Source organism: Impatiens glandulifera, chromosome 7, assembly GCF_907164915.1.
Source record: "Impatiens glandulifera chromosome 7, dImpGla2.1, whole genome shotgun sequence".
Classification (NCBI taxonomy): Eukaryota; Viridiplantae; Streptophyta; class Magnoliopsida; order Ericales; family Balsaminaceae; genus Impatiens; species Impatiens glandulifera.
Window position 1 is genome coordinate 18994074 of NC_061868.1, and position 60707 is coordinate 19054780.

The window sequence follows — 60707 nt, forward strand, 5'->3', positions numbered from 1 at the left end:
GTGATGACTTTGCCAACTTGAAGGCACGCATGCACCTACACTTAATCACCATGGATGACAAAATGCAGTTAATTCTAGCCGAAGGACCGATAATTATTGACAAGGACAGGAAGGATTGGACAACTGAAGATAGGAGAAGAAACAACCTGGATAACCATGCTAGAAACCGGATCTCCAACAGTGTGGACAGAAACACATACTGCAAAATCACAGACTGCAAAACCGCAAAGGAAACATGGGACACGGTTATTCAGATTTATGAGGGAAATGAAAGAACCAAGGAAAACAAGTGGGAATGCATAAAACCGAGGAGGGATGACCAGAAACCGGATAACCAACATAACCGAAATAATTATCAACAAACCGGTGAAGGAAGTGAGGTTCAGAAAGCACTGATAGCCGATGATGGAGGAAGCCTATGGGCTCACAGTGATAGTGATGATGAACTCACATGCCTCATGACAAATGAGAAACAGATATTTGACTCTCCCTGTGAAGAATTTACTAAAGATGAGTTATATAATGCATTAAATGATATGGTAGCAGAGTATAAGAACCTATTAGCCATATTACCTAAGCAACTCAACCTTAGAACCGACCCTATAGTACCCATTCTGAAAGAACCGGAAATACCCACTCTAACCGAACTAGAGATCATAGAACCTGATGAAATTCCCACCTTAGAAACCGAGTTAGCACCTGAACCACCACTCAAGACCGAACAGTCTAGTGAACCAATTCGAGAATTAACCGAAGAGGAAAATGCCCGATTTCAGTACAAAATGGTCGCAAATAAAATATCTAGTGACATGGTAAAGAAAATGTGTAGTTATAACAGACATCCTTTCTGCATGTTCGGTCTAGGATACAAAAAGGATAGATCCAAAGACCAAAAACCCGCAGAGAAAGTTAGGCTCTCAAAGAATGACCTTCCCTTCATAAGTTTTGTTAGAAGCTCTTTAACCGCTGAAGAGGAATTAACCGCGTACTATACGGCAGAAAAACTAACCTATGTAGGTCCAACCGACTCTGAGAAGTGGCTTGACCCTGAGAAAAGAAAAGCGGACCTGCTCAAAAATAGGAGAATCAATCTTCAACCGCATAGGTCAAACCACAAATCACCCTCATTTAAAGCCTTCATAGAAAAACCGAAGTATCCAAGACCGAGTGCCAAAAGGACGGTTAAGACCTTAGCAAAGAAAGATGTCCGGTTTGTCAAAGTTTGGATGCCCAAGGGACTAACCGCATGTGGACCCAAGTGAATGTGGGTACCAAATAGTTGTAAATATGTACATTTTGCAGGATATAAAGTGACGGCTAGGAAATTCTGAATGGTATTTGGACAGTGGTTTCTCCAGGCATATGACCGGGAACAACAACCTGCTAACCGACATCAGAATAGAAACCGATGCACTAATTACTTTCGGTGACAACTCCAAAGGTAGAACTGTGGGCAAGGGTAAGACTGTCCATGGTAACTTAACAATTGATAATGTACTCTTAGTTGAAAACCTACGTTTTAACTTGCTAAGCATTAGTCAAATGTGTGATGCTGGATACACGGTAGAATTTCTCAAACATGCATGCTTAGTTAAGAACTCTCAAGGCACCATACTACTAACCGGAAATAGGCTAGGAAATATTTACAAGGTAGACTGGAAAACTAAGGTAGAATATCCTGTATGCATGATAGCTAAGACTGATCAAACCTGGTTGTGGCATAAGAGACTAAACCATCTGAACATGAAAACCTTAAACTATATTCGCGGTAAAAAGCTAGTTGAAAGAATTCCTGACATAGTATTTAATAAGGATAAAGTTTGTTCAGCATGTCAAATGGGTAAACAAACTAAGTCAACCTTTAAGAGTAAAGGACACATTCAATCTAATCGATGTCTAGATCTTCTTCACATGGATTTATTTGGACCGATTCAGGTCATCAGCCTAGGAGGTATGCTTTACACCATGGTAGTTATTGATGATTACTCTAGATTTACATGGGTAATATTCTTACCATCTAAATGTGAAACCGCATCAAACTTGATCACACTACTTAAGCGTTTGCAAAATGAAAAATCAACTCACATTAATAGCATTAGAAGTGATAGAGGTACCGAATTTACCAACAGCACTTTAACCGCATTTCTTGATGAATCTGGTATTAGACACGAGTTGTCTAGTGCTAGGACTCCTCAACAAAATGGCCTGGCCGAGAGAAGAAACCGAACTCTCAAGGAAGCCGCACGGTCCATGATAGCCGATTCGGGCATTGCTTAGAAATTCTGGGCTGAGGCTATCAACACTGCATGCTACACACAAAACCGGTCTTTGATTAACAAATTTCACAACAAAACACCTTATGAGGTTTATTTTAACAGGGTTCCCAACCTTAAATACCTTAAGATTTTCGGTTATAAATGCTACATTCATATAAATGGCAAAACCTATCTTTCTGCCTTTAATGCAAAAACTGATACTGGGATCATGCTAGGTTACTCAGCAGTGAGTAAGGCATATAGAGTGTATAACAATAGAACCTTAACCATGGAGGAATCACTCCATGTTGTCTTCGATGAATCGATTGAAAGCAATACTGCATCATCCTTTGATCTACACAACAGATTGAAAAATAACAATATCCATTCTGATGGTGAAGATGAGATACCGTTTTTCAGGCGGTTTGTCCATGACCAAATGGGTAGTGTTGAAGCCCAGCCGGATCAAGCTATCCCACGATAGGAAGCTGACACTTCGGTCCAAACCGAGGAAATCGGTCGGTCTGACAATCCTGTTCAGCCTACCGATACGTCTAGCCTTGATCAAATAAACGGTAATTTGGTAGACATCCCTGAACCGAATTTCAAAAGGAACACCAAGCATCCTCCTGAGCAAATTATAGGTGACCCTTCAGAACCTGTTCGAACTAGGCGTCAAATTCTGGAGGAATACTTCAATTCCGCCTTTATATCCCAGATTGAGCCGAAAAGAATAGATGAAGCATTGTCAGATCCGGATTGGATCTTGGGAATGCAAGAAGAATTAAACCAGTTTGAGAGTAATAAAGTCTGGTACCTAGTCCCTAGACCGAAAGATCAACCGGTCATAGGAACAAGATGGGTATTTAGAAATAAACTCAATGAAGACGGTTTGGTCACAAGGAACAAAGCTAGATTAGTGGCACAAGGTTACAAATAGGAAGAAGGCATTGATTTTGAAGAATCATTTGCCCCTGTAGCTAGGATTGAAGCTATTAGGATTTTTCTAGCCTTTGCTGCATTCAAAAACTTTAAGGTTTTCCAAATGGATGTTAAAAGTGCATTTTTGAATGGTGACCTACGTGAAGAGGTATATGTTAAACAACCACCCGGTTTCAAAAATGCCGAACTACCAAACCATGTATAACGGTTAAACAAAGCTTTATACGGTCTAAAGCAAGCACCTAGAGCCTGATATGACACACTAACCGCATTTTTGTTAAAACATGACTTCACCATCGGTTTGGTGGATAAGACGTTATTTAAATTTGAGAAGAAGGAACATATCCTACTTGTTCAAATCTATGTAGATGATATCATCTTCGGATCAACCGATCCTAAGTTATGTGATAAATTTTCAACCCTGATGACTAACAAATTTGAAATGAGTATGATGGGAGAATTAAGTTTCTTCCTAGGTCTTTAGGTTAAACAACTCAAAGAAGGAACTTTCATAAGCCAACCCAAGTACACTAAAGAACTGTTAAAGAAATTCGGGATGGATACATGCTCTTCAGCAGCTACTCCAATGAGCTCATCGGTCAAATTGGACAAGGATGATGAGGGTCAATCTGTAGACCTGACCTCTTACCGGGGCATCATCGGTTCTCTCCTACCTGACAGCAAGTAGACCGGATATTCTATTTGCAGTCGGTGTGTGTGGAAGATTCCAAGGCAATCCAAAACAATCCCACTACACAGCCGCAAAGCGAATGTTGAAATACTTAAAGGGAACACCTGACGTCGGCCTGTGGTATCCAAAGGATTCATCCTTTAACCTAACGAGCTATTCCGATGCAGACTATGCAGGTTGCAAGGTTGATAGAAAAAGCACCAGCGGAACATGCCAATTCCTATGTGACCGGCTTGTCTCATGGCATAGCAAGAAGCAAACATCAGTTGCCACATCAACCGCAGAAGATGAATACCTAGCGGCCGGAAGCTGCTGTTCACAACTTCTTTGGATCCAACAACAACTGAATGATTTCGGTGTCACAGCCGAAGAGTCTCCGATCTTCTGTGATAACACAAGTGCCATAGCAATCACCTACAATTCAATTCTATACTCTAGAACCAAGCACATTGACATAAGACACCACTTCATTCGGGAACATGTCATGCTGAAGCACATCCGGTTGGAATACGTATCAACAGATCAACAAGTAGCCGATATCTTCACCAAGCCTCTACAGGAAGCTAAGTTCTCTCAATTCAGACTTACACTCGGTTTAACCGACATTAGTCAGATCATCCCTAAGGATGCCTAAAAGGAAAATTGGTTCGGACAGACAAAACCGGTAGTTCCTCCTAAACTGTTGGATTTCAAATTCCCCAAGGGTATCTATGGAAGAACCGCCTGGTTTATCAGTTAGAGTAAACTGACCGGTTATTTAGTGCATGCACCAAATAACCGCATCGGGACGAACAACTGATAACTGACCGGTTCGGAAATAGTTTATCTTAGATTATTTGAACTTCAAATAAAAGTGGAATAATTATCTGTGTTTAAACCTATCTGTTCTGAAAATTGCCTTTTCAAAGTAAAATGGTCGCACCTAAAAAGACGTGAAGATTTGATATCTTTCATGGTCCAGGTCTATGACCAACACCCCTAGGCTGTAGACATGCTTATTTAATGCAAAACTTTTTATCCCATGGATATTAGACATTATCACCTGTAATACTTGGATAATAGGATCCTCCTTCCACTAGTATATAAGTTGAACAAACCTTAAACAAAACAATCACAAGCTACATAACTATTCCTCTCACTAAGACAAAATGTCTCAGTTTCCAAACATCCTTCAAGTGGATTTCAACTCTGCTCAAAGCACTGAGCACTATGAGGTCTTCAAGATGATCAAGTCTCTTGAAGATACTGGTCTCCAAATCTTTCTAGATGACAAACATGTCATCTATTCTGAGTCTGTCCTGGAGTTCTTCTATAACGCCAGGGTTTTTCGTGGAACTCCTCATTTTGACACTCACATCCAGTCAAAGGTAGGAGGAATCGTATTTGACTTTACTGAAAATGACTTTGCCAGATGCTTTAACCTACCAAAGAAGGGGCTAACTGACCTCAACATATCTGCTGAACTAAAAGCCGAGATATCCTTAGCCTTTGCCCGGTCAAGCCATCCAGTGGATGACCACGGCGCTAAGTCACTATTGAAAGCTGAATATCAGCTTCTCAATGATATAATTGGTCGAGGCATCCTGGGAAGGGATGTGACCAACACATACTGCACCGCTGCCTTCAACATGATGGTTGCTATAACTACTGGCACACCGGTCAATTGGTCGAGGGTACTGTTCGACGTCCTAGTCTAGATGATTGGCGTTCAAACAGTCGACCTCATTCCTCAAATAAGCTGTCTGCTTCTGGAACTTGGAGTTCCAACATGCCCCGGGGAAGGGCTGAACCAAGCTCAAGTGCTAACTAAGGAAATAACCGACTCGTTCTATGAGCGGTTTGAGAAGGCTTGGAGGAGGAGGAACCGTCACTCCAATGGTCACACCAACTCAAGCGGATATTAGGTCACTCCTTCTTACACCCGGTCATTTTGCTGCACGCACCGGTTGTATCTTTGTTCAACCTCCTTATGATCATTTCGGTTTCATCTATGTTTTCTTCGGTTTAGTCTAAGCTATCTTCGGTTTCAATCGGTTACTTTTCAGTGTGTTGTTGCATTAGTCATTAATGAAAAGTAACATTTAATTAATGAGGTAACCCCCAACTACATGAGTAATCAATACCCAACTAACTTGGTTACTTTTCAACTAAATCCTACCTCGAGCTCCGCAATTAGTCAAAAGCAACCTCTTCCCAACACACTTTGGAAACATAAATATTTTCTTCTCCAATAAGACAAAACTGACATTCAATGTTAATATTTTCCCTCCAAAACCGAATCTATATAAAGGGCTATCTCTTAATCAACTCAACATATCCTAAACACATAAATCTCTTGTACTCCTTCTCTCTCTACTAGCAAAGCTTGAATCATGCCTAGTAGAACTTTACCAAACTTCCTAAGCATTGATTTTGACTCTTGCTTGGAAATCAGTGATCAAGAAACAAAAGAGATACTATTTGAATCCCTCATCAACACCGGTCTTCGACCCTTTCTCGAAGAATCAGGCCCTATACTTCTGGAGGATGTCAAGACCTTATTTAGAAGTGCGTGCATCAGAGGAAACTATATTGTTTCCACGGTGAGAGACCACACCTTCTGGCTTGATGAAGCCGAATTTGCTCAGATGTTCAGTCTGCCCACCGAAGGGTTTTCGGACTTCCCTCCTAAGGAAGGAAGAGCCGCGGTGTCTTACTCTTGGCTGTTCTCAGGAACCGGGAGGCCGGTGGAGAACAACGGGCCAAAGACATGTCTTCGGTTTCACGTCCAGCTCCTACTTGAAATCATCAACCGCTCGTTAATCTGCCAATCCCCTAACCAGCGGTACTCCAAAAAGGTATATAACATGATGACCTACATCATGAGTTATGCCCCCATAAACTGGTCATAAGTCATTTTCAACAACCTGAAAACTATGGTGCTGACCAAAAGAGGTCTCGGCTATGCTCCTCATATAAGCCGCCTCATTCTCAAGTACCGTCCAGAATTCGGACCGGGTACACCAGCATCTCTTGCAAACATCCTTGATGTGTATGAGGTAGAGGATAAGTTCTCTAGGATGGTTATTGCATAGGCCATATTTCTTTTGTATTCCTTCCTTTCTGTATTTCCAAACCGATCGATATATCGGTTTCTATTCTGTACTTTCATTCAATAAAACTATATTTCAGTCTAAATAACCGGGTCCAAATAACAATTCAGATCATTCATCTAAGTAACCGGTTAATATTATCAAGTAACTTCGTTTTCATTAAAATATCCGGTCAATATTAGAGAAACCGCGTCTTCGCAGTTAAGCACGGTATCAAAAAGAACCGTTTAATCAAAAGTTGTAAACATTTCAGGACATTCTTCTAAATAACCGGTCAAACCGGTGTTCGTAGAATTCTCCGGTCAAGGTCAAAACACCGCATCACTGCGGTTCACAAACAACTTCATAAAACGGTTTCAAAAAAAAGGGGATTGCGTCATCAAAAAATCAAAATCGAAAATTTTGGAGGGAAATTTCCCGCCCAAAGAGCTCCCGCTCAAAATTACCGCCTCTGATTTGGCGCCCATAGTTTGCTGCCTTTTGGCTTCCCGCCCATTGCTTCCCGCCTCTTGGATTACCGCCTTTTGGCTTCCCGCTCACTGATTGCCGCCTTTTGGCTTGGAGGAAAAAATCCCGCCAAAAGTTAATGGGACGGTTGGGCTTCCAGACCGCACCTATAAAAAGGGTCCTTGGCCATTTCGTTTTTCTCTTACGCGAAACAGCTTTCTCTCTCTAGGCTCTCAAACTCTCTCACAACGGTTACTCTCTTGCTCTCTCAAACCCTCTAAACCATCTAGGATGGGTCGTGCTTCAGCTTTATTCAAACATATCATTCAGGTGGATTTTGAGGAGATCCGACAAAACGGTTCGGTTGCGGCAAAGGAAGTTATTGACCGGATTTCCGAAGCCGGACTCGAGTATTTTCTAGGCGGTCCTTTTGTGCTCTACAGAGAAGCGGTTGAAGAATTCTTCAAAACCGCATCTCTCTGTGGGGACAAAATAACCGCAACTGTTGGCGGCAAGCAATTCCATATAACCGAAGAGTCAGTTACGGAAATCCTACGTCTCCCAACAGATGGCCGAAACGCTTCAATGGAACTAGACCCAACAACATTTGAGGCGGCTTGCCAGATTCTCTTAGCAACCGGGAATTCGGTAAAGGTATCCGGTAAAAAGTCTTCATTGCGACCGGAATACATACCGCTTTGTGACATCTTCACAAAGTCGGTTCAAGCGAGAGGTGGAAATTACGACAACCTCACCAAGGCCAAAATCGAGATGTTTATCGGTTTGATGGACGGTATGAACGTCAACTGGGCAAAAGAGATTTTTCGAAATCTACAAGACATGGTGAAACCGGATTCCGCCCGATCATGGGGATACGCCATCCCTCTTGGAAAAATCATGCTCCACCATAACATCAACACCGGTCCTGGTGTTCTCATCCCATCGAGCAAGATAATAAGATCCAAAAAATTCCGGGAAAAGAAGCAGCCGGCCCCCGGTTCTACAGGTGGCCGAAAGAAGAAACCTACAACCGAGAAACCGGCTCCGGTAAAAGGCAAGTCCAGAAGCAAGGACAAACAACAGATAGAATCTGCGGAACCGTACTCTGAAACACAAGATGAGGAAGAATCGGCTTCCACGTCTAACCGAACCGGCACACAGAATACCGATGCCAATCCGTCCGATAAAGAAGGACCGGTTGAAGAGGAACAATCGGCTACAAGCCTTGAAAACACCGAGGCCGGTGCAGACGGCCATGGGGAGGAAGAGGTTACCACTGATAACGACCAGAAGATGGCCAAAATTATAGTACGCAGAATCTTGGAGGAAATTGATCTGCGAGCCCAAGCGGCTGCTGAAGTATACAGTGAGTGGTTGGGTTACCGGTGCAACAAATTCTTCAAGCATATGCTACCGGGCCTAACCGATGAACAAAGTTTCAGAAGGCTGAAGGAGATAGAAGAAGACGTCATCAGCCTAATAAACACCGAGAATCTTAACGAAGCCATGGACCGACAGGCATTAGTGGTACCGCATGCTCGGTTTCAAAAGCTAACCGTACGAATACGAAAGCTTTCAGAAAGGTGTGTTGCGGGAACACCGAAGGCTTAATTACAGCTCTTGGTGTTGAATAAGCTTGAGATGAAGAAAGAAGAATTCGCTGAAGAAATAGAGAGGCTTGAAACGGTGCACAGACAGCAAAATCCACCGCACTCTCCAACTCTTGAGACCGGTGACGGTCAGAATCCAGGAAATACATCTCCTCTAGCTAATCCGGTCATAAACGAGACCGACGAAAGGACAAAGACTCCTTTCACCGGGCCACTTGAAACAGATCAACTTGGGGATTCCGAACCGGGCGTCACAAAAGAAAGGGTCAAGTCCCTTATTCAAGAGTTTGCCGACTCAACGGTTCGACCATGGAAGAGGAAAATCAAGAAAGCCGCGCGCCAAACAATCTTGTTAGCCGAAACAACGAGGGATAATCTTGTGAAGGCAGAAGACCGGATCATAAAAATCGAAGCCGACTACCGGGACGACACAATTCTGCACAACGAACATCTTCAGCGAACCGAGGACTTGGAACATAAGACCTCCAGGATGGTGGATGACATGGATCGGTTTGAAAGGGAAACCGAGCAACAGCTCACAAAGGTCGATGAAGACTTGGGGCGGTCAAGCAATGAAGTCGCTTCCACACTCAACAGAGTCATCAGCCTCGAGGAAAAGAATGCAAGCCTTGAGGATCGGAATACCCAACTTGAAGCCAACCTCAAGGCGCTCACCGAACAGGTAAATGAATTAATCAAGACCAAGATGAATGCTGATGCAGCGGTTGAGGAGGCAAACGCCCGAGCAGCTAAGGAAGTTCAAGATAAGCTGGACGAAGAAGCGCGAAAAGCAAAGGAGGCACCGCGATTGTCTGAAGAGGAAATAGTTGTGCGCGAACGAAACACAACGGCTAAATATCCGGCACTTGCGAAGTCCATGACAGCTCAAGCAGCCAAAGATGCAGAGCGGTTCAACGCACAAAAACAAGGGCTCGAAGAATATGCCAAGGCTCACAAGAAGACCAAGTCGGCTTCTTCCTCTTCGGTTCCGGCAAAACGGAAAAGGAAACCATCATCAAGGAAGGTTCAGGTAGCCGGGATGCTGGAAAGGATTACCGAGACAATCATTGAAACTCAACCGAACCCAGCTATGCACACCGAGGATGAACTCGAAGAAAACCTCGAGCCGCGATCTACAAGACAACGAGTCTCCAATGCGGTTCCAATCAGCACGGTCGGTCAACCGCAAGCCGGAGGGTCATCTTTAAGAATGGCTCCACCGGATGAGGAACAACCAACCGCTGACATGATGGAAGGGTTCCTACCATCTGAATCAGAATATGGACTCTCTTTTCCTAATCTATGTTTATTTCGGTGTCTATATATATAATATTTTTCCTTTCTTCAGTTAATTATATATATATAAAGTTATTTTTGAAACCGGCCTATACTTGCATTCTTACATGATTTTGATAATTTTAAATAAAATAATCAAAAAGGGAGAAATTGATAAGATAAAAGATGATAATTTAACAAAATTTTTCTCAAAATTTTTCCAAATTTTTTTCGAAAAATTCTCCCAAGTCAGTTTCAAAAATCCGGTCAAATAAAGAACCGGCCTACGTTTGCAATCTTACATGATTTTGATAATTTTAAATAAAATAATCAAAAAGGGAGAAATTGTTAGATAAAATTAGACCGGTTCACAGAACTTAACATAAATAAACCTTCCATGCGGGAACAAAGAACCAGACCAGTCAAAGTACCCAACCGGATTGAGAAAACCGGCCGGTCAGATCACTCAACCGGTTAAGAAGCTCCACCGGTCAAGTTATCAAACTGACCTAAAACATGACCGCTCAAAAAAAGGCTGGAAACACCAGACAACCGGTCAATAACCGGAAGTCATCAGGCTAAGTCAAATGACCGACCAGCATAAGAAGATACTTCGGGTATCTGTCGAGAATGATACCAAAGGAACAGACTAAACATTGCCATATTCATACAAGTCCGATGACAGTCTACAGGCTGTAGAAGACCGTTCTACAAGATCTTTCTACTTCAGGATAAATCAGAAAGGAAATCTTCCAAGTACAGACAACTGTCTAACCAACAGTCACCATATTGAGTAAAAGACAAACCTAGCAGGTTTGTCTTACACACTGGAAGAACAGACTGCCAAGTCTGTAAAGTTGACCGCCAGGTCTGAATCACTGAACCTCTGCTCAGCCAATCAAATTCAAGGAAGTGAAATATGACTGTTGGCATATTTCACCTATAAAAGGAGCAGCTGAAGAAGAGTAAATGTGAGACACAAGAGAGATTTCAAGGGAACACAGTGAACAAGTAATCTACAAGTGATAAGAGTGTGTTCTCTCTCTAGAAAGCTTAAGTGCTAAGTTAAAGTGTATATTTACAATTTCGGTGTAAATTGTATGGGTGTTATCGAGCAGGAAATAAGTCTCGATCGGATTGTATTTGTATTCCTTAGTGAATATCCTTCTCGCGGTTTTGAGAGGAAGGGGTGACGTAGGAGTTTTATCTCCGAACATCCATAAAAACATGTCTTGTTATTTACTTTCTGCTGGTTCTACATTCTAACCGACCTATACTAACCTACCTACACCGTTTTGACCGAGAGCTAGAATTCTAACCTTGTACAAGGACCTACGGGCCAAGGGATTCCTACACTATCTAAACCGACTCACCAAGTTACAAAAACCGACCCATCAATTTCCAAACCTGCCTTATACAAAAACCGGTTCTGCCTATCTCGCGAGTGTGCTGCTTCAACCTGAAACAAACCTCTTTCGCGCTTGAACCTGGTTCAAGGGTTTGTGACAGTTTGTGTAGTATTGAAACCCCGGTGTTAATCTCTAACAGGATTAATCACCACCCTTTGAGTGAGACGCGATTACCGGCCCAACCCCGGTCCTCCAGCGGCGACCTAGATCCTAACAAACATTAATTAATATTTCTAATTATTAAAACTTAGAAAGTTAAAATCTTATAATTTATCTTGGATTCATAGAATATGTCAAACAATGTAAATGCGTATTGATTTATTCCATCACTCCACGAGACCATTATTTATAGCCTCATAAAAGTTTGAATATTCGTTTTAAGACCCTTTCAAAATAACAATCTTCATCTTCTTTATCATTCCATCCCACCATTCATAAACTAAATGAAGGCAATGTTGTCTATTGTCTACTTTCCTTAACAACTCATAAATTGGAGTTGTGAAAAAATATATAATATAATTTTTTCTCAAAATTGTTTATCTAATATTTTGTACTTCACTACTCTAGCCTTCATTGCATCATCCTCTTTTTAGAGATCCCATTTTCATTAATCACCATGTTTCAAGATATTTCTTGATTTTCCCAAACATTTTAAGCATAATGATCGTGGAAGCAAACCGAGTATCCGTAAGTTGGAGGACAATTTATAGTTGCCCATTTTTGTTATTGTTTTCACGAGTCTTAAGCTTTTCTGCAATCAAGTGCTCAAACTCTCAAGTTCTAAAGGTCTACAAGTTTGCTAGATCATAAAGTTGTATTACATATTGTTCTTTCTGTGTGAGTTTTCAGTATTATAAGTTGACATAATATGTTTTTGTTCAATAGAGTGTTGTGTGCTAGGAGTTTGGAAACAAAATAATGTCTAAGTCCTGGTTGTCTGACTAGATTTGTGTAAGCGTTGTACTCAAATCAAATCTTCTAGTGAATATCCTTCTCAAAGTTAAGAAGAAGGGGTGACGTAAGAGATTTTGCTCTAAACATCCATAAACAAACTTTGTGTCTTGTGTTCTTTTTATTTCCATGTTTTTCCACTCTTTATCCGACGCTTCAAGTCTAAACAAACAGTTTCGCACTTGACTCCGTTCAAGAGTTTGTGAGGGCTTGTGAAGAATAGAAACATATATTAACTTATAAAAGAGTTAATATCAAACGAAGGTTTTCGCGGTTAATAATATTCGATCAACCCCCTACTATTGTTGACTCCTTTCCTAGCATTGATTATCCAATCTCTCAAGCTCAAGCACAAAATTACTCGCGGTGTGATTACTCTATAATTAGTCTATTGTTCTTTCTATGTGAAATTTCAGTATTGTAAGTTGAACTGAGGTTGTTCTGTTCAACACCAAATAACTAGAAGTTTAGAAGCAGACAGTTGTTATGTCCTGTGGTTTTCATAATTTAATAAAATATAAACATCTAATATCTTATAATACTAATTATAATTTTTTTTAATATTTGCAAAAGAAATAGTTGAATGATTCTATTTTTTAATTATAAATAAAAAAAATTATTTATCAAACATAAATAATATAAAGTTTTTAAAATATTAATAATGGATCAAATTAAATATAGTGTTTTACTTGATAACATATATTATAACATGATATAAATTTTTTAATAATATTTTTTATTAAAATATTTCAACTATAACTTTTCTAATATTTTTTAAATACTTTTTTATATATAAAATTGTTATTTTATTTTTAAGTTCTTATATTTAATTAATTTATAATAATTTTATTTTTAATATATAAAATTTAAAATTAATTATATAAAAATGATTGTATTATTATTAGTTAATGCAAATATTATTTTATTAATTTTATTTTAAATAATTTCTTAATATTATTTAAATAATTGAAATATTTTTTTAATAAATAAATTAAAAGCTTTATTATTATTTTAATTATAAACAATGATCTAATATAATTATAAAGAAAAAAAATAATATTATAATTATAATTATGAGAAAACATATGAGAGTGAACATCATGGGAAAGAAAGTGCATCACACGGGAATGAGTTTCATTCCCCCCAATTTAGAGAGGAATGGATGATTCTTGAGTATCCGGTGATCAAATCAATGTGTTAGAATAAAACTCATCAACTAAACACCTCAATTTATTCTATTTCTCATTCTTGAGCACACAAAACTACATATCAAGCATCCCCTAATGCATCCTTAATAGTTTGGCCATAATCCACATAACATGACTCATAATAAATAAATCATCCGCAAAACATATATGTGTAATATCATCTTCCATGCATTGTGAATGGTAGATATATGGAGGATTTTTCAATAGTATTTTGTAAACACAATTGAAAATCTTCATACGAGGACAAAAATGTATGAAAATCTTGCATTTTTCGTGTATAGAAATCTTCGAAATCAAATTTAGGAAAATAACATTCCATTGCTTCAGCATCTTTCTATTCCTGAAAAATTTCTTGAGTTCTTCACTAACATCATATCTAACGACACCCCCAATTTTCCTTAAAAAAGTGGCATTATACCATCAATTTTGATAAAAATATATTTTAAAATTGACCTAAAATGTATATAGAAATGTATTCAAGCTGTATCCAAACCATATCAGATTGGTCAACCTACAAAAAGTCAACGTTACATATTTTACCGTATCTGATACACATATTGTTGATACACATATTGTTGTATCGTATCTGATACTCAATTTTTTTTAAGTATCTATGCAACATAGGCTCCCACCTTTCCTTTTTACCACCCCGTCCTTGACTGTGCTAAATAAAATCACGCATAATCCAATCTAACTACTTCATAACTTTCTTTGGTAGCACAAGTTGTTGAGTCCAATATCCAATAGTACAAAATGATACTTTTGTAACTAGTTCTATTCTATTTGCATAAGAATGATTCCTTGCATCCCATCCTATGATTAGATTCTTAACTTTTTCCACAAGTGGCATGCAATGTGATACTTGTAATTGTGTAGAAGAAATTTGGGCTTCAAGATACTTAACCATCGAACAACCATCCTTGATACCCATAATTCAAAATATTTCTACCTTAACTGCCTCTTTCACACATTCATAGAAAAATAAACTTTTGTCCTCATTGATAACCAAACCTATAATACTAGAAAAAATATTTAATGCATCATTAATAGTTTGGCCATAATCCACATCAACATGACTCATAATAAATAGATCATCCACAAAACATATATGTGTAATGTCATCTTAATGTTGGATATATAAATGATTTTTCAATAGCATTTGAAAGCACAATTGTAAATCTTCAATGGAGGACTAAAATGTATGAATATAGTGTCAGTAATCATATCACGTAATAATTTTCTATAAATATTATATCAGTATGACACAATGATAATATAAAAATACAATAGATTATTAATAAAATGAAAAAATATTATTGTTTGTTATAAAGTATGTGAAATCACATTTCCTTTAAAACAATTTTAATGTCTCCCATTTGTGCTCAAAAGTTTCGTCGGTGATTGTTTTTCATGATACAACAGAACCTGCAATGATTTAGCACAGAAACCTACTACAACAACGAACTAGACAAAAATACCTTAATCATAATCACCGGGTTTCACACAGTAATGGTCGAGTCAAGAAATTTGAAGAACACTGACAAAGAACACTCACAAAGATAAGGAAAGAATTTAGGAATTAAGGTTAAGGGTTATATATACTTGGAAATTAAACCATCAAAATGAATCCAACGATTATTAATCCATAATCCAAGGACATTTTCTTGCCTCTTAATTTTTCATCTCTACATAGTTTCAACCAATTGATAGCAGCAATAAACTCATAATCTATATGTATATATATATAATAATGCTTAATTTTTAAAGTGTCCGGATTGCCGGGTCGAAAGTTGTGGTTAATTTGGATATATATGTGAGAGTAAATGGATACTTAGGTCGGATTGAGGGTTTACCCTCCCATAAACATAAACGGTTTAAAATAAAATTAAAAATGCTATATATATAATTCGAATTCGCAACCTAACAAAACAAGTACAACCATTTAACTAACTAGGCTAATAACACTTTATATTTTAAATTCAACACCAAATTAGATAATTGCGAGACATTGTAACTTTTTAACTAACTAGCTAATCTATATATATATATATAATGATGCTTAATTTTTAAAGTGTCCGGGTCGATAGCTGTGGTTAATTTAAATATATATGACAACCTAACAAAACAAGTATAATTTTTAACCAATTAAGCTAATAACACTTTATATTTTAATTTTAACACCAAATTAGATGAACGCGGTATATTTTAACTATTCATGTGCATCGCACGAGAATCTTCGTAGTTGTTACAATGACAATTAACAATAGTAAATGTATTTAATACTTGTTAATTGCTTCATTTAAGGAATTAATATTAATTAAATAATTAACAAATTTATTTTCATTTGGATTAAATTTTACTTTAATTCACGAATTTTATTTGGATTAAATTTCACTTTAATTCACATTTGAATTTGGTGTAAATGTCATTTGGATTAAATTTCTCCTAAATTCATATTTGAATTTTTTGTGAATTTCATTTGGATTAAATTTGTTCAAATTTCCATTTTCATTTAATTAATGGAATTGGTTTAATTCCAGCATAGGGCATTCATGTCTCACACCACTTTCACCCATAAAAAACCATTGTCAATATCATTAACAAAAATAAAATAATGAGGCGTGGAAACACATTGCATGATCCAATTTATGAAAATTATAAAACAAATCCAAAAGTAGAAAGAAATTCATGAATTACATCACATTGTTGGAATTATTTCCAATATTTGGGTACATATTTTATTTAATAATTGTATATTAATTGTTACCATAATAAAGATTAAAGCCCAATTAAAGTGATCTATTAAAGTCTAAAAGTTATGGGCTTATTTAGATATCTATAATAAATATGGGGACATATTTGTGTAGAAGCAGAAATACCATTTATTATTTCGTTGATGGACCGAATAATAAATGGGTATATTATGGCTAGGTCCCAATCCATATAGATAGCCTACCTAATTTGTTTCTCTCATCGAAAATAAGGTTTTAGGTTCATCTCTCAAGAACACTAAAGGGTTATCGATATAGGGTTGGAAGACTTAAACCCCACCCATATTAGACATTCCAATCCAAATTTGTATATTAGTTGTTACCATAATAAAGATTAAAGCCCAATTAAAGTGATCTATTAAAGTCTAAAAGTTATGGGCTTATTTAGATATCTATAATAAATACGGGGACATATTTGTGTAGAAGCAGAAATACCATTTATTATTTCGTTGATGGGCCGAATAATAAATGGGTATATTACGTCTAGGTCCCCAATCCATATAGATAGCCTACCTAATTTGTTTCTCTCATCGAACAATAAGGTTTTAGGTTCATCTCTCAAGAACACTAAAGGGCTATCGATATAGGGTTGAAAGACTTAAACCCCACCCACATCAGACATTCCGATCCAAGTTTAGATATAGAACAAGAAGATCCAAGATCTAGAGAAGATCAAGAAGAAGAAAATAACGAAGAACGACTTAATGGACCTTTCTTCATTCAAGATCCATGTATGTTTCCGCAATTACAGTTTATATCAATTTATCGACATAGAGTATATAGATTATAGACTTAAGGATTAAAGATTTAGATTAAAGAACTAACAAGTGGTATCAGAGCCCTCTCTATATTGATCTATTGAGATTTAGGCTTATAACATGTTTTAATTAAATAAATAGACATTCATATATATTTTTGATCTAATTCGGTTAGAAGTAAATGATAGATTGAATTGCTGAATTATAAACAATAAAACTTGAGATATATGTTAATATGAAATTTTAGAATCAATTCAAACCAAGAACAAAGATATCAAATATTAATGATGCACAATGGAGATGAATAGTTTTTTTTTTCCCAAGAAATATGCATGTTATATTATTATTTTAATAATAATTAATATTTATAAAGAATATGGGTGTATAAATGATAAAGAATGAAGGAATATATAATGCATTCGATCAATATAAATACATATAAGATGTATAACTTAAAAATCATAATTAATTATGAAAAATTAATGCATATACGCTTTATGATGATGTATATACATTTATGGTGATAAGGAATAAAGAAATAAAATAAATATTGTGTACATAGGAAAAAAAGCTAACTTAGACGTATGTACTTGTACAACTAGCTCACTTAAACGTATGTACTAATAAAAGGTCATTTAAACGTACATAATATCAAAAATTGACTCATTTAGCCTCTTTTAGTAACCATGGTTAATTTTTATTTTTAAATTTATATATTTATTAATTAAATATTAATATATTTTCTCTCTCTTTCCTATTCATTTATTATTTTATTTATTACTAATAAATAAATTCTCTATTTTTATTTTTTTTATAATATTTTATTATTTATATATGAGTATTTATGATTGATTATTTTTATTTTATTTTATATATATGATCATTCATCATTAATTATTTTAACTCTATATTTCTTCTTTTTTATATACATTTTTTTATATTCACATTAATTATTAATTATTTTAAAATTGTTTGATCCCAATAATTGAATATAACAATGAAAATTCTTTCAACAATAAAAATCCTTCAACACAAAAATAAATTAATTAAGAATTAAGAATTAAGAATTGAATAATAATAAAAACTCATTAATCAAATATTAGACAAAACAATTCTTTTACTACTAATATAAGTCGTGATTAAAAATTAAATAAAAAATTATTAATTTTATTTTTATTTATATTAAACTAAATAAGAAAAAACTCTTTTTCATTTTTATTATATTAAATTAAATAAGAAAAAACACTTTAAAAAAATATTACAGTAAAACATAAAATTCATAAATAAGTTATTAATTTTTTTTTAAATGAGAATTTAAGAAATATGAGAAATAAAAACTAATAAAAAAGAAGATGAAATATAAAAGAGAAATTAATATTAAAATAATAAAAAAATTTAAAATAAAATAAATTACCTAGTTTAATTAATGAAAAAGAAAGAGAGAAAAAATATATTAATATTTAATTAATAAATATATAAATTTAAAAATAAAAGTTAACCATGGTTATTAAAAGAGGCTAAATGAGCCAATTTTTTATAGTACATATGTTTAAATGACCTTTTATTAGTACATACGTTTAAGTAAACTAGTTATACAAGTACATACATCTAAGTGAACTTTTTTCCTTATATATTTATATATATATATATATATATATATATATTAAATTTTAGAAGTTAAATAAGACATTAATTGTATAAATATATATAATTAAGAAATTAAGATATAATTAAAAAATAAGGAATAAAGATTAGCTGGAATAAAGATAGACATTAATTATATAAATATATATAATTAAGATATTAATATATAATTAAGGATTAAGGATTAACTGGAATAAAGTTTTAATGGTATGAATGTTTATTTTTATAATATATATATTATATATATTCAGAATTATTTATGAATTTAAGAATTTATAAGGAAGTTTAACCGAATTAATTAAGGAATTAAGGAATTCTGTTTTAGAATAATAATTAATTATTATAATTAATTTAAGGAATTAAAATAATAATAATATTATTTTAATTAATTAAAGAATAAAGTAATATTTATTTTTGAAATAATTGTTATATACAATTAAAAATAAAGTAAAATATATTATGGACTTTTATAATTTAAAATTTTAATATATATATATATATATTATATGTTATGATTTGAGAATTAAGTAAAGAAGAATATACATTTTTATATTTACTTAACATATTTATAATATTTTATAAATATTGATTAGCATATTAAAAATTATATATTAAAATATATTCAATGAATTAATATAAAAAACAGATGAATACATACATTTATTTATGACTTAACGACTGTTTCTGTTTCTGAATTTATTCAGAAACTAAAAAAAAAATCAAGAATAAAGAAAAAGAAAATAAAGTAATATTATTATTTTATTATTAATAATAATTTAATAAATAAAGAATATCAATAACTTATTTAGAAGAATTAAGTTATTTATTAAGAATTAAGGAAATCAATTAACCTAATAATTGATAAATTTAGAATTTTAGATTATTTCATTATTTTATCAGTATGTAATTGATTATTTCATTATTTTATTTTATTATTATATTTAAATAATCATGTTATATTACATATTTGGATATATATTTACATATTTTAAAAGTAGTTGGGTGATAAGTAAAATCACAATTATTTGTTTTATGTTACACGCATATAGAATTTATGCGATTTTGATACATAAAACAATATTCGGATTTTCGGTATTAATAACACATCCAAAATTTGGTACAATTTTATGCCCACTTAAATTTGTAATTATGCGGTTGTTAATCGGCCCAAAGAAAGGTTAATAATTGGCCGGATTGCAAATTTAAAGAATGTACAAATTATTAATTTATAGAACATATTTGTTTTATAAGATTAAAACGGTTGTGTTTGTAACTATGCAATTATTAATCGGACAAAAGGAAGTTTAATAATTGGTCGAGTTACACACTTTTTTTTTAGGAAAAACGACTTAGCGTCATTTCATTAAAAATTCCCAAAAACGGAAAAAAAAAACCACGAGTTTAAAAGATCATTCTAGACAGATCTAGAATGATTTTGAAGTCGTAATATTCTGAATAAAAGCTAAAAACGTAAATGAATTATTTGTTTACAATGCTTTCAATTTTAGTGAATTTAAAAAATGGTAAATTCCAGTTCCTACAGATATTCCAGTTCTGCTCCGTGCTTGGAATTCTTCTCCACGTTCTCGCGAGGGCGCTGCAATTCGATACAACATCTTTCCATAACTCGTCAATGCTCCTACGGGTTCTGTCATATACCCTTGCATTCCGTTCTTGCCAAATGTTATACACCACTGCTCCAAAGCCGCAATTGAACACGCTTGCTGCAAATCTATTTCCTTTGGCTTTGAGTAGTGCTGCTTCTTTGATTTCATTCCATTCGCTCGGAAAACTGATCAGCTCCAGACTTTTATAGAATCTGTCCCAAAGCTCCGAAGCAATACAGCAGCTCCCGAATAGGTGATCTATGCATTGAAGACAGCTCGCGTCCGGGATGCTCATATATCGCTTCTTAGTTTAAGAATATTTTTCAGAGACCAGCTCATACCTTCGTGAATTTTGCAGGTCCAGATGCTAGTTTCGTGTTCATAAACCTCGTATGCATCCATTTGATCCATAGTGACTCCTGATTGCGCTCCAAAGCCCACAGATGTTTGAAGGTTAGAGCCTTGTTCTACTCGATACAGTTCTTCAAGTCGATGCCTCCTTCGTCCTTCGGTTTGCAGAGAGCGGTCCATTTGACTTTCTTTCCTCCTCTTCCACTACTACCCAGATAAAGTTTCTCATCAGCGTGTTGAGTTCCTTCATTACCTTCTTCGGAATAACCATTTGCTGCGCCCAATAGCCAAATATGCCCATAACCACGGTTTTGATAAGTTCGATCCTCCCTGCATAAGAAAGTTTTTTTACTGCCCAGCAAGATATCGTGTTTTTTACCTTTTCAATTAGCGGCTTGCAGTGTGAGATCTCAATTTGCTTCGTAGTTAACGGAATTCCTAAGTACCTTATGGGAAAGTTGCCTTCCTTGATGACCATGATGTTGAAAATGTCCTACTTTGTTTCGTCCTTCACGCCTCCATAAAATGTCACACTTTTGCTTTCATTAATAGTTAAACTTATTACCTCAGAAAATAACGTTAGTGCAACCCTAATAGTTTTAATGGAATCAACGTCTGTGTGCGCTAGAATGAACAAATCGTCAGCAAAGCATAAATGTGTTACCTCATCTACCTCACAGAATGGGTGAAAGATGTATGGACGATTCTTTCGGAACATCGCGAAGATGCTCTCAAAGATCGCCATGATAGCTACGAAAAGGTAATAAGAGAGGGGGTCCCCTTGTCTTACCCCGTTTTCACCCTTGAAATAGCCTCTGTGGACTCCATTGACGCTAACAATAAAGCATGATGATGAAACGCATTGCATAATCCAATCGATAAAAATCATAGGAAAAGTAGAAACAACCAGAAAGTCTCGAATGGCTTCCCATCTAACAGAGTCGAAAGCTTTCTTGATATCTATTTTGAAAACCACTCTCGGTGATATTTTCTTTTTCTCGTAGTCTTTTAATAGGCTCTGCATGAGAAGAATATTATGAGAGATTGTCCTACCGGGGATGAATGCAGATTGATTAAGATTTATTATTTTTCCTATTATATTTTTAAAACTTTTAGAAATGATTTTTGAAATTATTTTATAAATCACATTGCAGCAGAAAATTGGTCTGAAATCTTGTACTTTCTCAGGTACCGCAGTTTTGGGGATCAATGTTAGGACCGCTGTATTCCATTGCTTTAACATCTTTCTGTTTTTGAAAAACTCCAGAATTCCATCAGTAACATCTTTACTCACAACCGACCAATTATCTTTGAAGAACTGTGCATTAAACCCATCAAGATCCGGGCTTTTATTCCCATCAATACTAAACAGAGCTTCTTTAACCTCAACCTTCGTGACCACCCTTATCAACTCGCGACTATCTTCTACAGAGATTTTCCTATCAATAATTTGATACAAGGTATTCAGTTGACTTTGATGCTCCTTTCTTATACCCATAAGTTGCTTATAGAAATCGATAGCCAGATCTTGGACACCCTTTTGACTCTAAACATATTCACCATCATCATTCTTCAGCCTGTACACATTGTTTCTCATGTTTCTAGCCTTGCATTTTCTGTAGAAGAAAGCTGTTTTTTGGTCACCCAACGAGAGCCAGCTCTGTCTTGATTTCTTTCTAACAAAATTCTCTTCAAGCAGACTCAGCTTCCTGAAGTTTTCAAGTACATATCTTTATGTTTCATTGAGTTGTTCATCACTATCATCCCTTAATAATTTTTTCTGAACCTCTTCCAGTTCTTCTCTAGCAGCAAAAACTCTATTGGAGATATTGCTGAACTTCTTCTTGTCAAAGCTTTGGAGATGATTCTTCAGGAGCTTAAGCTTTTCAGATACCCTGTACATGTTGGAACCTCTGACATATGTTGGCCATACGCTTTCGAGAATACCCTTGAATTTATCATTATTCATCTAGAAATTGAAAATTTTAAAGGGCCTTTTGAACCTTTCTTTCTTTTCCTAGAACAATTTAATCGGGCAGTGATCAGATATACCCGGATTCAAAACATGAAGTTAACTTCTCGGAAATTGGTTAATCCAGTTCTCATTTACCAGACATCTGTAAATTCTACTTTTTCTAATTTGCTCATTCCCTCTCATAGAAGACCAAGTGAATTAGTTCCCAGAATTGGTAGGCTCGATACAACCCATATCTCTAATGCAGTCATTAAAGTCAATTATATCCCGAGTTATTTCAGATTCTGGGCTACGATCAGATTCGTTTCTAGTTACGTTGTAATCACCGAGGACATCCCAAGATTTATCAATACCGATCCAGTTTCTAAGACAATTCCAGAGGAGTCTTCTATCAGTGTTTGAGTTGCTACCATAGACAATAGCAAGATTAAATACGATTCTTGTGATTCTATCTTTGACCTCCACCAGGATTGCTTGATCATTCGAAAAAAGAGTCATCACCTCAACAACTTTGTTATCCTAAATAACCCAGATTCTGCCCGTTTTGTCATTTGAGTTGTGAATGATTTCTCAGCTACTATCAATACATAGTTTGCTAACCTTCTCAACGTTCCGACTTTTGACTTTTGTCTCAAGAATACCCATAATAGTGATCTTCTGATTCTCAATGATCCTCCTGATTTCTTTACATTTTAGAGGGTCATTGAGTCCCCTTATGTTCCATGTCACTATATTCATGAATGAATATAAGTGTTGGGTTCTTGACTTTCCAGACTATCCTGGACCTCTTCATCAGAGAAATCATAAGCATCACTTGCCTCACTATCCTCAATGGCTACAGTTTGATTACATGGAATACTATTGCCATTGAGTGAGGGTTACCTCATGTAGATCTCATCTTCTCCCGTGATAGATTTAGTGGCTTCTGGATCCAGGATCTTTCTTCTTTGTCTTCGATTTTCATCTTGTTCTGCTTTAGTAGGTCTTTTCTGACTTTGAACCTCTTCACTACTGGATTCATGTTTGTTATCGGTTTTAATTCGCCCTACTTCAGAACTAAGGCTCACTGCCTTATTCAAGACCAAATTGTCTTCTTCTGCACTTGATCTTTTGATTTCACAAAACCCAAGATTTCCTAGTCCATTCTCAAGAGCTTCTTTATTACTTATTCCAAGATTCTCATGTTCATCATCTCGAAAGGTGGGCTTTGAGCCCAAGGATCAGGTCATTTCGAATTTTGATAACATTGTTTTTTCGGTTCCTACTTGCATTCCTAGAACTGTGAAGAGTAGACTCACGACCTATTGAAGTGCCTTTAGATCCAATTTTGCTTGTTTCATATGGGCCAAGTATTCCCCGTCCCATAGATCTTTGAATTCCAGAAACTTTGGAACCAGGACATGTAGTTACATCAAGACCAGTTCTTTGATCAATATTGGGATCAGTGGAGTTAGGACTAACAATAGTATCATCCACAATAATAGGACTTGTGCCAGTATCAGGACCAATATAGTCGGGATCAGTAATGGTTGCACATTTTTCATCAGGACCTGTAGTAGCAAGTCCGGTAGCTTGAGTAGTTTCATGATCAACAAGCCCAAGACCAGGCTTAATATGGTCAATATGGCTAGGAATAGTAGCTTTATGAGAAGCTCTAGGACCGGTGTGTCTATGTCCATCTTTATCAGGACCGATACCCTGACTAGGACTGACATTTTGAACAGGACCTATTCTTGAGAAAACAGAACTAGGACCGATGCCCTAAACATGACCAATATGATCAATTAAAGTATTAATTTATTAAATCAATTAATTGAAGCAACATCCTACCAAAGTAGGCTCTCTTGTGTAGGTTAATATGTTTTATAAATTAAGAAGGTAGTGTATATGTAATTCATGCGGTTATTTAATCGGCCCAAAGGAAGATAAATAATTGGTCAAAATAACGTTATGCACATGTGGTAATAAACATGTAACAATTATTCGGTGTGTCATGTGAATAATTGGACTATCCAAAGATAACCAATTGTTTGACAGGACTTATTGTTAATATTTGATTACTACAAAAGAGTACCGTTTGTAAGTTAATATTTAATGTCCAAAGACTTAAATATTAATGTTGCGTTTGGTATCTTATAATGAGACGTACCAGTATTTTGAATTTACGTAATTATTAAAATTTTGTGAGTATGGTTGTTCATTTGTTTTGTTATCTAATTAAGTTAACACTTCTACTTATACAGATTTTTCTTGTCAACATCTTAAGTTCATTTTATATGATAAAGTTTTAAGGCGTATCTGAATTGTTATTTTTAAGAATTATATCTAAAAGGGTTAAAATTGCTAAGGGTATTTTTAGACTAAAGATATCATAAGAAATACACCATAATATATGTTTTATTTTGTTTCAAAATTAAATGCATTACAGTTAGAATTGCACTAATGTATTCTCATGCATCTAATTTGGATTTTCTTATTCACACTTAAGTTAATTGATGTGAATTGTAATTGTCTAAAGGGAAACTTAGTCTCTATATGAACACACATCAATTGTGTATAAGAAAAATAAAAGATTGAAACAAAAAATAACATAAATAATGTTCACTTAGCAAATACCTTAAACGATAATAAAGAAATGAGGTTGTAAGAATTGCAGATATTGCACCTAAAAGAAAATTACTGAAGAAAGTGGTTTATAAAAGAATACATATTATAAGTTTGTTTTGTTTGTTCTAAGAGTAATTTAACTATAGTACTCAGACACATTTGATTGGAACTTAGGTGTTACCATCTAAAGTGAGTATGTTAATGTATGGTTGAGTTAGTTGTTAAAAATCAATTGATGGTGAAAGAAACATCGACGTGAACAATGACAATTCAAATTAAAGATAAAGAATTAAGGAACAATTTTAGAAACTCTTTATTTAGAAACAAACATTTAGAACATATCTCCATATAATAAATTTATTTGGAGAGAATAATTAAATAACTACAACTTATATATGGAATACGTTTCAATTAAAATAACTAATAAATTCTTTTGGGGTTGTCTAGTTAAGATTAAACTTTACAGGCATAAAAAAAATAAATTGGACTAAAGAATTGTTAATTGTTAGATATTCTAAAAGGTTTAGAGACAAAATTAGTCTCATAAGTATTTCAACGTTAGGCTTAATATATATATATAATATATATATATATATATATATATATATATAAGACTCCCAAGAGTCTAATTTATGCTCAAGATTATATGAATCAAGAAATTAAGTGTAATTATGATGTTGGACAAATACTTGAAGGATCCTGGTTTGGATCATTGAGAAAGCAACCAAACAAGTAATGTGACATTTTAAGAATAAAACATTACATACTCATATAGTGAAATTGAATCGGATAAAGATCATTTGGTATATTGATTCGAATTTTATTGGATACTAAAATAGTCGAAAATTCGTGCCACATCATTTTAGTTTAAAGAATTAATTTTTAGAAGAGTGTTAAATAGACAATCGAATTATTTCAAGTTGATGGCATAATTTATTAGGTGTTTTGTGGCATCCAATTAAAGAATCTGATTGCAAAATTTTGTCACGGGGTTGCAAATTATGAATGATATATAGAAAGACCATTAAAGATATTACGTGACAATAATTTGCAGTTCTTTTACTTTAAGAGTAATATGAGTTCGACTAAGTCGAACTATTTGGAAAATAAAGAATTCATAATGTTTAATTATCTATTGAGCATACTTGGACAAACTCTAAAATTACGGACCAGTTCTCTAAATATTTGCTATTTGAGATCTTTCATGAACATATTGTTCATATGAATATTGCATATTTAGATGATATACAGTTTTAGTGAGAGTTTGTATTGTGATGCTTGTATAGATAAAATTTGGAATTTATGTGCATATTAAAGAATCAGTTTCTAAAGAAATTAAAGATTTAGTTTATAAAAAAAATTAAAATTATAAAGTTATTCAGATTGATCTCTATAAGGAATAAAGGAGGACCAGTTGATATTAGACATGTTAAAGATCACACTACATGTTAATCCACTCTACACACCCATATTTAATCTATGTCATTTGATTGTATTGACATATGTGACTATTGAGGGTTTAGTTACGAACTAATGTAACAAAAATCGCTTTAATCCTATGTTGATATAATTGATGAACGAGATTGATATAGATGTATTTGGAAATGATAACAATATTTTGAGCTCTTAAAGTTATAATATATAATTGAAGGAAATATTATATGACCCAAGTGGGAGATTGTTGGAATTATTTCCAATATTTGGGTACGTATTTTATTTAATAATTGTATATTAGTTGTTACCATAATAAAGATTAAAGCCCAATTAAAGTGATCTATTAAAGTCTAAAAGTTATGGCCTTATTTAGATATCTATAATAAATATGGGGACATATTTGTGTAGAAGCAGAAATACCATTTATTATTTCGTTGATGGGCCGAATAATAAATGGGTATATTATGGCTAGGTCCCAATCCATATAGATAGCCTACCTAATTTGTTTCTCTCATCGAAAATAAGGTTTTAGGTTCATCTCTCAAGAACACTAAAGGGCTATCGATATAAGGTTGGAAGACTTAAACCCCACCCACATCAAACATTCCGATCCAAGTCCAGATATAGAACAAGAAGATCCACATTCCGATCCAGGTCCAGATTCAGAACAAGAAGATCCAAGATCTAGAGAAGATCAAGAAGAAGAGAATAACGAAGAGAATAACGAAGAACGACTTAATGGAGCGTTCTTCATTCAAGATCCATGTATGTTTCCGCAATTACAGTTTATCTCAATTTATCGACATAGAGTATATAAATTATAGACTTAAGGATTAAAGATTTATATTAAAGAAACTAACACACATCGTATTGAGTCAAAAACTTTTCGAATGAAAAGTTTGAAAGCAATACGAGGTGATATAGCTATCTTACAATATCATTTCAAAAGACCTTCCTTAAGAAGAATGTTATACAAAAATGAATTAAGCCACTAAATAAGAAATAATAAGTTTAAAACACTATCAAAGATTTTTTTTAAATAATTTTATAAATGATATTACAAGACGATATGAGACAAAAAAAAACCTGCATTTTTTTGGTATAGAAATCTTCGGAATCAAATTAGGACAATACCGTTTTAATTAGGACAAATAAAAATAAATATAAAAAAGAAATATTACAACAAATAACTCTAATATTATCACTTAAATATCATAAAAGAGCAGTTCTAGGGATTTGCTAGTTACATTAAGAAATAGCAATTGATTTCTCCATTCAAAACTAGGTATATCCTGCACGACTAAAAAGCTCAAATTATTTAATCAATGGAAGATATAAAGAAAATTGCAACAGTAGTATAAAATTTATAAAATATAACAAGTGATTGAAAAGCGATCAAATAGTCTAATACTAAGAAATTTTTTGTTGTTGTTTAACTCAAAACCCGTCTAAAATCAAGAGTAGAAGCTGATATGAGTTATTTAGACTCCATATCCACTATTTTCATAATGATTAAGTGTATAGTTAAACTCAATACACAAATATTACAGCATAAATGTCTCAAATAAATTCATTACCATTATTTGATTGCAGATTTACTAAAGAGGTTCTACCTGAAAACAGGGTCTTAGATAAAGAATTTATAATGCAAATTATAGAAAACAAGTATTTTACTCCTGCAAGTTTCCATACAAAAATCAAGAGCTACATAAATTAAATCAACTAAACAATCTATACTCATCAAGAGATTCAACAATTGTTATTTGTGCTTCATTGAGTAGATAGTAGCTATTAATTTGATACAAAATTAGTCATTATCAAAAAACTAAATCTGAACAATTAACAACAATCGATCTAGCACAATTATTGGAGCTTACATCAACAATTATAACTCTTCCAGAGAAGCCCAGGAGATATCATGCAGATATATCAATTGACCATAAAGGAAATCATAAAAATAGATCAACAAAAGGATGAAAAATCACAAGTTACCTATGGACATAGAAATTCTATGAACAAAAGCTTCAAGGAAGGGAGGAAATTTAAATTTTTAGTAGGAAAGAGACTTATGTTGATTGTGTTCATAGAAACCACCTACTAAAACTAAATAATTTAAAATGAATTTATAAGAGGAGGATTCTATAAGACACTTGAGTTGATTGAGTTCTTAAGTTCTAGGTATATTATGACTGTGGGTAGACATTGGGTCAAAATTTAAAAGGATCCAATTTGACAAAGCTAAAACAAATTGATTTTAAAGAATGGTGTTGCAGGCAGCATAGTCTTTGTTTAAATTTACATGGAAAGCTGGTGACAAAGGACTGGATTAACAAATTCAAGAAACAGAAATGTAAATTTCAATGTTAATATGAAATGTATTTTAACAAATAACAAAAACAGCCTCAGTAAAATTCAGTAATAGCCTTTCTTGATAATTCTTCCCAAACCTGTCATTCAAGCCAATGAATATATCTAATAACAGATCACTTTGATCAGATTGCATTTAAGGCAAATAATATATGTCAAGCCCCCACCTTCATGCGAGTGAGTCAACACGATTTCTTTGGTTTAAGGGGAGAACTTCATCTCCTCCAATAGCTTATTCTTTGCATCTAGTTGAATTCATAGGTAAACCAGACATTCTTGTTTATCTAGTTGTTGATGTTCATCATCAAACTAAGAATTACCAAAATCAGCAAGAATCTTCAAAATCCATAAACAAAGAAAATACTCCTATATATGATATTGCATCAACAACTTTGTATCTTTTCTTTAGAAAGAGTTACATGGAGAACAATACTATTTCTTATTAGAGTCTCCCCTCCCTTCCTATTAGACTTTTTCCTCCCTTCTTCACCTTTTCCATCATCTATTTCATCCTCCTTACGTAGCCATCCCGTTGATGCTCTTTCTCATCATAAGACAATTTTTTGGCTTATAAACTGAAACATTTATTAAAGGAGATGATTTTCTTACAGATTTAAACTCTTTAACCTCTCCTCCATGATTGCTTGGACACTTTTCAATTTTAGAATTAAAAGAGATACACTCAATGTTCACCTGAGAACACAATGATGAAACCCTATCTTGGTGAACAATAGTTGCATCGTTCGTCTCCCTTTAAGTATTTCCTATTTTAGATCTAACTGGACTATTAGACCCTGAAAATGGTCGATAAAGTGCAGAAGGGTATTCTCAACTTATATATTGCAAATGCTTTCATTAACTAGGTTAAAATTAAACCTTTGTTTTCTTCTCTCCACGCATTGCTTGGTCCAACATTCCTTTGTTCCCTCTAAGAGCAACCTTCTTTGTCGGCTTATTGCTGCTAATTGTAGTACATTGTTGTTCCTAGAAACCAAGTAAAAGAATTAAGAAGAGAGATTGTGAACAACAATGGAGAGATTATAATGTATGATGAACATGAAAATCAATTGAGAGATTCTAATGTATGCTTGTTTCTAATATCAATCTCGGATATCTAATTTGTATCAATAAATACAAAATGCATATTTTTCAGAATAAATTTTTACATAATATATTTTAAACCTTTTATATTCATACATGATGTTTTCTCTTCAAATCAACAGATGAACATGACAATACAAGGCTCATCAATAGTAATTGAATTATTTACTGCTGTTTATACCTTCCGTCGTTGCTTGATGAACTTTCTTTGCAACTTTTTCTTGTAGTGCCTTGGTATAACCCTAAACAAGTAGCAACAACTTAAGAAATAGATGTTCTATGATTCAAATTTCAATCAATCTCATCGAAAATCAAGATTTGAAAAGAGAATAAACGAATTTTTGTAACACGTCGTCTTACTGTATACCCTTGCCGCCAGTTCAAGTTTGAACTCTTTCGCGATCGCAATCTCTCTAGTTGTCGCGTTATTATTAGGTCTAAGCAAACACGCATCGAATACATGATAAAAAATTATCAAAGCATTTTGTAGAGGACGAGTATACAATGAAAAAGATGAAGGCCAAATAATAAAAGTCAAATATGAACTGAAGAGAAGACTCCTTGGTCTCACTTCTCTGTATACAGAGTAGACTACTAGACGGTAATGAAATTAGAAGGTGAAAGGTTTCACTAAATAATTATTTCACTAAATAATTATTTAGGTTTTCAACTGTAATTGCAATGGTATTGTATTATCCACTATTTTTTCAACGGCAAATATTTATATATTACTTTTTTCTAGATAATTTATTAATTTAATTAGTGAGAATAGAATTAAAAGGAGAAGTTTCACTAAATAATATTATTTTAGGTTTCGATGTAAATTCCGATGAATTTTTTGACGGTTAAATATTTATATATTATATATAAATTAATTTTTATAGAAAATTAATTTACAGTTAATTATGTATATAAAAAATAATTTAAAATAATTATATTTTATTTGTTTAAAAAGATTGAATCTAAATTCAAAATATTATTTATTAAAAATTAAATTATTCTAATATATATAAATATATTTTTATTTTTTTTTTAATTTATGAAATTCACTTTTCAAAATTTCCAAAATATTAGGTTTATTAAAAGTTTATGTAAACTTTTTTATATATATATATATTAAATTTTATAAAATGAAAAATAAAATAATTTTTTATTGTATAAAATAATCTATTCATTGTCTTAAAAATTATGATGAAACAAAATGCACTAAAAAATGTCAAAAATATCGTCTAAATTAATGTTGAAAATTTGTCACGAATTTTCCCTATTAGATATTTTCTATAGGTTTTATGACTAGCTAAAAAAACATAATATCTTTGTTTATTTGCGACAAAATTTTCTTCATTCTTTTATATTTACGACGATTATGTTTTTCGTGGATTAAATCGTTGCAATATTTGTCGCATATTCTTGACGTTTACCATACGTCAATAATTATTTGTCGCTAATTCAAATTTTTTTTGTAGTGACAATTATCAGGTTTCACACTGAAATAGTCGAGTTAAGAAACTCGAAAAACACTCACAAAGATAAGGAAATACTTTTTGAATTCTAGAGTGAGAAAATAATAAAATGATATATATAGTTGGAAATTAAACCATAAAAATGAATCCAACGGTTATTAATTCATCATCCAACGACTGACATTTCTTGCCTCTTCATTTTTCATCTTCACATAGTTTCAACTGCTAATGATAAGTCACAACAATTGATTGCATTAATAAACTCATAATCAATACATATATAATAATGCTTAATATCAAAATTTTGATGTATAGTATATACCTCTCCATAACACCCCGTTTCAACTAGGTAAAATGGTAAGCTATCAATTCTTGTAGATCTTCACTCTATTTTGATCTGTTTTGGATCTCAGTATTATAAAAAAATCATTCTAACATTTTTCTTTCTTAGTTATCTGGACACTAGGTTTTGGACTGGTTTGCTTGGATGGTGACAATGACCAAGAATCACGCTCTTTTCCTTCCTGGTGGTGTGGAAGGGTTGTAGAGGAAGAGAAGGTCTCACAGAGGCGGAAGCTCTCAACATCCCAATGAAGCCAAACCCTTTTCGCCTTTATTCATTCTGTATACATGTCCAAACGCCAGGGTTTTGGATGGGTCGACTTGGAGGTGACGATGATAAAGAGAAGAAAATAATTATTAAAAAACTAAAACATAATATATCACAATACCGTGGGAGGTTAGAAAGAATATTAGCATCAGATGAACTAACGAGGAATGTTGGAATTTATAAGGTCACTAGTATAATAAATAATTGTGCAAATGTCATATTTTATATAAGCCAAAATAATGTGATCTAATGTGAAATTAAGTTTATGGCTTATGGGTGTATTTGTCATGAATATAAAATGAGGATATCTAAGTGACATTTCTAATTTTATGAAGGGCTAAATTAGAAATGACCTAACTATAATAACTAACTTGATGTTGGTTATATGTAACGGTAATTCCCCATTTGAAGTACGGGTAATTCTCCTTTGCATCCCTATCAACATAATGAGAAATCTATTGACGTACTCATCAAATGAAAGAACCATTCCATAAGGAAAGTTCAAGGAAAGAGATTAAAGAATCATTCAATCCATGAAGATTCATGATTCATCAAATTAAGGTACGTTTCCGCATCATTCAGATTTTAATTTTTCACAAATTAAATTAGGATCTAATTAGGATAATTCTAACAAGGAAAACATCATGTTCTTGGTGAAGAACCAAGTTCTAAAGTCAATCGAATGAAGCTTGTTTATCATAAGATTACATAATTTGTTGGTGAAATGAAAGTGATAAAATATATTCATTCTGTATACATGTTCAGATGCCAGGATTTTAGACGGGTCAGCTTGGAGGTGATGGTGACCAAGAGTCGCGTTCTTCTCCTTCCAAACTGCGATTTCTATTTCACGGCGGTGTGGAAGGGATGAAGAGAAGGTCTTGGAATGGCGGAAGCTCTCGACATCCAACCTAAAGGGGAATAAATTTTTGTTGATTAGGATTATAAGATACAAATGTGTATTTCAATGTCCGAAATGGTTCACGCCTAGATTGACAAAATTACTTGCTGGATTACTCCTCATTACTGAAACAAGAATGAAAAAAGTGGTTTAAGAAGGATTTCAATTACGTAAAATTCTACACGGAGGACAATAAATTGCGTACTGTGTGAAAAACAAATTAGTTGATATTTGAATCAAATTCAAAACTTCAGAGAGAGCTACTGTTGATATTTGAAACATCAATCATCCTTCATTCCCTAATTCAAATAAAACCTTAAAAGAAGTGGATTGGAAGCTTAGGAAAGCCACTAATCTTAAACATTTTTGGTATCATATCATTCTCAAGTAGATTAGATCTGTCTAGTTTGACCGAAGAGTGGGAATTGTTTGAAGTTTTTGATAGGCACAGAGATATTCGAGATAACCCCTAAATTGAGTGTGGTGGAAGCCTGACTCACTCAAGTAAGACAAACCCTTTTCTCAGGCTATATAGTATGATGATGTAAGAGCGTATAGTCAAGTTAGCACCATAGATAACCACTAAAATAACTGACAGTGTTGATGTTGCATTTAACCGCTAGAGAATAGACCAACTATAGGAAAACAACATTAAAAGACAAATATTGGAAGTACTTAACCCTTTTGGATTACAGAGACAAAACCCACATGAGAAAACTTACATCTTATTTAAGTCCAAGCTTTAATGCCTCTTCAACTTTCTCTAAGGAGGCGAGATCTCAAATTTTTACCGTACAAATGATTTAACAATACACAAGGCCCCAAATGAAACCTAATGAGGAGAATCATTTAGTTAATAACATGCTTTATTCATAAAGATACATATTGAGTTTAGACATACTTTGTTTGCATATTTCAAATTGTATATAAGAATCATTTTTGAGTTCTTTTAGTTGATATTTTAGAATTCTCTAAATGTTTTAAAAGTTCCATTAATTGTTGTTTGCATGTGTATTTCCATATAACTATTGAGGATTATGCAATGAGGTTAGGACGCATATCTTCTAAATTGATGGTAAAAAAAATTCATAACTACCGTGTTGATTTATATATCTCATTGTTAACGAAATCAATCATTTTCAATTAAACTTGTAAGAAACAACAAAATGATTACCTCAGTGAGTTGCCAAAATGATATTATGGGCATAATCATTGGTATGGTAGACTTGAAAGATGGAGTGAAAACAAACATTTTATTGAAAAAATAAGATATATTTAGATATATACTTGGATAGGATTGTAATGAGTTTATTAAAGTTTTTTAGGTGCAGACAATAATTATATAAAATATGTGGACCAATATGTAGTAGAGGTTCAAAGGAAATGACAAGATTAAGTCTCCAAATTCTTTAAATGTAATATTAGGATTGTAGCATATTTTATTTTAGAACATATATCTTATTTTTATGTTAATATTATTATTATAACTAGGAAGATTCTCGTGCGATGCATACGGATAAAAATATATTGTTACAACGTTCCGCGTTCATCAAATTTGGTGTTGAATTTAAAATATAAAATGTTATTAGTCTAGTTGGTTAAAAAGTCTTACTTGTTTTTGTTAGTTTGCGATTTCGAACCACACCAATAGCATTTTTTATTTTATTTTTAACCGTTTAAGTTTATGGGCGGGTAAACCCACAATTCGACCCAAATATTTATTTACTCTCACATATATATCCAAATTAACCACAGCTCTCGACCCGGCAATCCGGACACTTTCAAAATTAAGCATCATCATATATATATATTAGTTAGTTAAAAAGTTGAACTTATATTGTTACAACGTTCCGCGTTCATCAAATTTGGTGTTGAAATTAAAATTTAAAATGTTATTAGCCTAGTTGGTTAAAGAGTAGTACTTGTTTTGTTAGGTTGCGAGTTCGAATCATACCTATAGCATTTTTAATTTTATTTTTAACCGTTTTAAGTTTATGGGCGGTTGAACCCACAATTCGACCCAAGTATCAATTTACTCTCACATATATATCCAAATTAACCACAACTCTCGACCCGGCAATTCGGACACTTTTAAAATTAAGCATCATTATATATAGATAGATTAGTTAGTTAAAAAGTTGAACTTATATTGTTAAAACGTTCCGCGTTCATCAAATTTGGTGTTGAATTTAAAATATAAAATGTTATTAACCTAGTTGGTTAAAGAGTTGCACTTCTTTTGTTAGGTTGTGAGTTTGAACCATACCTATAGCATTTTTTATTTTATTTTTAACCGTTTTAAGTTTATGGGCGGGTGAACCCACAATCCGACCCAAGTATCCATTTACTCTCACATATATATCCAAATTAACCATAGCTCTCGACCCGGCAATCCGGACACTTTCAAATTTTAGCATCATTATATATATATATAGATTAGTTAGTTAAAAAGTTGAATTTATATTGTTACAACGTTCTGCGTTCATCAAATTTGGTCTTGAATTTAAAATATAAAATATTATTAGCCTAGTTGGTTAAAGAGTTGTATTTGTTTTGTTAGGTTGCGAGTTTGAACCATACCTATAACATTTTTAATTTTATTTTTAACCGTTTTAAGTTTATGGGTGGGTCAACCCACAATCCGACCCCAAGTATCCATTTACTCTCACATATATATCCAAATTAACCATAGCTCTCGACCCGATAATTCGGACACTTTCAAAATTAAGCATCATTATATATAGAGAGATTAGTTAGTTAAAAAGTTAAACTTATATTGTTACAACGTTCCGCGTTCATCAAATTTGGTGTTGAATTTAAAATATAAAATGTTATTAGTCTAGTTGGTTAAAGAGTTGTACTTGTTTTGTTATGTTGTGAGTTCGAACCATATCTATAGTATTTTTCATTTTATTTTTAACCGTTTTAAATTTATGGGCGGGTCAACCCATAATCCGACCCAAATATCTATTTACTCTCATATATATATCCAAATTAACCACAGCTCTCGACCCGGCAATCCGGACACTTTCAAAATTAAGCATCATTATATATATATATATAGATTAAGTTCTTATTGTTAGTCTTAATGTAGTGATTTGATTGATATTATGAGTATGTAGTGATGACATATTTTATTTAAAGATGGAGATATATTTTAATATATCATTTAATGTATTTGGACTAGACTGTAATATTAAGGAAGATTTTGAGGTGCTTATTAAATACGTTGAACAAACTATGAAAAAAAAAAGTTTTAAAAGAGGGTAAGATTAATTCTCTTTAAGGGTAATATTAGGATTAGAACATATTTTATATTATACTACATATATTTTATTTCTAAGTTAATACTATTATTATAATTAACTTCAAGATTGTAGTATATTTTATATTATAGAACATATATTTTATTTTTAAGTTAATACTATTAGGCCATTTAGTATGGGGTATAAAAAGTATAACTCTATTGGTATAGTATAAACTATACCAATAGTGTTTTTATGTTGTTTGTTAGGATTTTACTATTAGTATAAATTTATACCTCTATATAATTTATACCACATATTTGATATGAAATTATAACTAATAAATTTAGCTAGACCACTTTTAAAAGTAGTGATACAGTGAACATGATGAATTTTATGGTAGACCTGAAAGAAAGATACAAAAGATACAATGATTACAAATATTCATTAAAAAGATAGAATATATTTAAATATATCTTCATAATGTACCTGGACTAGTTTGTAACGAGCTTATGAAAGATTATTAGGTTGTAAACAATATTTTTTTTGAAATACTTGAACTTAAAGGATGACAAGATTAATTTGGCAAATGTAATATTAAGAATGTAGCATATTTATATTATAGAACATATATCTTATTTTCAATTTAGTATTAATCTGCATTTGTATGGATAAAAATATAAATAATATATTATTTATGTATAAATATTTTGGAGAAAAATAATATTATTCAAATTTAATTAATTTTGAATTATATTTATTTTTATAAAAAATAAATTTAATGTTAATATATATTAAATATCTAAAGTTATAAAAATTTATTAATATGAGTTTGAAATTTAAGATGGCATATGTGAATCCTTACATAAATGTGTGTGTGAATTTGTGGTTGATGGGGAAAGCTAAAAGTAAGAGTACGATGACATATTTGAGTCCCTACGTAAATGCATGTGTGAATTTGCAGTGATCCGGTGACAGGGAAGGTCAAATGTAAGGGTAAGATCACTACAAATTACTCATCGAATGGAGGTCTATAATGAGATATTAATTAAAGAATGCTTAAAGTAAGGTCTGAATATTAGTAAGTCAAAGTTTATTTTGGTGAAATATTAGTTGTTTTTAAATGAAACTTTTAAATATATTTTATATAGTGTTAGTTACGAGATTAATAATATGATAGGTCGATTGGGAATGTTAAAAGTAATGGTAAGATTGGTACAAAATGCTCGCCTAATGAGAGATCAATTGAATGCTTAAAACAATATTACAATATTAATAAGTTAGAAATTTATTTTGGTAGAATATTAGTTGTTTTTAAATTAAAAATTAAACTATATTGTTATTTAACCATTATCAATATTATCTTTGAAAGATAAAATATAATAGTATATGTGAGTCAGAATTTGAGGGATGAAAAAATTATGTGACAGGGAAGGTCAAATGTAAAGGTAAGATCACTACAAATTACTCATCGAATAAAGGTTTATAATGAGAGATTAATTATAGAATGCTTAAAGTGAGGTCTGAATATTAGTAAGTCAAAGTTTATTTTGGTGAAATATTAGTTGTTTTTAAATGAAAATTTTAAATATATTTTATATAGTGTTAGTTACGAGATTAGTAATATGAGAGGTCGATTGAGAATGTTAAAAGTAAGGGTAAGATTGGTACACAAATGCTCGAAGTGAAGCCTAATGAGATATCAATTGAATGCTTAAAACAATATTACAATATTAATAAGTTAAAAATTTATTTTAATAGAATATTAGTTGTTTTTAAATTAAAAATTAAACTATATTGTTATTTAACCATTATACATATTATCTTTGAAAGATAAAATATAATAGTATATGCGAGTCAGAATTTAAGGGATGAAAAAATTATGTTTTGAATCGAGAGAGTAATTGTTAGTCACGAAATTAATAATACGAAAAGTCAATTGGAAAATGCCAAAAATAAGAGAATAAGACCGATACAAAATGCTTGAAATGAAGTCTAATGAGAGAAAATTAAAGATTGTTTAAAACTTTAAAGTGAGATTACAAACAAGTCAAAGTTTATTTTAATGTAATATTAGTTTTTTTTAAATTAAAAATTTAACTATATTTTTTTACCATATTATAACTATTATTTTTTTATATAATGATAAGATATTTTATAATAAAAAATTATTAATTAACTAACATATTAATTAACCCGGATATTAATAATGACGAGGTTAAAATTACAAAATCAAATAAATATTTATTTTTTTACTATTTTTTTCTAAAAATAAAAAATTTATATTTTTTTTTATTTAATATATTTATATATAAATAATATTTTATTTATATCGATGCTAGTTTTTTTAATAACGCTTTCTAAAATCCAAGTAAAACAATACATTGGTGTCTGGTTACCAATTTGAATAAACTTTTCAAATATTAGGCAAAATCATGTGCACATAATTCATAAATGAAAAAAATAGAGAGAAAATTGTTATTTTAATTTTACAAAAATAATAAATCAATTAAGAAAGAAATCTGAAAAAAATTGTGATAGTTAATGCCTAATATGATATAGAGACTAACCACCCATGCCGCACACAGTAACCAATCCACAATAATAATCAGATAATAACGTTAAAATAAATCTACTTAAAATATTACAGTAGATAAGTCATTAATTTTGTAACATCGATAGTGGTTTAAACTTGATGATTTATTTGAAATTTAAATAATTTTATTTTTCATTTAATTTTCCTTCTATTATAGTTTTATAGTATTATATATTTTTATAAAAAAAATATTATTTACTTTAAAAAATATATATTAATATATTTTAATTAAAATTAATCATTATTATTTCTAAATATATATATATTAAATTATCTATTCATTATTAATTTAAATACAATTTTGAATTTGTACATTTATATCTCAACATTACTTGTATTTATAATTAACAAACTAAATTTAATTCAGTTATATATATATATATATATATATATATATATATATATATATATATATATATAATAATTAAATTTTAATTAGTGCACTCGTAACATATACTCTTTTCTTTTTCCTTTTATTTTTAATAAAAAAAACATTACATAAATAATCCATTTAATTAAATAAAATTATTTATTAATAAAATTGATAAATTATTTATTAATTTTATTTATATTTAAATCTTGTCAGACTAACCACACGCTCACACAGTAACCGTTCCACAATAATAATCAGTTAGTAACGTTACAATAAATCTACATACCTAAATTTCTTCTAATAGGTCAATAATTTTGTAACATTGCCCATTGCCCGTGACTTAAACTTGTTGATTTATTTGAAATTTAAATAATTTTATTTTTCATTTAATTTTCCTTATATTATGGTCTTATAGTATTATATATTTTTATAAAAAAATATTATTTAATTTAAAAAATATATATTAATATATTTTAATTAAAATTAATCATTATCACTTTTAAAAATTTATATTAAATTTTCTATTAATTATTAATTTAAATACAATTTTGAATTTGTCCATTTATATATCTACATTATTCATTATTCTTTATATTGTTTCTATTTATAATTATGAAGACTAAATTTAATTAAATTATATATATATAATTAATAATTAAATTTTAATTATAACCAAATTGACTCAACATATATTCTTTTCTTTTTCTTTTTCTTTTTAATAAAAAAACTTTATATATACTCCATTTAATTAAATAAAATTATTTGTTAATAAAATTGATAAATTATTTATTAATTTTATTTGTATTTAAATTTATTAGACTAACCACTCAGGCACACAGTAACCCCGATCCACACTAATAATCAGTGGTTTAAACTTATTGATTTATTTGAAATTTAAATAATTTTATTTTGTAACACTGTAAAAATAAGGAACTTGAAAACCCAAATAAAAATAAATATAAAAAAGAAATATTACAACAAATAACTCTAATATTATCACTTAAATATCATAAAAGAGCAGTTCTAGGGATTTGCTAGTTACATTAAGAAATAGCAATTGATTTCTCCATTCAAAACTAGGTATATCCTGCACAACTAAAAAGCTCAAATTATTTAATCAATAGAAGATATAAAGAAAATTGCAACAGTAGTATAAAATTTATAAAATATAACAAGTGATTGAAAAGCGATCAATTAGTCTAATACTAAAAATTTTGTGCTGTTGTTTAACTCCAAACCCGTCTAATATCGAGAGTAGAAGCTGATATGAGTTATTCAGACTCCATATCCACTATTTTCATAATCATTAAGTGTATAGTTAAACTCAATTCACAAATATTACAACAAAAATGTCTCAAATAAATTCATTACCATCATTTGATTGCAGATTTACTAAAGAGGTTCTACCTGAAAAACAGGGTCTTAGATCAAGAATTTATAATGCAAATTATAGAAAACAAGTATCTTTACTCTTGGAAGTTTCCATACAAAAATCAAGAGCTACATAAATTAAATCAACTAAACAATCTATACTCATCAAGAGAGATTCAACGATTGTTATTTGTGCTTCATTGAGTAGATAGTAGCCATTAATTTCATACAAAATTAGTCATTATCAAAAAATTAAATCTGAACAATTAACAACAATCGATCTAGCACAATCATTGGAGCTTACATCAACAATTATAACTCTTCCAGAGAAGCCCAAGAGATATCGTGCAGATATATCAATTGACCATAAAGGAAATCAGAAAAATAGATCAACAGAAATTCTATGAACTAAAGCTTCAAGGGAGGAAATTTAAATTTTTAGTAGGAAAGAGACTTATGTTGATTGTGTTCATAGAAACACCTACTAAAACTAAATAATTTAAAATGAATTTATAGGAGGAGAATTCTATAAGACACTTGAGTTGATTGAGTTCTAGGTATATTGTGACTGTGGGTAGACATTGGGTCAAAATTTAAAAAGATCCAATTTGACAAAGCTATAACAAATTTATCTTAAAGAATGGTGTTGCAGGCAGCAATATCTTTGTTTAAATTTACATGGAAAGCTGGTGACAAAAGACTGGATTAACAAATTCAAGAAACAGAAATGTAAATTTCAATGTTAATATGAAATGTATTTTAACAAATAACAAAAACAGCCAGTAAAATTTAGTAATATCAAATGAATGAAGATTCACCAAGGAGGTTCTCCCTGTAAACAGGGTCCTGGATCATCAACACCTCAATTATATGAATTAGATCATCCTTGGCAAAACCAATCTTAATAATAAGAAATCTAGTGCTGTTATTTAACTCTAAACCCGTGAAATTTTGAGGGTAAAAGCTGATAGACAACACACAATCTATTGAGTTATTCAGATCCTATATCCACCATTTCATAAGGATTAAGAGTATAGTAAAACTCAATTCACAAATATTACAACAAAAATGCCTCAGTTGAATTCATTAATCTCATTTGAATGTAGAGTCACTAAGGAGGTTCTCCCTGCAAAACAGGGTCCTAGATCTTCTACACCTCACGAACATGAATTATATCATCAATGGCTAGCAGAAGATCAAACACATTCAAATAATAAAAAGATACAAATAAAAGAAGCAACTTTGAAAATGAAAACAAAGCTCAGGTATATGTGAATCCTTACATAAATGTGTGTGAATTTGTGGTTGATGGGGAAAGCTAAAAGTAAGAGTAAAAGTAAGAGTACGATGACATATTTGAGTCCCTACGTAAATGCATGTGTGAATTTGCAGTGATCCGGTGACAAGGAAGGTCAAATGTAAGGGTAAGATCACTACAAATTACTCATCGAATGGAGGTCTATAATGAGATATTAATTAAAGAATGCTTAAAGTGAGGTCTGAATATTAGTAAGTCAAAGTTTATTTTGGTGAAATATTAGTTGTTTTTAAATGAAACTTTTAAATATATTTTATATAGTGTTAGTTACGAGATTAATAATATGATAGGTCGATTGGGAATGTTAAAAGTAATGGTAAGATTGGTACAAAATGCTTGCCTAATGAGAGATCAATTGAATGCTTAAAACAATATTAATAAGTTAGAAATTTATTTTGGTAGAATATTAGTTGTTTTTAAATTAAAAATTAAACTATATTGTTATTTAACCATTATCAATATTATCTTTGAAAGATAAAATATAATAGTAAATGTGAGTCAGAATTTGAAGGATGGAAAAATTATGTGATAGGGAAGGTCAAATGTAAAGGTAAGATCACTACAAATTACTCATCGAATAAAGGTTTATAATGAGAGATTAATTATAGAATGCTTAAAGTGAGGTCTGAATATTAGTAAGTCAAAGTTTATTTTGGTGAAATATTAGTTGTTTTTAAATGAAAATTTTAAATATATTTTATATAGTGTTAGTTACGAGAAGAGTAATATGAGAGGTCGATTGAGAATGTTAAAAGTAAGGGTAAGATTGGTACACAAATGCTCGAAGTGAAGCCTAATGAGATATCAATTGAAGGCTTAAAACAATATTACAATATTAATAAGTTAAAATTTTATTTTGATAGAATATTAGTTGTTTTTAAATTAAAAATTAAACTATATTGTTATTTAACCATTATACATATTATCTTTGAAAAATAAAATATAATAATATATGTGAGTCAGAATTTAAGGAATGAAAAAATTATGTTTCGAATCGAGAGAGTAATTGTTAGTCACGAAATTAATAATACGAAAAGTCAATTGGAAAATGCCAAAAATAAGAGAATAAGACCGATACAAAATGCTTGAAATGAAGTCTAATGAGAGATAATTAAAAGTGAGATTACAAACAAGTCAAAGTTTATTTTAATGTAATATTAGTTTTTTTTAAATTAAAAATTTAACTATAATTTTTTTACCATATTATAACTATTATTTTTTTTATATAATGATAAGATATTTTATAATAAAAAATTATTAATTAACTAACATATTAATTAATCTGGATATTAGCAATGAACGAGGTTAAAATTACAAAATCAAATAAATATTTATTTTTTACTAATTTTTTCTAAAAACAAAAAATTTATATTTTTTTTTATTTAATATATTTATATATAAATAATATTTTATTTATAAATAATATATTTATATATAAATAATATTTTATTTATATCGATGCTAGTTTTTTTAATAACGCTTTCTAAAATCCAAGTAAAACAATACATTGGTGTCTGGTTACCTATTTGAATAAACTTTTCAAATATTAGGCAAAATCATGTGCACATAATTCATAAATGAAAAAAATAGAGAGAAAATTGTTATTTTAATTTTACAAAAATAATAAATTATTTAAGAAAGAAATCTGAATAAAAATTGTGATAGTTAATGCCTAATATGACATAATTCAACCATGCACAATTCAAATTTCCTCAAATCTGCATGAAATAGGGACTAACCACCCACGCCGCACAAAGTAACCAATCCACAATAATAATCAGATAGTAACGTTAAAATAAATCTACCTAAAATATTACAGTAAATAAGTCATTAATTTTGTAATATCGATAGTGGTTTAAACTTGATGATTTATTTGAAATTTAAATAATTTTATTTTTCATTTAATTTTCCTTCTATTATAGTCTTATAGTATTATATATTTTTATAAAAAAATATTATTTAATTTAAAAAATATATATTAATATATTTTAATTAAAATTAATCATTATTATTTCTAAATATATATATATATTAAATTATCTATTCATTATTAATTTAAATACAATTTTGAATTTGTACATTTATATCTTAACATTACTTGTATTTATAATTAACAAACTAAATTTAATTCAGTTATATATATATATATATATATATATATATATATATATATATATATATATATATATATATATATATATATATATATCTCTTTCCTCCTACTTTTACCTTTTCCAACCAATGAAGGTGATGCACGTCATTCCCTCACCAAATTCCCTTATTAAATTCCCTTACTCTATCACTCCTCTATATATATATATATATATATATATAATAATTAAATTTTAATTAGTGCACTCGTAACATATACTCTTTTCTTTTTCCTTTTATTTTTAATAAAAAAAACATTACATAAATAATCCATTTAATTAAATAAAATTATTTATTAATAAAATTAATAAATTATTTATTAATTTTATTTATATTTAAATCTTGTCAGACTAACCACACGCTCACACAGTAACCGATCTACAATAATAATCAGTTAGTAACGTTACAATAAATCTACATACCTAAATTTCTTCTAAGGTCAATAATTTTGTAACATTGCCCATTGCCCGTGACTTAAACTTGTTGATTTATTTGAAATTTAAATAATTTTATTTTTCATTTAATTTTCCTTATATTATGGTCTTATAGTATTATATATTTTTATAAAAAAATATTATTTAATTTAAAAAATATATATTAATATATTTTAATTAAAATTAATCATTATCACTTTTAAAAATATATATTAAATTTTCTATTGATTATTAATTTAAATACAATTTTAAATTTGTCCATTTATATATCTACATTATTCTTTATATTGCTTCTATTTATAATTATGAAGACTAAATTTAATTAATTTATATATATATATATAATTAATAATTAAATTTTAATTATAGTCAAATTGACTCGTAACATATATTCTTTTCTTTTTATTTTTATTTTTAATAAAAAAAAACTTTACATATATACTCCATTTAATTAAATAAAATTATTTATTAATAAAATTGATAAATTATTTATTAATTTTATTTGTATTTAAATTTATTAGACTAACCACTCAGATAACCTATCCACAATAATAATCAGTAGTTTAAACTTATTGATTTATTTGAAATTTAAATAATTTTATTTTGTAACACGGTAAAAATAAGGAACTTGAAAACCCAAATAAAAATAAATATAAAAAAGAAATATTACAACAAATAACTCTAATATTATCACTTAAATATCATAAAAGAGCAGTTCTAGGGATTTGCTAGTTACATTAAGAAATAGCAATTGATTTCTCCATTCAAAACTAGGTATATCCTGCACGACTAAAAAGCTCAAATTATTTAATCAATGGAAGATATAAAGAAAATTGCAACAGTAGTATAAAATTTATAAAATATAACAAGTGATTGAAAAGCGATCAATTAGTCTAATACTAAGAAATTTTGTGTTGTTGTTTAACTCCAAACCCGTCTAAAATGAAGAGTAGAAGCTGATATGAGTTATTCAGACTCCATATCCACTATTTTCATAATGATTAAGTGTATAGTTAAACTCAATACAAAAATATTACAGCATAAATGTCTCAAATAAATTCATTACCATTATTTGATTGTAGATTTACTAAAGAGGTTCTATCTGAAAACAGGGTCTTAGATAAAGAATTTATAATGCAAATTATAGAAAACAAGTATTTTACTCCTGCAAGTTTCCATACAAAAATCAAGAGCTACATAAATTAAATCAACTAAACAATCTATACTCATCAAGAGATTCAACAATTGTTATTTGTGCTTCATTGAGTAGATAGTAGCTATTAATTTGATACAAAATTAGTCATTATCAAAAAACTAAATCTGAACAATTAACAACAATCGATCTAGCACAATTATTGGAGCTTACATCAACAATTATAACTCTTCCAGAGAAGCCCAGGAGATATCATGCAGATATATCAATTGACCATAAAGGAAATCATAAAAATAGATCAACAAAAGGATGAAAAATCACAAGTTACCTATGGACATAGAAATTCTATGAACAAAAGCTTCAAGGAAGGGAGGAAATTTAAATTTTTAGTAGGAAAGAGACTTATGTTGATTGTGTTCATAGAAACCACCTACTAAAACTAAATAATTTAAAATGAATTTATAAGAGGAGGATTCTATAAGACACTTGAGTTGATTGAGTTCTTAAGTTCTAGGTATATTATGACTGTGGGTAGACATTGGGTCAAAATTTAAAAGGATCCAATTTGACAAAGCTAAAACAAATTGATTTTAAAGAATGGTGTTGCAGGCAGCATAGTCTTTGTTTAAATTTACATGGAAAGCTGGTGACAAAGGACTGGATTAACAAATTCAAGAAACAGAAATGTAAATTTCAATGTTAATATGAAATGTATTTTAACAAATAACAAAAACAGCCTCAGTAAAATTCAGTAATATCAAATGAATGAAGATTCACCAAGGAGGTTCTCCCTGTAAACAGGGTCCTGGATCATCAACACCTCAATTATATGAATTAGATCATCCTTGGCAAAACTAATCTTAATAATAAGAAATCTAGTGCTGTTATTTAACTCAAAACCCGTGAATATTTGAGGGTAAAAGCTGATAGACAACACACAATCTATGAGTTATTCAGACCCTATATCCACCATTTCATAGGATTAAGAGTATAGTAAAACTCAATTCACAAATATTACAACAAAAATGCCTCAGTCAAATTCATTAATCTCATTTGAATGTAGAGTCACTAAGGAGGTTCTCCCTGCAAAACAGGGTCCTAGATCTTCTAGACCTCAAAAACATGAATTATATCATCAATGGCTATCAAAAGATCATAATAAGATACACATAAAAGAAGCATCTTTGAAAACCAAAAGTTAGCTCAGGTATATTTTGCAGCTCTATCAATCACGAATTTTCTGAAGCAGAACTGGCGTTAAAGCTGTAGATATATCATCATAGCAATTTTTATACCAAAATATATTTTCAATCTTGGCTCATATCAAGAAATTCAACCATTATGTTTTATGCTTCATTGATTACTCTCAGAAGCGCGGATAGTTTTGAATCATAGCCAAGAAAAAAGATAAAGATCGTACAAGTGAAATAATATGAATGTAGCAGTCGATTTGACACAAAATTAGCCATTCAAAAAACGCTAAACTGCAACACTTGACGGCAATAAATCTAGCACAATCATTGGGGCTTACATCGTCAGTACTAAAATTTTCAGAGAAGCCCGGGAGAGATCGTGCAAATATACTCAAAACTAGATCCATAGTAGTATCAAACGCGATTAAGCACATGTTGAGAAGGTTACCTTTGGACGTAGAAATACTCAAAACTTCTTATGTAGGCTGCTGATGTGATGGTCAAATTTTATGAAAACCCTAGCGGCGGTCTAGCGAGGATTCCTTAGAATAAGTATGAGGCATGTAAATAAAAATAAAAGATAAATTGTTTTATTTTTTCAATTCATTAGAATAAGTTACTTATTTTTTACCCAAATTTTTTCTCAATTATTTCTTTTTAATTTACTACACTTTTCTGTATATTTTCATTCTTTTGTTTTTTATTAAAATATCTAACTTTTCTATTTGAGAGAAAATATTTACAAGGTATAGATTTTATTCATTTAATAAACATTAACTCTATTATTATATATGTGAGTTATATGATGAAAACTATAAAATTGAAAAATACTTTCAAATGTCAAACACTTTTAAGAGGTTACACCCCACCTTAGTGTCGGTATCTTTTTAAATGAAGTCTCTTTTTGCTCTTTATATAATTTTAGAGTGTTTTGAAAAAGTTTTAGAGTGTTTTGAAGAAGGAGACAAGCATTGTAACATGTGATGGTACAACAGATCGACGCCCTTTTAAATCACACATTTGCTTAAATTAAATCAAATGTTTTTTAATAATGAAATTTTCACATAATTCTTTTACAAATTTTCTTTTATTATATCTATTATTCAATGAATAAAATAACTATCAATGTGAATATTTAAGTGAATAAATTATTCTTATATAAGTTTGTATTAGAGAATAGAATAATATATAAATCAGTATTCACATAATATCATATCACATTATTTCTATAAAATAAATCATAATGTTTCAAATATTTTTAGTCGAAATCGTTTGCACATTCGTTTACGGTGGCATGTTTAATCTGAATTGTAACACATATATCGCATCGTTTCTAAAATCAACCAAAATTTTCTTTGTAAGACCAAATCAAACAAGGTCTTATTATTGAAATCTAGAATTGAGTAGGCCCTCCTCTACTAATACCGTATCCCAAAATCCCGTCTTTTTTTTTTATCATTTCAAATCTAAGCTAAACAACCCTTTCAACTTCCTGGTAAATAACTTTAGTCTTTCTATACTTATTACAACCTTTTGTTTTATTTATTGAGAATAACTTATTAATTTTCTTTGACTCAACTATGTCAACAAATAAATATATACACATTTAAAAATAATAAAATCGTTCAAGTAACAAAAGTAGCTCAAAGTGTCTAAAAATGTCACGTATTCTATTCTCACTTAGAACACTTTAATTATAAGGTCATTCTAACCTTATTAAAAATAAACTTAGCATCATAATCAAAAAGATAAATATATAAGAATATATATATATATATATATATATATATATAATCTCCTTAGTTTAAGAAATATCGTAAAATATTAGTAATTACCAACGTTTAATAAATTTTAAATTGAAGAAGGTATATATTTATAATTAATTATTTTAAACTAAATCATATTTTTATTATAATTAATTTTAATAATTATCAATAAATTATATCATTAATTAATTATTATTAATCACCATTAAATTTTTAGAAATCAAATTAATTTATTTATATAAGGCATCGAGCAAGTATTATATGAGCTCGAGCTCGACTCAATATTAAACGAGTTGCTCGAGCTCGACTTGAACTCGGTCAAAGTCAGACTCAAGACGAGCTTTGACCGAGCGACTCGTGAGTGACTTGGCTCATTTGCAACCCTAAGTGGGATGATGAACCAAAATTTTAGATTAAACTAGAGTCTATTTTAATGTTGATTTTATCAAATCATGTAGCTTACATTCCTCTCGAACCTCGTAAAAAGAAATGATAAAATGATTTTTTCGGAAGCCATCTCATTTAAAGTGAGGTGAGGAGTCTGTAAATATTATTTAATTAAATATAAACTAGCTTTTAATTTTTTAGAGTCGCCATCCAATTTTCTCTTTAAAAAAAGAAAAAGAAAATTAATTTGCGTTCTCGATCGCGTGTAAAGAGATTTCAATTTTTGGGTTCGGTGCTTGGTTACATGTAAGAAAAGACATCAGCGCTATGTCTCATGTGCCCGACAAATGACGGACTCTACTATAAAGTTTTGAGCATTTTGCATAAAATATTTTTTACACTTCGTTTATCTATTTAATCAAATACATGCGTCTAAGGATAAATCTAAATCTAAAATGCACTATGGTTTGTATCGATCTATCCCTAAAATATTCATCTAGTTTTTATTTTTGGAAAAGGACTTATCATCATTTCATTTAAAACCCAAACAAGGAATAAATCACATGAGTTTTTGATGAAGACAAAACAAACATTTGTCTGATTTTTAAAGATTACAAAGAAATGAAACAAATTATACTTAAAGTGAAAAAATAAAAAATAATACTAAAGTGCCATAAAAAGAGTAGTTTTTGTGATATCTCTAAATGAGATGTTCCTATTATTAAAAATATCTCAAGTTTGCTTATTAACAGGAATTCTTCTCCAAGTATGAATGAGAGACTATCCATCTATCATGATATCATTTTACACATTCTCTATCGTCCTTCAAACTCGAGTACATTCCTTTACATTCATTTCCATCCAAATATAATATACAACATCACCAAAGAGCATTTGAAAATATTAGCTTATAACCTATTCCCCTAGTCTTTGCAATCACCAAGTTTTTGAGATTTTTCCAATTGCAGATTCATGTGATTAGAAAACTTAACCCATAATTCAGAAACAAATGAGCATTCTCCAAATAGATAATCAATACTTTCTTCCTCACTAACACATAATGTACAACTAGTGTAAGATATATCCATAAACTTCCGAAGACGGTCTCTAGTTGCTAGCCTTTTACAAAATATAAACCATAAAACAAATTTATGCATTGGGATGACTCTAGAGGACAAAACAACGTGATTCCAATCAATAATTTGTCCCCTAGTTCGTATTAGCACTCATGTAACCTTGAAGAGAACTTTCCCTCATTTTTTTGTCTTCCAATCCTATAAGTTCGCTCCATCCCAAAATTAAAAATCCTTTGCTAGATTCAAAATTTTAATTCCTTCTGGGCTTCTTCGTAGAAATGAATTACATTTCCCTTCAACTACTTCATGAACCGTAACCATGATATAAGTTCTCCTAAAACATACTCTTTAAAACTCTTCTCTAAGGCGGATAATTTTATTTTCAAGCTAAGGGAAATACTATAACAGACAACCCTTATCATCACCAAACTTAATTTGAATAAATTGGAAAGCCTCATCTTTCAAATTTAGGATCTTCTTTAGCGACCAAGGCATACCCTCCTTTATTTTGCTCGTCCAAATACTATCTTCTCTTTTCATAAATCTAGAATGTACCCATCTCACCCATAGTGAATCTGATTTTTTTTCAAGTGCCCAAAGATGGAGAAAAGTGAGGGCCTTATTCCACTCCACACAGTTCTTTATATCCATGTCTCTTTCTTCCCTTGACGTACATGCTCCACCTATGTTGCACGTATATGGATACGTGTATTCACGTAATACGATACGACAAATTATGAAATATAAGATACAATACATTTAAGATACATAAATTATATTTATAATATTTATATAAATTTAATATTAAAATAAATAAAAACAGAAACTCACATTCATGCTTAATAATATTCATTAAAATTAAAAAACAAAACACATAGTTATTTATCATTAAATTATTACAAATCATCCATATTAGTCTCATCACCGACATTGTCTTTATCTGTAAATAAAATTGCCTCCAACTTCAGGTTCATCAAGAGACAAATTTGTTACTTCAAGGATAAAAGTACCCTTCATGTCCCTAGAATCAAATGCATATGCTCCAACATCCCACATATTACTTTCTCCTTCTTTGAATTTTGAAGTCCTCCTACATAAAAACGAATATTATAAGGAATATACACCAAATCTTCTTCTCTTTGTGGTGTTATCTTAATCCTTTTTAATGAGTGTATGAAATTCTAAGTTCTCCAATTTCTCTCACAATAACAAGAAGAAGATAGTTGTCCAAGTAGCTTTAAAGCTAAATTTTGAAGGTTTGGTGTAGAAGCCCCGTGAATAACCAACCATTTGGTTGGAGACATAAAACTCCGGTCACGCATTGCATCATTATCATAAAAAATCATCAACGTCGCCTAAAAAGAGGCAAATTCCTTATTGAAACTTCTTCATTCGGATGAATTCGAGTAATATCTTTCAATACATGTTTTCATTTCCCTTGAAACTTTGATATCACCGTGAGGAGGAAGACGATTGAAAGATTATTGGAGCCACTCATTATTATAGTACCTATATAAAACAAATTTATATTTGATAGTTAAACATTAACTAATATTTCTAATTATTAAAACTTATAAAGTTAAAATCTTATAATTTATCTTGGATTCATAGAATATGTCAAACAATGTAAATGCGTATTGATTTTATTCCATCACTCCACGAGACCATTATTTATAGCCTCATAAAAGTTTGAATATTCGTTTTAAGACCCTTTCAAAATAACAATCTTCATCTTCATTATCATTCCATCCCACCATTCATAAACTAAATGAAGGCAATGTTGTCTATTGTCTACTTTCCTTAACAACTCATAAATTGGAGTTGTGAAAAAATATATAATACAATTTTTTCTCAAAATTGTTCATCTAATATTTTGTACTTCACTACTCTAGCCTTCATTGCATCATCCTCTTTTTAGAGATCCCATTTTCATTAATCACCATGTTTCAAGATATTTCTTGATTTTCCCAAACATTTTAAGCATAATGATCGTGGAAGCAAACCGAGTATCCGTAAGTTGGAGGACAATTTGTAGTTGCCCATTTTTGTTATTGTTTTCACGAGTCTTAAGCTTTTCTGCAATCAAGTGCTCAAACTCTCAAGTTCTAAAGGTCTACAAGTTTGCTAGATCATAAAGTTGTATTACATATTGTTCTTTCTGTGTGAGTTTTCAGTATTATAAGTTGACATAATATGTTTATGTTCAATTGAGTGTTGTGTGCTAGGAGTTTGGAAACAAAATAGTGTCTAAGTCCTGGTTGTCCGACTAGGTTTGTGTAAGCGTTGTACTCAAATCAAATCTTCTAGTGAATATCCTTCTCAAAGTTAAGAAGAAGGGGTGACGTAGGAGATTTTGCTCTAAACATCCATAAACAAACTTTGTGTCTTGTGTTCTTTTTATTTCCATGTTTTTCCACTCTTTATCCGACGCTTCAAGTCTAAACAAACAGTTTCGCACTTGACTCCGTTCAAGAGTTTGTGAGGGCTTGTGAAGAATAGAAACATATATTAACTTATAAAAGAGTTAATATCAAACGAATGTTTTCGCGGTTAATAATATTCGATCAACCCCCTACTATTGTTGACTCCTTTCCTAGCATTGATTATCCAATCTCTCAAGCTCAAGCACAAAATTACTCACTGTGTGATTACTCTATAATTAGTCTATTGTTCTTTCTATGTGAAATTTCAGTATTGTAAGTTGAACAGAGGTTGTTCTGTTCAACACCAAATAACTAGAAGTTTAGAAGCAGACAGTTATTATGTCCTGTGGTTTTCATAATTTAATCAAATATAAACATCTAATATCTTATAATACTAATTATAATTTTTTTTAATATTTGAAAAAGAAATAGTTGAATGATTCTATTTTTTAATTATAAATAAAAAAAATTATTTATAAAACATAAATAATATAATGTATTTAAAATATTAATAATGGATCAAATTAAATATAGTGTTTTACTTGATAACATATATTATAACATGATATAAATTTTTTAATAATATTTTTTATTAAAATATTTCATCTATAACTTTTCTAATATTTTTTAAATACTTTTTTATATATAAAATTGTTATTTTATTTTTAAGTTCTTATATTTAATTAATTTATTATAATTTTATTTTTAATATATAAAATTTAAAATTAATTATATAAAAATGATTGAATTATTATTAGTTAATGCAAATATTATTTTATTAATTTTATTTTAAATAATTTCTTAATATTATTTAAATAATTGAAATATTTTTTTAATAAATAAATTAAAAGCTTTATTATTATTTTAATTATAAACAATGATCTAATATAATTATAAAGAAAAAAAATAATATTATAATTATAATTATGAGAAAACATATGAGAGTGAACATCATGGGAAAGAAAGTGCATCACACGAGAATGAGATTCATTCCTCCCAATTTAGAGAGGAATGGATGATTCTTGAGTATCCGATGATCAAATCAATGTGTTAGAATAAAACTCATCAACCAAACACCTCAATTTATTCTATTTCTCATTCTTGAGCACACAAAACTACATATCAAGCATCCCCTAATGCATCCTTAATAGTTTGGCCATAATCCACATAACATGACTCATAATAAATAAATCATCCGCAAAACATATATGTGTAATATCATCTTCCATGCATTGTGGATGGTAGATATATGGAGGATTTTTCAATAGTATTTTGAAAACACAATTGAAAATCTTCATACGAGGACAAAAATGTATGAAAATCCTGCATTTTTCGTGTATAGAAATCTTCGAAATCAAATTTAGGAAAATAACATTCCATTGCTTCAGCATCTTTCTATTCCTGAAAAATTTCTTGAGTTCTTCACTAACATCATATCTAACGACACCCCCAATTTTCCTTAAAAAAGTGGCATTATACCATCAATTTTGATAAAAATATATTTTAAAATTGACCTAAAATGTATATAGAAATGTATTCAAGCTGTATCCAAACCATATCAGATTGGTCAACCTACAAAAAGTCAATGTTACATATTTTGCCGTATCTGATACACATATTGTTGATACACATATTGTTGTATCGTATCTGATACTCAATTTGTTTTTAAGTATCTATGCAACATAGGCTCCCACCTTTCCTTTATACCACCCCGTCCTTGACTGTGCTAAATAAAATCACGCATAATCCAATCTAACTACTTCATAACTTTCTTTGGTAGCACAAGTTGTTGAGTCCAATATCCAATAGTACAAAATGATACTTTTGTAACTAGTTCGATTCTATTTGCATAAGAATGCTTCCTTGCATCCCATCCTATGATTAAATTCTTAACTTTTCCACAAGTGGCATGCAATGTGATACTTGTAATTGTGTAGAAGAAATTTGGGCTTCAAGATACTTAACCATCAAACAACCATCCTTGATACCCATAATTCAAAATATTTCTACCTTAACTGCCTCTTTCACACATTCATAGAAAAATAAACTTTTGTCCTCATTGATAACCAAACCTATAATACTAGAAAAAAATATTTAATGCATCATTAATAGTTTGGCCATAATCCACATCAACATGACTCATAATAAATAGATCATCCACAAAACATATATGTGTAATGTCATCTTATAGTTGGATATATAAATGATTTTTCAATAGCATTTTGAAAGCACAATTGTAAATCTTCAATGGAGGACTAAAATGTATGAATATAGTGTTAGTAATCATATTACGCAATAATTTTCTATAAATATTATATCAGCAATGATAATATAAAAATACAATAGATTATTAATAAAATGAAAAAATATTATTGTTTGTTATAAAGCATGTGAAATCACAGTTCCTTTAAAACAATTTTAATGTCTCTCATTTGTGCTCAAAAGTTTCGTCGGTGATTGTTTTTCATGATACAACAGAACCTGCAATGATTTAGCACAGAAACCTACTACAACAACGAACTAGACAAAAATACCTTAATCACAATCACCGGGTTTCACACAGTAATGGTCGAGTCAAGAAATTTGAAGAACACTGACAAAGAACACTCACAAAGATAAGGAAAAAATTTAAGAATTAAGGTTAAGGGTTATATATACTTGGAAATTAAACCATCAAAATGAATCCAACGATTATTAATCCATAATCCAAGGACATTTTCTTGCCTCTTAATTTTTCATCTCTACATAGTTTCAACCAATTGATAGCAGCAATAAACTCATAATCTATATGTATATATATAATAATGCTTAATTTTTAAAGTGTCCAGATTGCCGGGTCGAAAATTGTGGTTAATTTGGATATATATGTGAGAGTAAATGGATACTTAGGTCGGATTGAGAGTTTACCCTCCCATAAACATAAAACAGTTTAAAATAAAATTAAAAATGCTATATATATGATTCGAATTCGCAACTTAACAAAACAAGTACAACCATTTAACTAACTAGGTTAATAACACTTTATATTTTAAATTCAACACCAAATTAGATGAATGCGAGACATTGTAACAATATAAGCTCAACTTTTTAACTAACTAGCTAATCTATATATATATATAATGATGCTTAATTTTTAAAGTGTCCGGGTCGAGAGCTGTGGTTTATTTAAATATATATGACAACCTAACAAAACAAGTATAACTTTTAACCAATTAAGCTAATAACACTTTATATTTTAATTTTAACACCAAATTAGATGAACGCGGTATATTTTAACTATTCATGTGCATCGCACGAGGATCTTCGTAGTTGTTACAATGACAATTAACAATAGTAAATGTATTTAATACTTGTTAATTGCTTCATTTAAGGAATTAATATTAATTAAATAATTAACAAATTTGTTTTCATTTTGATTAAATTTTACTTTAATTCACGAATTTTATTTGGATTAAATTTCACTTTAATTCACATTTGAATTTGGTGTAAATGTCATTTGGATTAAATTTCTCCTAAATTCATATTTGAATTTGTTGTGAATTTCATTTGGATTAAATTTGTCCAAATTTCCATTTTCATTTAATTAATGGAATTGGTTTAATTCCAGCATAGGGCATTCATGTCTCACACCACTTTCACCCATAAAAAACCATTGTCAATATCATTAACAAAAATAAAATAATGAGGCGTGGAAACACATTGCATGATCCAATTTATGAAAATTATTAAACAAATCCAAAAGTAGAAAGAAATTCATGAATTACATCACATTGTTGGAATTATTTCCAATATTTGGGTACATATTTTATTTAATAATTGTATATTAATTGTTACCATAATAAAGATTAAAGCCCAATTAAAGTGACCTATTAAAGTCTAAAAGTTATGGGCTTATTTAGATATCTATAATAAATATGGGGACATATTTGTGTAGAAGCAGAAATATCATTTATTATTTCGTTGATGGACCGAATAATAAATGGGTATATTATGGCTAGGTCCCAATCCATATAGATAGCCTACCTAATTTGTTTCTCTCATCGAAAATAAGGTTTTAGGTTCATCTCTCAAGAACACTAAAGGGCTATCGATATAGGGTTGGAAGACTTAAACCCCACCCATATTAGACATTCCAATCCAAATCTGTATATTAGTTGTTATCATAATAAAGATTAAAATCCAATTAAAGTGATCTATTAAAGTCTAAAAGTTATGGTCTTATTTAGATATCTATAATAAATACGGGGACATATTTGTGTAGAAGCAGAAATACCATTTATTATTTCGTTGATGGGCCGAATAATAAATGGGTATATTACGGCTAGGTCCCCAATCCATATAGATAGCCTACCTAATTTGTTTCTCTCATCGAACAATAAGGTTTTATGTTCATCTCTCAAGAACACTAAAGGGCTATCGATATAGGGTTGGAAGACTTAAACCCCAACCCACATCAGACATTCCGATCCAAGTCTAGATATAGAACAAGAAGATCCACATTCCGATCCAGGTCCAGATTCAGAACAAGAAGATCCAAGATCTAGAGAAGATCAAGAAGAAGAAAATAACAAAGAACGACTTAATGGACCGTTCTTCATTCAAGATCCAGGTATGTTTCCACAATTACAGTTTATATCAATTTATCGACATAGAGTATATAGATTATAGACTTAAGGATTAAAGATTTAGATTAAAGAACTAACAAGTGGTATCAGAGCCCTCTCCATGTTGATCTATTGAGATTTAGGCTTATAACATGTTTTAATTAAATAAATAGACATTCATATATATTTTTGATCTAATTCGGTTAGAAGTAAATGATAGATTGAATTGCTGAATTATAAACAATAAAACTTGAGATATATGTTAATATGAAATTTTAGAATCAATTCAAACCAAGAACAAGATATCAAATATTAATGATGCACAATGGAGATGAATAATTTTTTTTCCCCAAGAAATATGCATGTTATATTATTATTTTAATAATAATTAATATTTATAAAGAATATGGGGTGTATAAATGATAAAGAATGAAGAAATATATAATGCATTCGATCAATATAAATACATATAAGATGTATAACTTAAAAATCATAATTAATTAAGAAAAATTAATGCATATACGCTTTATGATGATCTATATACATTTATGGTGATAAGGAATAAAGAAATGAAATAAATATTGTGTACATAGGAAAAAAAGCTCACTTAGACGTATGTACTTGTACAACTAGCTCACTTAAACGTATGTACTAATAAAAGATCATTTAAACGTACGTTATATCAAAAATTGACTCATTTAGCCTCTTTTAGTAACCATGGTTAACTTTTATTTTAAAATTTATATATTTATGTAATTAAATATTAATATATTTTCTCTCTCTCTTTCTTTTTCATTTATTATTCATTTATTATTAATAAATAAATTCTCTATTGTTATTTTTTTTATAATAGTTTATATTTCTTTATGAGTATTTATGATTGATTATTTTATTTTATTTTATATATATATGAGCATTCATCATTAATTATTTTAACTCTATATTCTTCTTTTTTATATATATTTTTTTTATATTCACATTAATTATTAATTATTTTAAAATTGTTTGATCCCAATAATTGAATATAACAATGAAAATTCTTTCAACAATAAAATCCTTCAACCACAAAAATAAATTAATTAAAGAATTAAGAATTAAGAATAAAGAATTGAATAATAATAAAAACTCATTAATCAAATATTAGACAAAACAATTCTTTTACTACTAATATAAGTCGTGATTAAAAATTAATAAAAAATTATTAATTTTATTTTTTATTTATATTAAACTAAATAAGAAAAACTTTTTTTCATTTTTATTATATTAAATTAAATAAGAAAAAACACTTAAAAAAAATATTACAGTAAAACATAAAATTCATAAATAAGTTATTAATTTTTTTTTTAAATGAGAATTTAAGAAATATGAGAAATAAAAACTAATAAAAAAAAAGATGAAATATAAAAGAGAAATTAATATTAAAATAATAAAAAAATTTAAAAATAAAATAAATTACCTAGTTTAATTAATGAAAAAGAAAGAGAGAGAAAATATATTAATATTTAATTAATAAATATATAAATTTAAAAATAAAAGTTAACCATGGTTATTAAAAAAGGCTAAATGAGCCAATTTTTTTATAGTATATGCTTAAATGACCTTTTATTAGTACATACGTTTAAATAAGCTAGTTATAAAAGTACATACATCTAATGTACGTCATGTACGTCTAAATGAGCTTTTTTCCTTATATATTTATTTATATATATATATATATATATTAAATTTTAGAACTTAAATAAGACATTAATTGTATAAATATATATAATTAAGAAATTAAGATATAATTAAAAAATAAGGAATAAAGATTAACTGGAATAAAGATAGACATTAATTATATAAATATATATAATTAAGAAATTAAGATATTAATATATAATTAAGGATTAAGGATTAACTGGAATAAAGTTTTAATGGTATGAATGTTTATTTTTATAATATATATTATATATATTCAGAATTATTTATGAATTTAAGAATTTATAAGGAGTTTAAACCGAATTAATTAGGAATTAAGGAATTCTGTTTTAGAATAATAATTAATTATTATAATTAATTTAAGGAATTAAAATAATAATAATATTATTTTAATTAGTTAAAGAATAAAGTAATATTTATTTTTGAAATAATTGTTATATACAATTAAAAATAAAATAAAATATATTATGGAATTCTATAATTTAAAATTTTAATATATATATATATATATATATATATATATATATATATATATATATATAATATATGTTATGATTTGAGAAAGAATATACATTTTTATATTTACTTAACATATTTATAATATTTTATAAATATTGATTAGCATATTAAAATTATATATTAAAATATATTCAATGAATTAATATAAAAAACGGATGAATACATGCATTATACATTTATTTATGACTTAATGATGTTTCTGAAATGTATGAATGTATTAAACTAAAAAAAAAATCAAGAATAAAGAAAAAGAAAATAAAGTAATATTATTATTTTATTATAATATAATTTAATAATAAAGAATATCAATAACTTATTTAGAAGAATTAAGTTATTTATTAAGAATTAAGGAAATTAATTAACCTAATAATTGATAAATTTAGAAGTTTAGATTATTTCATTATTTTATCAGTATGTAATTGATTATTTCATTATTTATTTTATTATTATATTTGAATAATCATGTTATATTACATATTATGTTATATTACATATTTGGATATATATTTACATATTTTAAAAGTAGTTGGGTGATAATAAAATCACAATTATTTGTTTTATGTTACACGCATATGGAATTTATGCGATTTTGATACATAAAAACAATATTCGGATTTTCGGTATTAATAATACATCCAAATTTGGTACAATTTATGCCCACTTAAATTTGTAATTATGCGGTTGTTAATCGCCAAAGCAAGAAGGTTATAATTGGCCGGATTTGCAAATTTAAAGAATGTACAAATTATAATTTATAGAACATATTTGTTTTATAAGATTAAAACGGTTTGTGTTTGTAACTATGCAATTAATTAATCGGACAAAAGGAAGTTAATAATTGGTCGAGTTACACATTTTTTGTTGGGAAAACGACTTAGCGTCATTTCATTAAAAATTCCAAAAAACGAAAAAAAAACCACGAGTTAAGAGA

At 29.9% G+C, this 60707-nt stretch overlaps 8 non-coding genes and 7 pseudogenes across 8 annotated transcripts; all 15 read right to left on the reverse strand.

The window, feature by feature from the left end:
• Positions 1 to 28442: 28442 nt before the first annotated feature.
• LOC124910901 lies at positions 28443 to 28533 on the reverse strand (annotated as a pseudogene).
• Positions 28534 to 28807: 274 nt separating this feature from the next.
• On the reverse strand, positions 28808 to 28951 carry LOC124910932 (annotated as a pseudogene).
• Positions 28952 to 40892: 11941 nt separating this feature from the next.
• Positions 40893 to 40983, reverse strand: LOC124910900 (annotated as a pseudogene).
• A 278-nt stretch (positions 40984 to 41261) lies between these two features.
• On the reverse strand, positions 41262 to 41405 carry LOC124910935 (annotated as a pseudogene).
• Positions 41406 to 41832: 427 nt separating this feature from the next.
• LOC124910842 lies at positions 41833 to 41945 on the reverse strand. The gene has a single exon (XR_007096466.1). It is a non-coding gene; the product is annotated as a small nucleolar RNA Z278 (small nucleolar RNA).
• Positions 41946 to 41966: 21 nt separating this feature from the next.
• Positions 41967 to 42074, reverse strand: LOC124910895. Its single transcript, XR_007096511.1, has one exon. It is a non-coding gene; the product is annotated as a small nucleolar RNA snoR97 (small nucleolar RNA).
• Positions 42075 to 42124: 50 nt separating this feature from the next.
• On the reverse strand, positions 42125 to 42240 carry LOC124910969. Its single transcript, XR_007096566.1, has one exon. It is a non-coding gene; the product is annotated as a small nucleolar RNA Z278 (small nucleolar RNA).
• A 3621-nt stretch (positions 42241 to 45861) lies between these two features.
• LOC124910899 lies at positions 45862 to 45952 on the reverse strand (annotated as a pseudogene).
• A 274-nt stretch (positions 45953 to 46226) lies between these two features.
• LOC124910933 lies at positions 46227 to 46370 on the reverse strand (annotated as a pseudogene).
• A 475-nt stretch (positions 46371 to 46845) lies between these two features.
• On the reverse strand, positions 46846 to 46960 carry LOC124910972. Its single transcript, XR_007096569.1, has one exon. It is a non-coding gene; the product is annotated as a small nucleolar RNA Z278 (small nucleolar RNA).
• Positions 46961 to 46981: 21 nt separating this feature from the next.
• On the reverse strand, positions 46982 to 47088 carry LOC124910892. The gene has a single exon (XR_007096508.1). It is a non-coding gene; the product is annotated as a small nucleolar RNA snoR97 (small nucleolar RNA).
• A 49-nt stretch (positions 47089 to 47137) lies between these two features.
• Positions 47138 to 47253, reverse strand: LOC124910970. Its single transcript, XR_007096567.1, has one exon. It is a non-coding gene; the product is annotated as a small nucleolar RNA Z278 (small nucleolar RNA).
• Positions 47254 to 47306: 53 nt separating this feature from the next.
• On the reverse strand, positions 47307 to 47399 carry LOC124910961. The gene has a single exon (XR_007096558.1). It is a non-coding gene; the product is annotated as a small nucleolar RNA Z223 (small nucleolar RNA).
• Positions 47400 to 47424: 25 nt separating this feature from the next.
• On the reverse strand, positions 47425 to 47508 carry LOC124910918. The gene has a single exon (XR_007096528.1). It is a non-coding gene; the product is annotated as a small nucleolar RNA U36a (small nucleolar RNA).
• A 36-nt stretch (positions 47509 to 47544) lies between these two features.
• LOC124910926 lies at positions 47545 to 47688 on the reverse strand (annotated as a pseudogene).
• Positions 47689 to 60707: the final 13019 nt, after the last annotated feature.